At 35.2% G+C, this 72089-nt stretch overlaps 1 protein-coding gene and 2 pseudogenes across 1 annotated transcript; 1 reads left to right on the top strand and 2 right to left on the bottom strand.

Annotated features, from left to right (window-relative positions):
* Nucleotides 1-21741: 21741 nt before the first annotated feature.
* Nucleotides 21742-23076, bottom strand: LOC131182885 (ubiquitin carboxyl-terminal hydrolase 15-like; annotated as a pseudogene).
* Nucleotides 23077-23787: 711 nt separating this feature from the next.
* LOC110664034 (protein IQ-DOMAIN 17-like) lies at nt 23788-29430 on the top strand (annotated as a pseudogene).
* Nucleotides 29431-29708: 278 nt separating this feature from the next.
* On the bottom strand, nt 29709-32117 carry LOC110663352 (growth-regulating factor 8). Its single transcript, XM_058153776.1, has 4 exons — nt 31547-32117; nt 31255-31428; nt 30863-31187; nt 29709-30678 (listed from the first exon to the last, which is right to left on the bottom strand). Exons 1-4 carry the CDS (start codon nt 31860-31862, stop codon nt 30009-30011), a joined length of 1485 nt encoding a protein of 494 aa, XP_058009759.1. The 5' UTR covers nt 31863-32117; the 3' UTR covers nt 29709-30008.
* Between the last annotated feature and the right edge of the window lie 39972 nt (nt 32118-72089).

Here is a 72089-nt window from a genome sequence, read left to right as displayed (position 1 = left end):
AATTAATTAAATCATATTTAAATAGGTGATAACTTGTGTATGTGTGTGACTTACTAGGCTCATCACTAATTGGCAATGAGACATGATATCAACTCTTAATATCATCAGAACTCTTTCTTACCATAAATGATTTCTCTAAATCATTTTATGAACCTCATAGACCATGGTTAACACCTAGCATAGCATGCCATGGCCACCCAATTAGTAATAAGATTTACCTTAAATGAACCTATAATCATATGTTACCATGCACTAGAATCTCTCATTACAAAATCCCAACTCAAGCCGAGTCATGGTTTATGTCAAACTCCATTTGCTATGAATATTATGTTCTCTTTTAATTCCAGTTCTTGATTAAAAGATTTTTCTCATCGTAAACTCTTTCTCAATAAATCTATCTGTCTGGCCAGAACTTGAAACATCAAGAACAATTAAATGAACATAGGATTTTATCTCTATTTACTTAGAGGAACAGATTCCTTCTTGATCAACACCTACCTCCATATATAACTAGCAGGAGCCAACACATGCCCATATACCCATACATAGTACAAGTATGAAAGCAGTATCAAACTCAAACTACCTATATACAAGATAACTGTGCTATCTCGTGTCTAAAGATTATATGCATCGATATGATTTATGACAAAACATTGACAAGAGTAAACTCCATGTGCTTGTCATAAGTGTCACCGTTCGCCTACTTATCATTTATAAGTGCCTATCATGTTTGTTATATGGCATGAGACTCACCATTCCATCTTATTTATATCTCATATAAATAACTTGGGAACAAACATGAATACAATCTTTCTGGATAAGTCATGTCCTTATTATGAAGTATCCTCGATTGTGAACCTATTTATGATACTTTGTGCTAGAAATATTGTCACTCATATTCTTAACAACTTAAGAATACTATTTCTAACAAAATATCAATGGACCTTTTCTATTACACATAAATATATTATGTAAACGGAAAAGTGGAAATGCCTTTTATTATTAAAAATATGTACAAGATACATACTAAATGATATGCTCTAGGGCATACTACTAACAATCTCCCACTAGCACTAGAGCCATTCATTACAATCCCTTAGACCCATCTTCTCAAGATGTCACTAACTGAGCTTGTGATAAAGGCTTAGTGAATGGATCAGCTGAATTTTTCACCGATGTTATTTTTCTGCATGGCTATATCGCTTTGCCCAACTATATGTCCGATAATGTGGTAGTGCCTTTCTATGTGTTTGGATTTTGGTGAGACCTTAGTTCCTTAGCTCAGTATGATCGCTCCATTATTGTCACAAAGTAGTGGAACCGCCGACTCAATGGAAGAAACTACTATAAGTTCTCATCACGAACTTTTTATCCAAACGACTTCCTTTGCAAGATCTCGATGCAGAATATACTCACCTCGAGTGGAATCGCAATGTGCTCGCTTGGAACTCTTCCAACCGATCGCACCTCTATTACAAATGAACACATATCCAGAGGTAGACTTTCTATCATCAATATCCGATTGGAAATCGAATCGATAACCATCCAATTGCAAGTCTCCACCTCCATAAATCAAGAATAAATCCTTAGTTCTTCTCAAGTACTTAAGAATATTCTTGATCATATCCAGATGTTCCAAACTGGATTGGATTGATACCGCTAGTCAAACTAATAAAGATATGCGATATCCGCCTAGTACACAACATTGCATACATTAAACTTCCAATAGCCAAGCATATGGAATCCTCGCCATCTTATCTCTTTCTTCGGTGTCTTTGGAGACATCTCTTTAGAAAGATGGATACCATGTCTCACTGTAACAATCCTCTCTTGGAATCAAGCATGTTAAACCTCTTTAACACCTTTTCCAAGTATAGACTTTGGGATAAACCAATTATTCTTTCGCTCTATCTCTATAGATGCGAATCCCAAGAATATAGGTTGCCTCCCTAAGTCTTTCATGGAGAATGTATTTGACAACCATACCTTTATAATCGCCAACATACCGTATCATTACCTATCAACAAGATGTCATCCACATATAAGACAAGGAAAGTGATAGCACCGTCACTAACCTTCTTATATACACATGGCTCATCCTCATTTTTGATAAAACCAAAGGATTTAATGGCTTCATCAAACGGATGTTCCAACTCCTCGAAGCTTGTTTCAACCCATAAATGGATCGCTTTAGCTTGCATACCTTGGAACCATCTTGGGATTCAAATCCCTAGGTTGTTCCATGAAAATGTTTTCTTCAATGTATCCATTGAGAAAAGTCGCTTTGACATCCATCCGCCAAATCTCATAATCATAGTATGCACTATTGCTAATAAAATCCGAATTGATTTAAGCATGGCAACAAAGTAGAAAGTCTCCTCATAGTCTATTCCTTGCCTTTGGCGAAACCCTTTCGCTACTAGCCTTGCCTTATAGGTCTCTACCTTTCCATCAAAACTAATTTTCTTCTTGAAAACCCATTTGTTCCCTATAGGTACAATACCTTCAGGTGGGTCAACAAGATCCCAAACTTGATTCTTATACATGGAATCAATCTCGAATTTCATAGCATCAATCCATTTTGAAGAGTCTATATCTGATATAGCTTCTTCATAGGTAAGTGGATCATCTCCATGATCTACTTCTTCATGAGTAGACAACTCTTGTTCTTCTTCATGAAGAAAACCATATCTCACTGGTGGATGAGATACCCTGGTTGTTCTACGAGGAACAACTGTGGATGTTTCATCAATGGGTATAGGTTGACTAGATGGATCTATATCCATTTGATCTGTTGGTTGGTCAGAATTCTCCAATTCTAATTCTATTTGCCTTCCTTTGCCTCCTTCTTGAACAAACTGTTGTTCAAGAAATGTGGCATCTCTACTTATCACAACCTTTTGTGAAGTAGGCAAATAAAAATAATATCCAAAACTATCTTTTGGATATCCAACAAATCGACCTTTTTCTGATCTGGTTTGCAATTTATCGTTGTTCGACTTTTGATATAAGTGACAACCCCAAATCTTAACATGCTTAAGACTTGGTTTTCTTCCATGCCATATCTCATAAGGTGTGGAAGAAACTGATTTTGATGGAATCCTATTCAGAATATACAAAGTTGATTCTAATGCAAATCCCCAAAAGAAGATTGGCATATCAGTATAGCTCATCATACTACGTACCATATCCAATAGGGTACGATTTCTCCTTCGGATACACCATTCTTGTATGCGTTCTGGAGGAGTCAGCTGAGAAACAATGCCATGCTCTCTCAAGTATTCATCAAATTCAGTACTCAAATATTCACCTCCACGATCTGATCGAAGAGCTTTAATACTTTTTCCTGTTTGATTTTCTACTTCAGATTTAAGTTCCTTAAACTTTTCAAAGGATTCATGTTTGTATTTCATCAAATACAAATACCCAAACCTTGATTTATCATCAGTAAAGGTAATAAAATAATGAAAGCCCCCTCTAGCCATTTCATTAAATGGACCACATACATCACTATGTATTAGCTCCAAAATATTTTCAGCTCTTAGCCCTTGTCCAACAAAGGGTGATGTAGTCATTTTGCCCTGAAGGCAAGATTCACAAGTTGGAGTAGGCTCAGAGTCCAATGAGGATAGAATCCCCATTTTCTCCAATTTTGCAATCCTATCTTCTGCAACATGACATGACCTTAAGTGCCAAATATATTTTGAACTTGAGTTGGTTTTTACCATGGCATTGCATTCATTTAGATTGCTATACTCTGGCCAGTGGAAACACTTTCTTACTGGCAATGGAAACACTTTCCTGTTGGTAATGGAAACACTTTCCTGTTGGCAGTGGAGACACTTTCCTTTGCCTTTATCAGCTTTAGTCTTCCTTTTCTGTTTAGCTATTTTCTTGGAAGGACCAAGAATCTGAGGTTTCTTTTTCTTATTGCCCTTTTTCTTGTTGGACTTTCCAGCAGAAGAAGATGCAACCAAAGCTACCTCTTTTCCTTTATTGCCTGGCATATTCTTTTGGGCATTAACTTGCAAAGATGTTGAGTAATTCATAAGGTGCATTCTGTTTAGTCATATGGAAATTTGTCACAAAATTCCCAAAGACTCGTGAAGGGTGAAGGATCAAATCCGTTTGTAGTTGGAAATCCATGTTGAAGTCAAGATGTTCCAACCGCTCAATCACCGAATCATCTTGTGGACATGATCCCCAACATTCCCTCGGACATCCTCATACGGAATAAGCGCTTAGATATCTCATACCTAGCATTCTGCTGTGCTCACCATACAACTCTTGTAGGTGAAGGAGGATCTCACTAGCACTCTGCATGTTCTCATGTTGCTTCTGTAACTCATTACTCATGGAAGCAAGCATGTAACACTTAGCTCTCATATCATGCTCCTTCCACTTGTCCAAAGTATCATATTCCTCTTGTGTGGCCTCTGGAGGTAAGGGACCAGGAACATTTGAATATAGAACATATCCTATATGTTCAAGGTTCAGACAAGTTTCAAATTTCTTAGCCAATCAGACATTAGGTCTGTCAACTGTTGTGATCAAGTATGCTTGCAAGGATATTGGATGGTGGTGGTTGTTTTGTGCTCATTTTTATCGAGAAAATTAATCTGAGAAAATAACCAGATTAATTAGTAAATGTATCATGTAATTAACCAAAATGATTATGGTCTTTTAATCAAATTGGTCCTCCCACTAACTTAGCGAATCCTACACTTCCAAAGTAGAAAACGGAAATCCTAGTTGGATGGATTTCTAGTGGGTGATTGAATTCTTATAATTCTATTGATCATCCTCGGTACATCCATTATTGGAATTACAATAAACTATAAGTGAGCAACTCCTTGCCCATCACATCTCATGTGAGGTTCAATCCTTTACTAGCCCCTAATGCTCAAAATCTCAGTACATCCAATATTGACTTATCTTGCATTAGTTAAGTTGATCCCATTGAGCCGAGAATTATGCAAATAATTTTAATGTCCTCAGGTACATCCAATATTGGCCACCAAACCATTTACATATTTACAACATCTCATGCTTAACAATTATTCTTAAGAAAATCTCTTAAATTAATTGCATCTCATGCAACTATTTAAAATTTCTTAAAATAATTGCCCCAATGGAGGGCTTATGTTATAATTACTTTAATTGTAGCATTTCCAACTTAATCATTTGTTTGGAAGATTTTATAGCCATCCTAATTACTATTAAGGTCTCACTTTGCACATTATCCATTTAGCATGCATATATCATATAATTGCATACATTCCCATACATCTCATGCATTCATGGATAAGCAGTAAATATGGTATGATCATGGCCTTTCTAAGGGATTCAATTCTGAGCCACCAAGAATTGAATCAGGGCATTCCTAGGTGCATTTCATTCATTCATTTTACAAGAGTTGCTGAAGGAGTACATAATCAACACTTGATATTGAATTCCTCCCACTGGTCCCACCAATGCTCTTGACCTCCTTGAACTTCTTGCAATCCAATATTACATAGTAATCCTTGGCATACCAAGGTGAATTTACAAGAACTTAAATAAATGAAATTACAACCCAAAAATATTACAAACTTAATAATACATGCCCAAAATAAATTAAAATAAATTAATTAATTTACAATCCCAAAGAAACATAAAAGAAATAAATCCAATCACATTGGTCTTTTATAGTCCATGATCATCCATCATGCATATCACTATTTAACAATTAAATAAAACATACATTCTTAAATTAAATTGAATATCTCATATTCAACTTAAAATTCCAGATTTGAATATGATTCAAATAAATTTAAAAATTCAGATTTGAATCTCATTCAAACAAATTTAAAAATTCAGATTTAAATCACATTCAAACAACTTCAAAAATTCAGATTTGAATCACATTCAAACATTTTTTAAAAAATCAGATTTGAATCACATTCAAATATTTTTTAAAAATCAGATCTGAATTTTATTGAATCAATTTTAAAAAATCAGATTTAAATATGATTCAAACAACTTTAAAAATTCAGATTTGAATCTCATTCAAACAACTTTTAAAATTCAGATTTGAATCACATTCAAACATTTTTTAAAATTCTGATTTGAATCATAATTTAATTGTGTGATTAAAACAACTAATTAAACACTTTAATTAGTCAAAGAATAGGCCTTAGATCATACAACAATTGCAGAATTAAAAGCCAAACCTTGAATCACCCATGGAACCATTGTTGCCGCCACCAATGGTGGCTTCTCCATGTGTGACGCCACATCTCATGATCCAACCAGCAATTAATCTCTTGATCTCATGATCAAACACACAATTAAATTATATAATCAACAATCTAAATGGCAAATATAGTGGCTCTGATACCAATTGAAGAAACGGAAGCGTGAAAAACACAAGATTATACCATTGAATTCAAAAATTTTCACCTAGGGTCATAAGCACCATGCAAGATTTATTTTTATCTATTTGATTTCAATGATAAACAACATATTAAAACTCTTTTAATATGTTTTTGGATCTGTATTTGCCATTTAAGATTTTAAAATTAATCAGATTAATTTTAGAACCCTAGATTAAATCAAGAACGATTACACTAACCTCTTGATGTGCCGCAATGTGTCGCGCTTTGAGATTCGTCTTCGTGACACCGATGTTGTCCCTCTAGCTTGTCCACACCAAGAACACCTATGGCAGCCCTTGAACAGCTTCTAAAGCCTTTTCTATTAATTAGAAATTCAAGTTCTGCCTTTTAAGAGATTAGAGATGCAAACAGGACACTAGAAACAATTTCTAGTGTTCTTAATTCAAGAGATTGATGGCTAATCTCTTTGAATTGATGAGAGATGAAGAGAAATAGCTGGAGAGGCTCAAAGTGGCGTGACATATGAGAGGAGAGGCTGCTGGTTATTTTTTCTTTTCATAACCACACTTAAATAGCTAGGTTAACACATTAAACCCTAGCCACATGTCACCTTTTGATTAGCTCTAGGTTTAAGTGACCCAATCACATTGTGCCAAGTGTCAAACCTATATTTAATCTTAATTTTAATCATCTTACATGATTAAAAAACATTTGGCAAGCTTATGTGTTATGCCATGTGTCACCATCTCATGGTGCCACGTGTCACACTGCAAAATGATCAAAATGCCCCTGTGTCTTAATTTTGAGTTCTTAACCCAAAATAATTATTTTCTTCTTCTAATTAATTTATATCAAATATAAATTAATTAATTAATCTCTATTAATTAATTTCTCATCAATTAAATTCATATTTAAACACTTTAAATATAAATTTAATTTATACTACACATCCAATAATCTAGATTTGGTTTCAAGTCATACTAGGGACTTTGCAATTTTATTGCAAACCAAATCTATTTAATTAATCAATTAAACTCTTTAATTAATTAATTAAATCATATTTAAATAGGTGATAACTTGTGTATGTGTGTGACTTACTAGGCTCATCACTAATTGGCAATGAGACATGATATCAACTCTTAATATCATCAGAACTCTTTCTTACCATAAATGATTTCTCTAAATCATTTTATGAACCTCATAGACCATGGTTAACACCTAGCATAGCATGCCATGGCCACCCAATTAGTAATAAGATTTACCTTAAATGAACCTATAATCATATGTTACCATGCACTAGAATCTCTCTTACAAAATCCCAACTCAAGCCGAGTCATGGTTTATGTCAAACTCCATTTGCTATGAATATTATGTTCTCTTTTAATTCCAGTTCTTGATTAAAAGATTTTTCTCATCGTAAACTCTTTCTCAATAAATCTATCTGTCTGCCAGGAACTTGAAACATCAAGAACAATTAAATGAACATAGGATTTTATCTCTATTTAATTAGAGGAAAATATTCCTTCTTTATCAACACCTACCGCCATATATAACTAGCAGTAGCCAACACATGCCCAAATACACATACATAGTACAATTATGAAAGATCAAACTCAAACTACCTATATACAAGATAACTGCTATCTCAGTCTAAAGATTATATGCACTGATATGATTTATGACAAAACATTGACAAGAGTAAACTCCATGTGCTTGTCATAAGTGTCACTGGTTCGGCCTACTTATCATTTATAAGTGCCTATCATGTTTGTTATATGGCATGAGACTCACCATTCCATCTTATTTATATCTCATATAAATAACTTGGGAACAAACATGAATACAATCTTTCTGGATAAGTCATGTCCTTATTATGAAGTATCCTCGATTGTGAACCTATTTATGATACTTTGTGCTAGAAATATTGTCACTCATATTCTTAACAACTTAAGAATAATATTTCTAACAAAATATCAATGGACCTTTTCTATTACACATAAATATATTATGTAAACGGAAAAGTGGAAATGCCTTTTATTATTAAAAATATGTACAAGATACATACTAAATGATATGCTCTAGGGCATACTACTAACACATACATCATATACTTGCATACATACCCATACATCTCATGCATTCATGGATAATAAATAAATATGGTATGATCATGGACTTTTCTAAGGGATTCAATTCTGAACCACCAAGATTTGAATCAGGGCATTCCTAGGTGCATTTCATTCATTCATATTATAAGAGTTGTTGAAGGAGTACATAATCAATGCTTGATATTGAATTCCTCCCACTGGTCCCACCAATGCTCTTGACCTCCTTGATCTTCTTGCAATCTAATTACATAGTAATCCTTGGCATACCAAGGCGAATTTACAAGAACTAAATAAATGAAATTACAACCCAAAATTATTACAACTTAATAATACATGCCCAAAAATAAATTAAAATAAATTAATTAATTTACAACCCAAAGAAACATAGAAAAAATAAATCCAATCACATTGGTCTTTTATAGTCTATGATCATCCATCATGCATATCACCATTTAACAATTAAATAAAATATACATACTTAAATTAAATTGAATATCTCATATTCAACTTAAAAATCCAGATTTGAATATGATTCAAACAAATTTAAAAATTCATATTTTAATCACATTCAAATAACCTTAAAAATTCAGATTTGAATCACATTCAAACAATTTTTAAAATTCATATTTGAATCACATTCAAACAATTTTTAAAAATTCAGATTTGAATATCATTCAAACAACTTTAAAAATTCAGATTTGAATATGATTCAAACAACTTTAAAAATTCAGATTTGAATCACATTCAAACAACTTTTAAAATTCAGATTTGAATCACATTCAAATAATTTTTAAAATTCTGATTTGAATCAAAATTTAATTGTGTGATTAAAACTCTAATTAAATAATTTAATTAGACATAGGATGAGCTTTTAGATCATACAATAATTGCAAATTAAAAAGCCAAACCTTGCGCACACCATGGGAGGAGCCAAACCATGCGTACCTATGGTGCACTCCACCATGCCGCCACCTTTCATTGCAACCAACAATGGATCTATCATCTTATTATCATACCACCTAATTAAATCATATATTCAACAATCTAAATGGCAAATATAGTGGCTCTGATACCAATTGAAGGAGCAGAAGCATGAAAAAACAAGTTTATTTCATTGAATTCAAAAATTTTCACCTAGGGTCACATGCATCATGCAGGATTTATTTTTATCTATTTGATTTCAATGATAAACAACATATTAAAACTTTTTTAATATGTTTTTGGATCTGTATTTTCCATTCAATATTTTAGAATTAATCAGATTAATTTTAGAACCCTAGATTAGATCAAGAACAAGTGCACTAACCTCTTGATGCACTGCAGTGTGTTTGGCACCTTTGGGATGCGTCTTTAGGACACTAGATGTTGTCCCTCTAGCTTGTCCACACCAAGATCACCTATGGCAGCCCTTGAACAGCTTCTAAAGCTTTTTCTATTAATTAGAAAATCAAGTTTTGCCTTTTAAGAGATTAAAGATGTAAACAGGACACTAGAAATAATTTCTAGTATTTTTAATTCAAGAGATTATTTGCTAATCTCTTTGAATTGATGAGAGATGAAGAAGAAGAGAGAATGGGAGCCTCAAGGGTGGCGACACAAAGGGAGGCAGCAGCTGGTTGTAATTTTTCTTTTCATAACAACACTTATATAGCTAGGTCACCACTTAAAACCCTTCCCACATGTCACATTCTGATTGGCTCTAGGTTTAATTGACCCAATCACATTGTGCCAAGTGTCAAACCTATATTTACTCTTAATTTTAATCATCTTACATGATTAAAAGACATTTGGCAAGCTTATGTGTAGTGCCATGTGTCACCATCTCATGGTGCCATATGTTACCCTGTGAAATGACCAAAATGCCCCTGTGTCTTAATTTTGAGTTCTCAACCCAAAATAATTATTTCTCTTCTTTTAATCAATTTATATCAAATAAAAATCAATTAATTAATCTTTATTAATTAATTTCTCATTAATTAAATTCATATTTAAACACTTTAAATATAAATTTAACTTATTATATACATCCAATAACCTAGATTTGGTTTCAAGCTATGCTAGGGACTTTGTAATCTAATTGCAAACCAAACCTATTTAATTAATCAATTAAACTCTTTAATTAATTAATTAAATCATATTTAATTTGGTGATTACTTCTGTATGTGTGTGACTTACTAGGCTCATCACTAATTGGCAGATATGATATCAACTCTTAATATCATTAGAACTCTTTCTCACCATAAATGATTTCTCTAAACCATTTTATGCACCTCATAGACCATGGTTAATACCTAGCATAGCATGCCATGGCCACCCAATTAGTAATAAGATTCACCTTAAATGAACCTATAATCATATGTTACCATGCACTAGAATCTCTCTGTTACAAAATCCAAACTCAAGTTGGAGTCATGGTTTATGTCAAACCCCATTTGCTATGAATATTATGTTCTCTTTTAATTTTTGTTCTTGATTAAAAGATTTTCTCATCAGAAACTCTTTTCTGATTAAATCTATCTGTCCTGGCGAAGAACTTGAAACATCAAGAACAATTAAATGAACATAGGATTTTATCCCTATTTACTTAGAGGGACATATTCCATCTTGATCAACACCTACCTTCATATATAACTAGTAAATGCCAACACATGCCCATATACCCATACACAGTACAAGTATGAAAGCAGTATCAAACTCAAACCATCTATATACAAGATAACTGTGCTACCTCATGTCTAAAGATTATATGCACTTATATGATTTATGACAATATATTGACGAGAGTAAACTCCATGTGCTTGTCATAAGTGTCATTGGTTCGACCTACTTATCATGTATAAGTGCCTATCATGTTTGTCATATGGCATGAGACTCACCATTGTACCTTATTTATATCTCATATAAATAACTTGGGAACAAACATGAATACAATCTTTCTGGATAAGTCATGTCCTTATTGTGAAGTATCCTCGATTGTGAACCTATTTATGATACTTTGTATTAGAAATACTGTCACTCATATTCTTAACAACTTAAGAATAGAATTTCTAACAAAATATCAATGGACCTTTTCTATTACACATAAATATATTATGTAAACGGAAAAGTGGAAATGCCTTTTATTAATAAAAACATGTATAAGATACATATTAAATTATATGCTCTAGGGCATACTACTAACATAAACAAAGCCCCAGACCTGTGTAACTCTCTGCCAGAAGAAAGCCAAGAGAATCGATGAGAAACACAAGTACACGGGTCGTGTAAGTAGACCTGTGTAATCTGCAGAGACCCGTGTAAGTCTCTGCTGGGTGCAAGCTTGAAGAACCTTATGGGAACAATACTACATGGGTTGTGTAACTAGGCTCGTGTAGTTGGCACAGACCCGTGTAACTTTCTATGCTAAAATAAGATTTCACAATTCTCCTCTAGCAAGTTACACGGCCCTACATTACGGGACCCGTGTAGTGACACACGGGCCGTGTACTATGCTACAGCCAGTTTTATAACTCAAACTCCCCTCCTGTTTTTAGATAAAAATGAGACTCATAAGGCCCTTTGGACTCAAAGTGACCTAACCCTAGAGCAACCAATATAAATAGAAAAGAAAACATCAGAAGAGACGACTATCGGGGATGACGACGATCTAAGGGAGTGCTGTTGTCAAGCTCTGCATCAGTACCAAAAAAAGTTTTCCAGCTGAAGCTCCACAAGATCAAGGCTATAAATTATCTTCGGTTCCTTCGTTTCATCTCCTTAGATAGATTTCTATTGCTTTTTTTCTTTTACATGATTTTCTTTTTACTGTTTTTACCTTTTATCATGATGTTTGTTGAACTCACCATGAGTGAGTAGTTTCTTTATTCTGGATTTGGAAGAGTAATGCTTATAATTATTATTATGGATGAACATTAAGTTTTATTCACTGGATTTGAGATTCGTTTCTTGATTTAATTTCTTGTGATCCTAATGCATGCTATGTGATGGTACCCACTTAGACATGATTGTAGATGTTGATTGAAGGACTGAAAGGTAAGATTAACATTAGAAAATAAAGATGTTAAACTTAGGAAATCTGACCTAGACATAGGCTGATGCCTTTGTAGAATCCAAAAATTGGTTAAAGGTCTTAAAGGATTTTAATTAATTTGATCACCACGAAAGTAGGGTTTGAGTTAATTAAAATACAACCTAGATGCCTTGAGAGAGGATTTAGGATAACTTAGAGCTAATTTCCATCAAGGAGAACGATCGTCAATTCAGTAAATAAACGAGATAACATCCCTAATAAGATTCAAGTGTGAAATCTTAACTCTAGAATTATTCCAAAAATAGATTACTTCATTTAAAGTTTACTATTCTAGTTTAAAGTTAATGAACTTCATTCCCTAAATATTCAATAGCTTAGACAGTCAAAATAACTGTGTAGATTGGTACTTGCTAAACAAAGGTCCTCGTGGGAATGATACTCTACTTATCACTTTATTACTTATTAGCAATCCGTGCACTTGCGGGGTTGTAAAACCAGGCAAACACTTAGATCCTCCTCTTATTAGAGGTTATATCTAAGTATTTGTTATAGACCGGTCAGAAGTTGCATTATTGTGTTGTGTACTGTGTACGATAATTCAACCTCCCAGACCATAGGGAGTTAGAATCTCGATTCGACCTCCCTAACCATAGGGAGTTAGAATCACCCTGAAGATGGCCCTTTCAAATTAGTCTTGCATAGTTAGTGAGATAAAGAATAGGTTTTGATTGATAAGAAATTGTGATTTTAAATGAGATTGTGCACAAATGATTTTGTTAAAATAATTATTTATTTTCATAATTGCAGGAATTATTTTTATTGTTCAGTTGTGATTTGACAAATTGAAATTTTGATTAAGGTTATTTTAACAAGTGACTATTATTATTGGCTATGAAAATTTTGACATTTTATAATTGGTTAAATTTCGAGATTCCAAAATTTTTTGTATAATTATTGTCAATGTATATTGTATTACATTTAAATTATAGTTGTGCACCACTGAGTTCACCACTCAGTGATAGCTTTGTATGCTGTCGCAGGTGAAAGTAAAGATAGAGCAGCCGAGTGAGATTTCCGGTAGCTGCGCCTTGAAGACTCATTGGAATTAGCTTTAGGTATATTATAGGTATACCCTTGTATATTAGATTTTGAATATGCATGTAAATATATGTATGTAAATTATTTGAGCAGATGCATAAAATTTTTGAAATGTTATTTTGGGTGTGTAATGGAAATGCAAATTTAATTGTAAAAATAATTTTAGTACCTTAATGAATGTATTATTTACCTTCTTCTGGAAATTGAAAAATTATGGACAATTTCTTTTATGATGGGTTTGGCTTGATAAGTGAATTGAATTAATTGTGATGAATGAGGATATGAAAATGAGGGTATTGGAGTTGTGGTTGTTTTAAAAATATTGGAAGTGTTTTTATAGGTGTTTGAAGAACTATTTTTCTCAAATATAGACGGCACTCCGCTGAAATTTTTTTAACATTTGAATAAAAATATAAATGGACAAAAATTTTAACTAATTTTTAAAATTCAATTAAATATTTTTAATACCTGCTATAAAAGCTTACCACTTTCAAAAAGTAATAAAATTATTTTAAAATCCCTTGTAGTATATTTAATGGGTTACCGATAAGCGAAGTACGGTAATTTATTAGATATACTACGAGATCATGTTACATCTTACTAAGGAGTAGGGTGTGACATGAAAAGTATTATAAATTTTGGTTCACAGTCAAGGACACCTTATTAGGTATTATTTATCTGTATAGACTATCACCTATGTTTATTTCTATAGATTAGTATGAGATATTTATAAGATGGAACAGTAAGCCTCATGATATATAATAAACATAGTGGGCACTTATAAGATAAGTAGGCTGAACCCGTGATATTAAGATGATGTGTACATAGAGTTTACTCTTATCAATACATGATCATCTAAATTATAATAGTCCATATAATCTCTTGACATGAGATATCACAGTTATCTTATATATAGGTAGTTTGAGTTTGATACCATTTACATACTTGTATTAGTTATGAGTATACAGACATGTATTGGCTCCGACTAGTTATATATGGAGATAGGTGTTTAGTCAAAATGGAATCCATTGCCCTAAGTAAATAAGGATAAAATCCTATATCTATTTTAAGTTTTCTTGATGAGTAAAGTTTCTGGTCAATACAGATAGACTTATTTAGAAAAGTGTTTCTAATCGAAAAGTCTTGTTAATCAAGAATTAGAATTAAGATGAGCACATATGATTCTAACCAATTAGGGTTTGACATAAACCATGACCCTAGCTAGAATTGAAATTTTGTAATGAAGAGATTTTAGTGCATAGCATGTATGATCAAGGTTTATGAGTTAAGTATAAATTAATTCATCACTAATTGGGTAGTCATGATATATTATGCTAAGTGTCAATCATAATTTACGAGAACTAAGAGTGATAAGGGAATTTTACTCTAAGTGAAATAGTTCTAATAATATTAAAGAGTTAATATTATTCTCATTGTCAATTAGTAATGAACCTAGAATGTCACACACAATAAGAATAACATGATCAAAACATAATTAATTTGATTAATTAATTAAATGGTTTAATTAATTAATTAAATTAATAATTTTTTTTAGTTTGCAATTAGATTACAAAGTCTTTAACATGACTTGAAACTAAATTCATCAATGAAAGTATTCAAGTTAATATTTAAAGTATTTAAATATAAACTTGATTAATTCATTTAAAGTCAAGAGATTTTAATTTGGTTAAAATGACTTAAGAAGTCATGAGAGAGAAAAATTAATGGTTAATTAGTGTTTTCCATAATAATAATTAATTAGTGTTTTAATTCCCTTATTTATGCTAATTTGACAAGTGACCAAATCAAAATTAGAAAATACTTCTAATTGGTGAATTAGATTTGGACACTTGTAAAATAGGTAATCATTAGTGATCAACCACTAATTGACTTTAAGAGGAATTAAAACTCTCTAATGGTTAGAGATTGGAAGATTAAGTGTGTTAATCTTTTCTTCTTCTACTTTTTCTCTCAAACCAAGCTCTCCTATCCTTTTCTTTCTGTTTGATTCTGTCACACCTTACCCCTCTGTAAGGTATAACATGATTCCATAGAATACCTAATAAACTACAGAACTTTACCTACCAATAATTCATTAAGTACCCTACAAGGGATTTTAAAACAATTTTCTTACATTTATAAGTGGTGAGCATTTCTAAACAGATATTAAAATCATTTATTCAAAGTTTTAAATCTAGTAAAATTTTTGTCCCATTTATTTTTTTTTCTTCAAATTTTATAGAAATTTCGGCAGAGTGCCGTCTGTATTTTAGAAAAACAGTTCTTCAAATTCCTGTAAAAAACACTTCCAATAATTTGTCTCAACAACTTCTTTAAATTCACAATAATCCCAATCAATTTCAACATTATTTATCAATTTTCAAAAATTCGAATCCACAAATTCCAATTCAAATACCATCCAAATATTACTAATTACTTCCATTCAAATTGAAATAAAATACTTCCATTCATATGTAATTAAATGTAAAACAACTTATATACATCATACTAAAAATTTACATTAGGAAAAATCCAAACTAAAATTTATTACAAACTTTATACAAACTTTATACAAACTGCTCAAGACCAGTTTTACATGTCCATACCTTTACATACATTACATACATCAAAATAAATTTTTACAATCAAGGTATAAAATATACCAGATAACTTCAAGCAGATAGCTCCTCAATCCTCAGTAGCTCAGTCTACTGCTCCTCTAGTCTCTAAATCTGCGACAGCAATAACAGTCATCGTTGAGTACTAGGACTCAGTGGTGCACAACATACTACAATAATCTTTATGCAGGATTTAAATCATATTTATTCAAAAATTGGACTGAACATGAGAATTAAATACAGAACATGAATTATGAGATTTTAATCCAAACAATTTCATTTCGAAGTATCAAAACCAATTTCATAAAATCCAAAGTTATATCATGCCATTCGAAACAAATATAATCTCAATAGCCATAAGCTAAGAAGAAGTCACATCACAAGGCTAGCTAGCTCAAATATATGGGAACCCATTCTTTTTCTTCTTCTACTGGCACACACCTCAACACTTCAGCCAGAGAAAGAATCAAAATTAGAAACTGATTACTCCCACTAGTCATGCTAGTGAGGTGTTCGAATATATGGTCATGACACTATCGTTTCAAAACTTATCTTAACAATTTATTAAATATTACCAATTCAAATATACACAAATAACTTTCAACAATTTAAATCAAAGCATCATAAATACTTCATCATAATGATGTCACAATTCAATATTTCAAATTATTCAAAACAATATGCAGAAGATAATTTACAGAAATTATACGTTGTGCACAAACCTTAAATGAATCGCCTCTTGGCCTTGACTCGACACCTCAGGTTCCTTCTCGGTATTCTTTTCCACTGAAACACACAGTTTCACAGTGTTTCAGTATCATAACTTAGCATAAATCCAAAAATAAATTTAAATTCACTTTTACCTAACTCTAATGTGCTAAACTTGACGTTCTTTAAAATTTGTGTTTCAGGGTTACTATTCATGACACTATTCAAGTCAATTTGTTGACTTTCTAAGGCTTAATAGGTATGGGAATTCTAACTTCACCCACATACCACATTTTGGTTACTAAATTTGTTGGTTTTGGTTGTTTACTCAAAATCTAAGTCTTTTAGGCAAATTTGCAAATTTTCAGTTTTGGTGTCTTAAGTTGCACTGTTCCATTGGTCATTTTACTGTTAGAATTTGGCAAAACTTTCTCCATAGAAAATGTTTCCTATTGTCTTAACTTTATTCTCCTTTTTGAATCACTCCAATTGGAGTTTTGTAGCTCAAGTTATAGCCATTTGAATCATAGCTACCGGATTGGACTTAACCCAAATTTCTGGGCACTAAACTGGTTCGAGCAGTTTTAGGTCACCAACTTTGGGTGGCAAAATGACTTGGTTAAGTGCATAATTTGGGTTTGTGTTCTTCATAAAAGTTTTAGATCTATATCTCAGCTATCCACTAGTAAAATTTCAGGTCATTTAGACCTGCCTAGCCCAAGTTATGGCCAAATAAATAAATACTATTCATTTAGTCATTTTGTACAGGTCAGACTGCATAAATCTGGATTTGGTCAATTTGTTCACTAGGTTTTGGTCACTTTTTGGGCATGATTCCTAAATGAAAAATGTTCCATTTTGTGTCTATTTTCATTCCCAATTAGTCTCATACCAATTGGACTTATAAATTTTCAGTTTTGGTCCCTCAAAGGGACCTTGGTCCTACTGCCTACGATATGGCCATTTTCAGTCCAAATTTAAACTCACTTCTAACACTTCCAACACATCTCATTGGGTCACAAATAACCATTTTTCATCTCAAACAAGGTCAAACACAACATTTGACCAATTCTCACATTTTTGCCTCCCAAACCCTAGGTGCCCAAAACCCTAATTTTCATGCACTTCAAATCTAATACATTCCAATCACCAATCCATATCTTACATACATCATTCCAGCATTCTAACAAGTTTAATTCAATCAAATTTTTACATTTCCACATCAAACTCTAACTAACCGAATTCCATAACTAGTCCTCCAAAGTTGTTTTCATTTCCTTTTAAGTGAATTTCTAAGTTTATTCAACTATAAACACAATTAAATCAACTAACAAATCAAGTTTAGCTTACTAACCTTTCTTAGAATTTCAAATCCTTCAATTCCTTCCTTTTCCTCTTTTCTTTTCTTGCTCAAGCTTCTTCTCAAGTGGAGTTAACAAGGTTTAATGATAGAAAGGGGAGTTTTTATGGTGAGATTTAGTGTTTGATTAAGCTCAAAATGAGTTTTAATGGAGTTTTGAGTGAGAGAGCTTGGGAGAGAGAGAGTTGGCCGAAAATGGTAAGGGAAGAAGAGTAAAATTTCATTTAATTTTTTTGGTGTTTTATGTGTTTACTAATTATATTTGACTTAGTCAATTATTCGGGGAAAATTAAAATAAATTTTGACATCATTCATGATGTCATATGTGTGATGTAATAATTCAACTTTTAATTCTTTTTCTTTTTCCTTTATTTTTCCTTTAGTTCTTTAATTTGATTTCCGATTCTGAAATTTTCTTTTCTCCGATTTTGTTTGACAGTCAGGTCAGGAGTCAGCTCTCAGGGTCAATTGACCAAATTGCCCCTTGCCGGTTCAACCCGATTTGTAAATAATTTCATATTTCTTCTGGCTCCCTGACCTAATTATTTGACTGGCTTAATAATTCTTTTTCGTGATTTTCTCTTTTCCACTGCGTTTGTAATAGTCCTAAAGACCACAACGTCACATTTTACTGTTCGAAATTTGAGTTTAAATTGACTTCGTAGTCTTTCCCGAGAAAGTCACCCATCGCTGTGACTCTCGGCTCGTTTAACTTTTTATATTCTATTTTTCTTATTTATACTTAACTAATTGACAATTACTAATTATTTGTGTTTATAGCTTATCTAGTTGTCTTATATACCAGGCTATGCAAATAGGGGTGTTACAGATTCAAGAGGATTTTGAACTTGTTACTCTTAAATTAAAGGCAGAGAAATTGTTTCTCTATACTTCCATAAGCTTAAAACCAAGAAAAACCTTAAACTTCTTCTTTGTGCAAGCTTGGTCAAGACAAGGAGAGAAAGAACAAAGAAGTTTTGGTTGAAAATTGATGCTTTGGTCATCTTATTTGTGTGGATGGACTAGAGGATCGACTCTTGGCGATCTAAGCTTCTCGGATTCGGTGTTGAATGTGATTCTGCGCCCATATAGCTAAAGTCCTTAATTTTATTTTAATAATTTTAAGGTTTAAGTTTCCCAATGGCAAATAGACTTTTTAGCATTTGAGTTACAAGTATTGTAACCTAAAATATGTGCTTTTCCAATAGCATAAAGAATTTGCGTGTTGCATGAAATATTAGGGTTTAAAATTTTAAAATTGTTAAGTTTGCACCCTTGATGCTATTTTTCTTTCAATGCACCCTTGGTACTATTTTTGTTTCAGGTCTACCCAAGGGAGAAGCTCTACAAGGAAAGAAAGGTCCAAGTATTAAATCATCTTGATCACAAAATTTGTGTGGATGGACTAGAGAGCCAATATTTACAGGCTTCACTAACTTTAGGAGTTCTAGTTTTTGTTTCCTAAAATGCAAATGTGATTGAAGACTAGTTTTGATTACATGAGATATAACTTGTGTTTTTTATTATAGCTTGCATGCAAAGGTAATAGCATGAGATGCATGTAACTTGAGCTAAATAAAAAATTTTAAAACTTTTGCTGCGTAAGTCTGTTGCTCGCATTTTGTGATTGGCTAGAAATTTTTAAGTAAAAATTTCTTTTTAACCCTTGTACTTTCTGGTTCTTCAATCTAATCCTTGCTAATGCCATATTAATAAAAACTTAATATACTCATTTAAATTAAATTTTAAAATCCAAAATAACATCAATAAAATAATAAATTTTAACCCCTTTAAATAAAATTTGAATCTAACCCCTAAACTTTCATAGTTCTTTAACTGGATCCAAAATAATACAATAATATGTAACTAAATACATGTCTATAGCATAAATTTATAGAGTTACAGTAATGACCATAACATAATTTAAAATAATCATTTAAATTAGATTGAAATTTCTTAAATAATATTTATAAGATTTATTATAATATTGAAAGTTATAAATTATTTATTCTTTGAATTTTCAAGTTGTTACATTTAAGGAGTCAATAGCAATTACTTATTATTTTGGGATTATTATTTTGCTATAGCAGTTATGTTAGAGTTTTGTCAGAATAAGAGTTTCTTGAGCTCCCTCCATATTAGATGCATCTAACGATCTAAGGTGACTTGGTTTTCACGATACTCTTGATTAGGGGCTCTAGAATGCTTCTAAAAGGATTTAGAGCGCTCATCGGTGCTTATCAAATTCACACGGATAGCCAAGATTCATGTTAATTGTGCTACAGATGATTTGGGGTTGGTCTGATCTATGTGGACCTTGCAAACCTCTCAATCTCGTACGACCTCCTCTCTTCTTAATCATTTGCTCATTTTGGACGGGTGATTTACACGCGCATCATGATTTTGAGGGGCTAATATTAGCTTCTTATATCATAGCTGATATATATATATATATATATATATATATATATATATATATATATATATATATATATATATATATTTTTTTTTTTTTTTTCTATTTTTGTAAACCTATGGAAGAGTGAACTTCCTTGCCAATTACAAAATCCATATACCTAGAAGGTATAATTCTTCCCGGAAAAAAAAATTCAAGACTTAGAAAAATAGCCCGTATCATAATTGGTGGATAAGTGCCATGCGCGCACTGTGGACTGGACTCAAAAGGTACCTTTTATGTAGGGGCCTGGCTGGTAGGACATGTACCATTCGTTTCATTAACGAGGACCAAGCCGTCCCAGGCCTTCGGATCAAAATTAAAATACTTCATTTCGTGGACCAATTTTCTTATATAATAAAAATTTAAGAAATCGCGAATCACATGCTAATTAATCCCTTTTACGTCCGTAAACGAGAACTGTATAGAAGCAAAATTTATGTTCCATTAATAAGGAACATGGAATAAGTTGCTTTCTCTACTGGTCTGTTGCTGTTTAAAAAATAAAAAATTCCGCATTCATGTATCGTTTTGTCTTTATTGTTTCGAAATTCAGACAAGAGACACTTTTAGAGAGTAGACGGTACAGTAGATAGAGTCAGAACAGTTTTGACCAGTCCACTGGGAATGAAGCCAAAGACTCTTTCCTCAAGCCACAGAGAAAACAATTATATATATATATATATATATATATATATATATATATATATATATATATATATATATATATATATATATATAAAAGAAAAAATTGGGTAATATATTGTTTTTTTTTTTTTTTTACAAGAATCTTTTGCTTGGGTGATATAAAACAATCCCAACCCAATGCCTCAATTAAGTAAGTGTTATGAGAACAAAAAAAATTTGAGGCACAGATTCCACCCAGCTAAGTCATCTAATTTATCAGCTGAGATCTCCAAGCCTATAATTTACAACGGCCAGAAGTTCGATCAAGACAACGTTATGGGAGAAATGGTAAAGAACGAGTTAAAAATTCAGTAGAATCATTGACCTGTTTGAAACGATAACACACCAATCTTTCCCACAACAGGCTCTTGAATGTGATCCACGAAGCAAGAAGATAGCAGCGGCTTTGTGCAGGTCAAACATTGAAGGACAGCAATCGCATAACAACTGTTTCCACAGTTCACAAGTCCCCTAGATTATAAGTTAAAAGCCTCGCAATTGAATATTTTAACAAATTCTTCATAAGGGAACAACATTTTTTTTTATTTTTTTGTGTATACCACTTAGTCCTGTAACATCCTGTCTACGAAGTCTAGTAGACTTTCTTACACCCATCGTCTTCATAATAACAATGCCTGCAATCCCATTGCTTCCCCGAGCAGGAATGGAATGCTCCATTCTAACAGCCTTTGAATCATCTGCATTTTCTCCCCTGCTCTCTACTTCTTAGTATGATTGTTCTCCAAAGACTTTTGCTGTTGATTTTGATGATTAAGAAATTTTCGTCTCCAAAGGCAGCAATGCACATTTACCTTTACACTTCCGTTAGTAAGGGTTGTTTCATAAGAACAACTCAATTAACTGTTTCATCACTACAATTATTTTCTATTTGACATATTTCCTCCATTCAGAACAATGTATGTTTCAGTTGTATGCACTTTTGTCCCAATTTTTCCAGAATGCGATGAGCCCGATGATTTTGCTTCGTGATTCAAATATCTTCCCAGGTTCTCTTGAATATTTATGAATCACATGCATATTACAAGCACTATCTTGACCATTGATATACGTACTGGAAGTGTCATTAGAAGTTAAACAGGCAGGCCTTGTTCCTGAAGTTTCTTCTAAATAATCAAGCACAGCCCTGTCATGTCTTGTTAACATTTCTCTGTTGGATTTACGGTAACCCCGCTTGTCTGTCATTAATTAAAATCCTCTCTGGAATTGAGTCCGTGATTGCAGTAGCATTAGGAGCTGAGCATGAACTGGTAGTTTCCAATTGCTGACATTCTTGCTTATAAACTTGCCTCCAATGAATTATTTGACACCTCACAGAACACTATCTAGCAGACTTGCATCTAGAGCAGCGGGTTGTAGCTGGACTTAAGCATCTAGTACATACATTAATCCCATTCTTTGAAGGAGACAGGAAAGGAATGGCAGGAGCAGTGGCAGTGGCAGGAGGCATTGCTTCTGCCCTAAGTGCCTCTCAGTAGCGGATTGAGCAAGCAAATCTATTCACTTTCTCTCCTTTGTAGCCTCACTCAAATTTGGAAGTAAAATGTAAGCAACAAGAGGAAGCGCAACGAAAACCAGAAACAACACAGGCATATTAGCTTCCCTTGGTTCAAACATGTTCCCTTCTAAATCAGTACTAGAACTGAAGCTATACAAGACAGGTTAAATCAACACTCAAAATGGGCTTTAACCTATGTGTACTGGATTGAAAGAAATGAACCAATAAGAGCACTAATTCATCATTCCTTTAGTGCTTTCACCTCCTTCTTCCTCTCTTCTCCTCCTCAAAAAGATTCTTTGATTCCTTGGAAAAGGAAAAACTCAGCAGCAGAACAATTTTGTGTCTTCTACTAATAAGTTGGCTGGTGACTTTTCGTGTTCTTGAAATATTCATGCATAATAAATTATTCACATCTCATTATGATGGTATCTATTCTCACCATCTCTCACAATCTTGCTCTTGCAGCTCATAACATATGAATGTAATAGGAGATGGTCAGTTGTTATGTAAATGCATGGCCAATTCTATTTTCAATGGACTTTGGATTCTTGTCTGCTATTACAAAATCTCTTTACCTCGCACTATCGCTTACAAAATTATTTGACGCTTTCTGACATTTCCATTAGTTTTATCTCATGCCACTTGTCACTAGAAAACACATATTCCAATGGCACATATATTGGAGCTCGTACTTTATGTTAGATTCTGCATAAACAAATAAATATCACATTCACAGTCCTTTCTCTCATTCATTTCTCATTCTTTAATATAATTCTAAAGGAATCAGTGGAAAGACAATACCACCTCTACCTATTCTCAGCCTCCCCATGGGAAAGAAGAGCGGTACTTCATGGTTTAAAATAGTGAAAAGAGCATTCAGGTCTCCAACTAAGGAGAATGAGAAAAACAGTGGCAGAATAAGGGAAGAGCATGAGCAAGAAGAGGAAGAAAAGGTAATAATATATGATCAATCACATGTGTGTGCAAATGTTTCTACATTGATACTTGATTTCTTGGGTGCATGGATTTTTGGGTTTTTGCAGATGAGAGAGAAACGAAGATGGCCTTTTAAAAAGCCCAGTAGCAATCATGTTCAACAGTGTGAAGCGAACACAACAGCAAATAATAGTGAGTCCTATTTCGGATGCGGAGCAAAGGCAAGCAATTGCAGTGGCAGCAGCAACAGCCCAAGCAGCAGTGCAGATGGTTAGGTTCACAAGGCCCTCCAATTTCGTTAGAGAACATGTGGCTGCTATGGCATTCAAACAGCTTTTAGCGGCTACCTAGTAAGAACGAGGGAATGCCACGTATTTTTACTTTCTTGATTTTTCATTTCTTGTCTAATATATATATATATATATGTGTATGGTGATCCTGATTCTTGATCCAAGGCAAGGAGGGCTTAACGTGCACTTAAAGGGCTAGTGAAGCTTCAAGCTTTAGTGAGAGGGCATGATGTTAGAAAGGAAGCAAAATTAACACTAAAGTGCATGCAATCTATGGTTCGTGTTCAATATCGGGTCTGCGAACAACGTGCAAGACTCTCGCGTGAAGGGAGGAGAAAGTCTATTTTTGCTGAAACCAATGGCTTATGGGAATCTAGATATCTCCAAGACATCCGCCAGAGGAAGTCAATTGTAAGTAGTGCTGTCGCAGTAGCATTCAAAATTGATCAATGTTCACATTGCAATTAAACAAAACTTAATTAGTTTTACTGGGCTTTTGATTACAGTCAAGAGATTTAAGCTCCATTCCAGATGATAGGGACGACTGCCCATATACAAGTGAGGAGATTGAAGCCACGCTGCAAAGTAAAAAGGAAGCTGCTTCGAAACGCCAAAAGCCCTTGCTTATGCTTTCTCTAGCCAGATTTTTGCTCACTCTTCCTTATATTCACTTGGTTTGCAGCTCTTAGGAATTACTGAAAAGCTAATCGCTTGATACCTTCGCATCGAAATCAAGATATGGACGTCTCGAAGAAGCCCATCAGCAAGCGATGAGAAGGAGCTAGAGGAAGGAACAAGATGGCTTGACCGCTTGATGGCTACGAAGCAAAGGGAGAGCAGTAGCAGAACATCAGCTGATAGAAGGGAACCTATAAAAACTGTAGAAACTGACACTCCTAGGCCTTGCTCTTATTCTACTCCAACTGCTGCTCGAAGATCAAAATCTAAAAGTCACCAACAAAAACAGCATTCTCCTCTTCTTAGAGCACACCACAATCTCTATTTCCACCAATCACCCATCACCCCATCTCCCTGCAAAACCATACCCCTTCAAGTGAGTTCTGCGCCCCCTCGATGCCCAAAACAAAAATGCTGCTCAGCAGCACAGACACCAAGCGTAGGCTCCAGATACCACCATGGGATATGTGCAGGTAAGAATGCTGCTACTGGTGCAATGCCAAACTACATGGCAGCCACTGAGTCTGCAAAGGCTTGGGTCAGGTCCCATAGCGCACCGAGCCACAGGCCATCGACGCCTGAAAGAGAACGCGGAGGATCAGCAAAGAAACACCTGTCATATCCAGCTCCTGAGCCACATTGTGGCATTGGAATTGGTAGTAGTAGCTTTAGCCAGAACTTGAGAAGATGTTATGTTTATGGATTAGATCTGATAACAGAGATTGGAACTCAGAACAAAGCAGAAAGATGAGATGAGAAGAGAAAAGAATTAGATGGGAAGAGAATAGAGAAATGAGACGAGAAGAAAAGAGAACAGAGGTTTAAAGAAGAGGAGAGTATATTATTGAATTGAATCTTGAATGAATCTATACAGATATGAGTTGACCCTTTATACACATAGTAGTAACTGCTATCCAACATATTTAGACATCCAAAACTAACTCTACAAAACTTGAACTATTTTAGGTATTTCCCTCCAAAAGCAGTTACACTACTTTCCCAACATTCCTTCTCCTTTTACTATAATATGTAACAATACCCTCCGCAAGAGAATCTTCTTGTCCCCAAGAAGATGAGAATTCAAGAAATTGAGCTAGGATGAATGATTTGAGCTCCCAAGTAGCTTCTTCCGCTGGAAATTATCCCACTTAATAAGACCCTGAAGAATTTGCAAATTATCCCTGGTAAATCAGTTGATGCAGCAAAAGTACTACCAGAATTACTGCTGAACATTCCCTTCTCGTGCAACAATTTACATTGAGAACTGGTACAGTGCAGCAATTTAGATTGAGTGTCCAAATCATTGATTCCTTGCAATGTAACCAACTGCATGCTGGAAAGTAATTCTTGATTGCTGAAAATCAAATAAAATGGAATTAAATGTCCTCAACCAGTCAACTCCCAATATAATTTCAAAACTCTACATGTCCAATAGCTTGAAGTCAAATACGAAAGAGAGTTGCTGCATTCCCCATTTGAAGTTAGGACACATGCTGCTGCTAGAAATTTTCCTGTCATCAGCTACTGTCATAGCAATTGCAGGCCCTTCAACAACAGGTAACTTCAGCTCTCTAGCCACTCTTGCACCCAAGAAACTGTTGGTACTAACACTCTCTATTGATATCAACAATTCCCTGTTCTTATGCTGCCCAATTATCCTTATAGTATGATCCACACGACTGCCTTCCATAGCATGCACTGATTTTCAGACACAGCAGGTACTTCTCCTTCAATAACATCATGCCATTCCTCTTCCCCCTCATCTATTCCTTGTTTTTGCATCTGAAATACTGAGGCATCATTCTCTTGCAATTGCAGAGCCATGAGAGTTTTCTGTTTACATTGATGGCCAGGAAAGAATTTCTCTCCACACTTAAAACAAGGTCTAGGTTGTTTAATGGTATTTGAATTAGTGTAATTGGTGGGAGTAAATTTGATTGTAGGTTGGTTGACAGAAGACTGACTAGTGGTAGGTAAGGTTTTCTGCACAGAATTTGGTTGTTTTGAATTGGCATTCTGGTCTGTTATAGGGGTTTTAGGAGCATATGGATAATTCTGAGTAAGTTGATTAGGTTTATAGGTAATAGGTACCGAAGATGAAAAGATATTAGATTTGAAATCACTTTGGTAGGGTCTAGAATAAGGAATTGGTTTCTTGGTAGAGTTTATGGGTTGTTCTTGCAATCTTGCATCCTCGGTAGCTTGAGAAAGATTCACTGGCTTCATCATCTTAACCATAGGTCTAACATCATCCTTCAACCCCCCAACAAAACTTGACAGAAAATAAGCTTCACCAAGATTAGGCATTATCCTTTCCAACCTAATTCTAATATCTTCAATTTTATCTTGATACTCCTCAAGAGTGTTTTCTTGCCTTAACCTCATGAATTCTTCAACTACATCCCCTAATCCTTCATCCCCAAACCTGCCACACAATGCCCTCTCAAAATCTTCCCAAGAATGACCTCCATCACCCTTAACCAGTTATGATACCATGCATCAGCCCTTTCTAACAAAAATAAACTTGCTATTCCCACAATTTGATCCGTAGGAACCCCATACACCTCAAAATACTTGGTACATTTCCTTAGCCAAGCCCTAGGTTCTTTGCCATCAAAAGTAATCAACTTAAATTTGGGCAAAAATTTGGACATACCTTCAACTTCAGTTGTAAATTCAACACTAGTAGCCCCTCTTTGACCTGTATTAATGTTCTCCCTTGGCACAGGAAGAATTCCCCTTCCTCCAAGAGTAGCCATAGAAGCAGGGGTGGCCACGGTCCGGTTTTGAACTGGAACCGAACCAGAACCGGTTCAGTCAAAACTGGTCAAAACCGAAACAAGCTTCAAACCTGACCAAAATCATCCTTCTACGGTTTAGTTCAGGTTCATATTTTTCAGGAACCAGGAACCGACAGTTCCGAACCGGATTGAACCAATAGTTTCGAACCGGACCAAACAAGCAATTTAAATATAAAAAAATTCAATAAATATCTTACTCCACTCCTAATTCATTTATATATATAATTAATTCTCTACATAATTATTTTTTACACTCTCTTTAATTCTTAATACTTTTTTAATTTCTCTCAAATTCTCTAAATAATTATTTTCTACACTCTTTTTAATTCCCAGTACTCTCTCAATTTTCCTACTTTATTATTTTATATACTCACTAAAATTTTCAATACTATCTTAATTACTTTATTATTATTTTATATCCTTAATAAAATTTCCAATATCCTCTATTTTAATTTTTTTTATTTTTTTATACTTTTTTAATTATCAATTATCATATAATTTAAAAAAAAAAGGCAAACAATAAAACTAAAAATTTTAATTCTTCTAAATCCTAAAGGGATACATAGGTAAAATTAAATTCATATACTTTTTGTTAATTTCTTGAAAAAAAATTATTTTCATCTCTGATTTTTTAATCAAGTTCAATTCTTTACTTATTAAATTTTTCTTAAAGATAAATTATTTTCATTCTCATTTTTCTTATTTTATTTTGATTGAAAGATTTCTAAGAAAAATTAAAATATTTTTACAAATATAACTTAAATTATGAATCAATAAAATTTTTTTCTAATTTTTTTTTATCTAAGTCACCCTTAAACCGCCCCTAAACCGTTCCCAAACCATCTTCTAAATCGTCTTGAACTGTCCTTTTTCGAACCACCCTTCAAACTGTTTTAAACCAGGGCTTGAACCGGAACCGACGATTCAGAAACAATCTTTCAAATCGTCCCCCAACAGTTTGGTTCAGGTTCATGACTTCATTGAACCTGAATCGGCGATTCCTGAACCATGGCCACCCCTACATAAAATTACCAGCCTCCTTATTGCCTCCATGCTGGTTTCCTCTGGCCTTCTCGGTCAAATTTGCACCAAACAAGGATTAGAACTCCTCCAGAATAATTTTCCTCGTATCAATTGCAGATTGCATGATTTCCCCTCTTAATTCTATTGCTAGATTCTTGAGTAATTGTCTCAGATCTAGTCATCTTGCAACACTCCAGATCTGAAATTAGCTTGTTCCCTCACGCTACAAGCTCTGATACCAAATTGTTATGGATTAGATCTGATAACAGAGATTGGAACTCAAAACAGAGAAGAAAAATGAGATGAGAAGAGAAAAGAATTAGATGAGAAGAGAAAAGAATGAGATGGGAAGAGAATAAAGAAATGAGATGAGAAGAGAAGAGAACAGAGGTTTAAAGAAGAGGAGAGTATATTATTGAATTGAATCTTGAATGAATCTATACAGGTATGAGCTGACCCTTTACACACATAGTAGTAACTGCTCTCTAACAGATTTAGACATCCAAAACTAACTCCACAAAACCTGAACTATTTTAGGTATTTCCCTCCAAAAGCAGTTACACTACTTTCCTAACATTCCTTCTCCTTTTACTGTAATATGCAACAGAAGACCCAGCTTTAAGAGCGTGCAAGGTAGATTTTTGGAATGGAGCACCGATGAAACTGTTCTTCATGTTATACTGATAGCATTGGAGTTGAAATATCTCCCTGTTCAACTACTGATCTAAGGTGGTTAAAGTAAGCAAATTGTACTGGATGGATGTATTAAACAAGTTAGTTAATTACAACGATTATTGTTACCTATTGAAAATTTCCCTTTTTACTTTTTTGCTTTTTCCCCCCAATGGTTCGTGTATTGTTACAAATTCATTGGGGAATTACTATATATGTGCAATGATCACATTGATTAACAGACAAGCTTAAGAAGGAAGGTTTGCTCTTGCCAGTATTGCCCTAACTAATATTTGTGCAATATATTTTTTTAATAACCAACCTAAAACTCCAGGTTAAGGCATGGAATTAATTTTCTGTTAAAAATTTCCATTAACTTCTAGCCCTTGTACATACCTTCTGTAACAAAAAGAACCTACACATTAGAAGGGGGAACTAAAAACACCAGGGACCAATCCAGGCAATGTACTGCTCCTCTCCTGGCTCAACCATTGTATTCTAAAAGACAAAGGGGACACAAAATGCATGGGAGTGGGCTAGACTGCCCAACTAAGTACCACTGCTGGCTTAGCTCTAGATCTAGTAACTTAATCATATAGAGGTACAGTAGCTTAGGCCTATCTAATTCAATACAATTAAAAACCATAGTTAGCTTGTGCTGTTCATACCGGCATTGGTGCCGTAGCTGCTGCCATGAGAAGATGCCAACTTCGAATCAGCTTTTGCACTATTTGAAATGCCAAGGCACAAGGCTTCAGCTAATGGTCCACCTGATGAACCCATCCATGAACCATGGGTCATCCACTGGGGTCTCTGGACACCCACACCATCTTTGTCCGATCCCATGATCCCAAAACTTCCCCCTTGTGCATTTTCGTTTTCTTCACTAGTTTCGGTTCTTCCACACATCGACAAGGTCAGAGACGAGAGTGGCAGTAGCTTCTCGTTTGAAGAAACACAACAATCGTTGCCAATTCCAGCGGTGATCTCTCCCAGTGCCGATGACCAAGTATCTAGGAAGTGCCTTGTCTCTTGCGCTTGTGTCTGGTTGTTGGGATTTAGAGTTGCTTCTAAGGAGGTTGCTGATTTGGCGCTTAATAACAAGCTGCAACTATCATTTAGGCGATGAGTTTGCAATGAGTGGCTACCTTTTAAATCCATATATGAATTTGAGTCCAGCTGTCCTCCTCTATAATGGTGTTGAAAATGATATACTTTCTCATCGCCCTTGCTGCTGTCTCCCTTCAGATGACGCCACTGTTGATTGGAATTACTAGCAACAGGAACCGTCTCACCCTTCAAGAACCATTCCAAGCTCCTTCACGACAAGGCATATGCAGCATTAATTGACATATCATATCATGTCACACAAGAGACAAAAGATACCCACTTGACTACTGATGTTCATAACCAGTCGATTATAATGACTAGAAATGAAAAGCAACCATAAAAGAATTTCAGCGTTGATAAAAAGGATACTGAAACGGTACCAACTTACTGACCTGGGTTGATCATATGAGGTGGCAGCGGAGACCATGGCAGTAGGAAAGATAGATAAATGAGAGTTTGTGTGACTGGAAAAGTTTGATTTTTGATTAGGCAAGCGAGTATTAGTAATATAGCTACTGTTGGCCATGGAGTCGGCGTGTAATTCCACAGGCTTTCTTGAACGGGGACGGCTCTTATGAGAGTGCCTCTCACAATACTTCTGGTCTGGAGCCACATCTCTAGAGCACCTCCATTTCTTTCCATCTGTTCTTTTACATCTCCATGGCTCCGGATCCGAGTTACAGCTCGAAATCCCCAATTCTAAAGAACCTTTTAACACTGATAAACAAGTGTAAATCCTACCATATGAAGTGGGAAAGATGCAAAATTGACATGTAATATTTACCGTGGGATTGTGAGGAAGGGATGTTTGTTTGAGTTTTTGTGATGGGTGTAAGTAGCTCAGGAGGCACAGGAACAGAGGCCATTATGTACTTGTAAATGATGGTCTGTCTCTCCAGCTCTTGCCACTGAGCTGCTGTGAAAGGGACTCCCGCATTCACAGATGGTGTCATTTCTCCTATAATCACACAGGTAAGGGATTGCCGCACCGTAGACCATCTCTCCTTTTTCTCTCTTTTCTAACAAGAAATTATCATACAAATCAATGTAAAAAGAAAACAGAGGGAGAACTTTACCTAAGGGATTGAAGGTATAAGAAGAATTGAAGGGATGCAGAGGCTTTCCCACAGCAGCTGCATCACTAGCACCGGAAGTAGAACTAGAACCAGAATCGACCGCATCGTATATATCGCCAAAGCACGCAACACGGTTGCTTCTACTATAAAACATGGGACCACCACCACCGCCGCCACCACCACCACTACTAGAAGAGGATGATAATAACTGAGAAGCTTCATGATTAGACATGACTCTACAAGATTCTTTAGCTTGCATCCTTAAAACCAACCCAACATCCCAGGCTTTAGCTTTAGCACATTCCGTCGAACTCATGAAAGAAAACCCTTTCTTGTTCCCATGATAGCATAAAAAACAACATCAACAACCACACAACTTTCCCATCAAACGAATGAAAAAGAAAGACACAAACCTTAGAACTCACGCCACGCTATGTCTTGCACTTGAAAACAAAACCCATGGCAAGAATTTGAACTTTTGCTCTCTATTCCTCTATTATCTCTATTTCCAACTGTTGCAGATAAAGCTAATGTGTAGCGGTGCCGCCATTTTTAGCCATGCGGTTTTGCTTTGCTTCCTTTGCTTCCAACATTCGTACCCCTTTTAGAATACGGACAAAACCCATATCCAACTTTTGCTTCCCGTCAGGTTTAACGATCTTCAATTCTTAGTCCATGTTGTACGTCATGATTGAGTATGATTGGACCAAATACTTTGACTTTCGATCTTTCTGTACAAAAGGTGAACATTCATTGGCTGTTACTTCTAAAGTGCCTCAAGGTCATTTGCTTTGACTGCCTTCGACGACGTTGACCGGTGGTTTCTGCCAAAATATGTCTCTTTCCGTCAAATACGCCGTTAACCATGTGTAGGCATTTGGAGTTTGTAACATAATAGTGTGGGGTCCATTTGGGGTTGGGGTTGGGATTGGGCAGGGGAGGGGACCATTGGTGATGTGATGCCGTAACTAAGTGACCATGAACTTCTTTGAGTTAGGTCCCACTAAACATGTCTGTTACTAAGTTTGGCATCCCAAAAATTCAATTTGGACCTACTATTTCACAAAATTAACTCTGCTTTAGTGGATGCTAATCATATTTTACTACAAGATTAGAAGTATTCATAGTGCATAATAATAAAAGGTAATTTCTTTTTTTGTTAGATTTTCTATTAATATTTTAGGTTCTAATCAATGCTCACCTGATTTTGACCACTTGAAAAATGTAGGTGTAACAAATTTTAGCTCCAGCTTCACCATTTTATAGAAATAAATTTAGAATTTCATATTTCAAATTAATTTTTATACACTCAAAATATATCAGCCATGGAAATTTGTTTAGACCTAACGTAACAAGTATCGGTGTATCCAGTCGCACGATTACTTGGGTTCCAAAGCAGGTTATGACGGTAAATTTTTAAAATATCCAATCATATTTATCTAGACTTTTATTTTTTTATCTAAATTTTCTACTTATCATACCTAAACATGAAAAAAAAAAAATGATACTTAAACCCAATTTTATACAGTCAGCATTGTGTATTATCTTGTGTGAGGAGAGGCAATTTAAGACAAAGTTAGCCTAGCTAACTCATCCTCAGCAATATATGGATTACCACGGTGACACCTCTTACCCGTCTACAGTGTAACCGAGCAAGATATGCCACACAATGTATCGGAGCACTATATCTTATTTCATTACAATTTACTATTTCTTAATTTATTTATTTATTCATTTATTAGTCATAAAGTGAAATTTATGCAATTTAATTTATTTATTAAAATTATGAATTAATTTAAGGTTTCGAAAATTTTTCAGAAAATCCGGCAGAGTGTCGACTAAAAATAGAAAAAACAGTTCTTTGAAACCTGTGAAAAAGACTTCCAATAATTTCTAATCATTCTCAAACTCCATTTGTATCACATCAATTTACAATAATTTCTTAACAATTCCTCCATTTGTCATTCATTCATTCCACATCATCATCATACTCAAATCATAAATAAATGCTCATATGTTATTTATAATCACAAGTTACAAATACTTACATTAATACGAAATTATATTACATTTGTTTCAAATATACACGATAAGATAAGAGTTTAATTACAAAACTTACAAAAATTACAAAATACAAAATGTGACTTAGTGTCCTATCAATGCACTGTAGCCTGTGAGGTGACACGAACACTATGCAGAACTGTGAACGGCCTTACCTAGTATGTGGTCTACTGGGCTCTCTGTCCAAATATTCAGTATCTACGAGTTGCAAAAGCGACGCGCTAAGTATAAAACTTAGTGGTGCCAATAATACAAGAAAATATAATATGCACATAAACATAATAATTTCCTATTTATTGTGTTCATAAGAAATGAATAATTACTAACTTATTGTTTACTCGAAGGCTAACTGTATTTTAAGATGTTAACTTCTTCATGCATTTTGGTAATTATTTTCTTGATGATTTTGAGCTTCTTTATTTTATTGTAATCATTCTTGACATTTATCTTAATATTTCATTTATTTATTTTCTTTAATAATCAGTTTAATTACAGTTATACTTTTTAATGCCCAAGTAACCTATACAAATTTGCCGGACTAGATAAATGGGTAAACAAGCACTGGGTACCAGGTACCTCGGGCCATCACACCATCGGTCACAATGTGTCTCCCAGTGTGCAAACATAATGGCTAATAAGCCATAAAAGCAATAAGGCATAAAATCAAGTGTAACATCATAATCAGTATAGCCATAGGCTATCATCACAGAATGGCATGGAGCCATACATCATACGCAGTACTGCTATCAGAACCCTATTGGCATGCCAACCTATCTAAACCAATCACATTAGGCCTACTAGGGCATATTACAAAGTCATTTCTTGAATATTTGTACTTTATATGTAAGGTTACTATTCATTTCATTAGTAAACTAAAATATTCACTTTTTCATAGATAATAGGTATATTAGTTCAAATATCACTAACATACCATATTTTGCATTCCAAAGTTGTTGGCATTGGTTGCCAATTCTATTTCAAAGCTTAGTGTTAGTTATTCACAATTTTCAGATTTCAAGCACTAAGTTTACTATTCCATTGGTCATTTGTACAGTAGGAATTTAGCAAAATTGTCTTCATGAAAGTTGTTCCTTATTATTTCTAGTTACATTTCTTTTTTTGAATCACTCCATTTTGGAGTTTTGTAACTCAAGTTATGGCCTAAACACTATAACTAACCAGATTGCAATTTTCCAGATTTTTCTGGGCAGAACCAATTCTGTAGGTTTTGTGCACTGAATGCAGATCCGTTTTTGAACATGTTATGATCAAAATTTTAGTTTAAATATTTTTCCAGACGTTCTATGTCACACCCTACTCCTCTGTAAGATGTAACATGATCCCGTAGTACACCTAATGAATTACCGTACTTTGCCTACCTATAACCCATTAGATATACTACAAGGGATTTTAAAATAATTTTCGTGAAATTTAAATCATCGATTAAAATCTGATGTTATAAAAATTTTTTAAAATTTCGGCAGAGTGTCGGCTAAATGTTGAGAAAACAGTTCTTCAAAACCTGCAAAGAAACTAAAGTGATCAAAATTTGGATTTTGTTTCTTCATAAAAGTTGTAGGTCTATGTCTCAGCTTTCTGCTGGTAAAATTTCAGGTCAATTGAACCTTTCTACATTGAGTTATGACTAAATGAATAAACACTATTCATTTGGTCATTTTGCCCAGACAGAATGCAAGTCACCTGGATTAGGGCAATTTTTAGGTCAACTTGGTTTAGTTTTCTGGGTAGGGTTTCTTCACCAAAGTGGTGCCATTATGTGTCTAGTTTCATGTCCAATTGTCTTTGCATCAATACATCCAGTCCTGAAACTAGACACATAATGGCACCAAGGGCATAATGGCACCAATTGTCTTTGCCATTATGAACTTAAGCATGCTGCCCTTGCCCAAACTCACATCCAGTCCTGCAGGTCACCAAGGGCAGCATGCTTAAGTTCCACTCCAACATCATTACTCACTTCAATTCCTCTTCACACACATTCAAATGGTCACTAATTGACCATTACAAGGTTAACATATCATTACATGAGAAAACCCTAATGTTATTCAAATGTCCAAGTTCTCAAGTTCATTCATGCACTATACTTGCATTTCACTTATACAATCATGTTCAAGCACTCATCTCATGCTATGGGCAGCTCATAAACACTTTACTTCAAGTAAATTCATCAAACCCTAACCATCCTTAGGCTGCCCAAATTGTAAGGATGAATATACATAAGTTTTATTTTGTTTTTCTTACACTTTTCCACTTATCTCATGCCAATAAACATGAATTAAGTAAAAGAGATAGGAGATTGGACACTAACCTTGTTGGAGCTACTCCCAAGCTTGCCAAAACCTTTCTTTTTCCTCTTCAAATTGCTGTCCAAGGCTTGCTCTAGTGGTAGGAACAATTTTTCATGAAGAGAAGTTAGGGTTTAGAGGTGATTTGGTGGGTTGTCTCAAGCTTGCCTTAAGCTTTCATGGAGGAATGGGTTAGGGAGAGGGAAGATGAGAGAGTCACGGTTGGAAATGGGAAAGGGAAGAAACATATTGGTTTCTTCAATTTTTCAGCCCATTTTATGCTTTTTAAGTGGTTTATGGACATGTGTCACAATGTGATTGGGTGGGAGTGCTTTAGTGACATCATGTGATGTCATAATTGACATTTTCTTTCATTTTCTTTTCTTTTCTTCTCTACTCATTTTCAATTTAATTTTTAGCAATATTTATTCATATTTTATATCATAATAATTATTTACTTAACTGGACAAGTCGGCCACAAATCATCTCTGAAGACGAAATGATCAAAATGCTCTCCGTTTGGCTTAATAGACTAAAATTGTGTGTACCGATTGAAAAATTTTTCTAAACATTTTCTTGGCATTCTAATGCCGTAGAAACCTCAATGACTCTTCTCTGGAGTTTCAAAAATTATTTTATGAATTTTCTCCTGGGTTTAGGGCTCTTAGTTGCAAGGACCGCAACTTCCTACTGGGTTATCCATCGCTAGGGCACCGGCTCACTTAACTTGGTTGTATTTTATTTCTAAAATTTTTCCTACATTTTTCTTGTTAATATTTGAGTGAATTATGATTCCTTACTTTAGTTTAAATATTTTTTCAGACGTTCTATGTCACACCCTACTCCTCTGTAAGATGTAACATGATCCCGTAGTACACCTAATGAATTACCGTACTTTGCCTACCGATAACCCATTAGATATACTACAAGGGATTTTAAAACAATTTTTGTGAAATTTAAATCATCGATTAAAATCTGGTGTTATAAAAATTTTTTAAAATTTCGGCAGAGTGTCGGCTAAATTTTGAGAAAACAGTTCTTCAAAACCTGCAAAGAAACACTTTCTCAAATACAACTTCAATAACTTCATTTCAACTCACAATTCAAATCTTAATAATCAAATCAGTTCATTTCCAAACCAATCTCATCACAAAAGAAACATTTCATTAATTACAAGACTCAAAATTTATATTACAAAACTATTCAGTAAATGAAAACTCAAATTTACATTTACAATAATTTACATTTAATTACATACCAAAATATTTTACAAGAGTTTTTATACAACTGCTCAAATAATTTACATATATATTATTACATGCATACATCAAAACCTGTGTACATGGGTAAACCTAGAGCTGATCTGAATGTCTCTTCAAAGAAGTTTACTCAATTGCTTTATGCTCTTTTCACCTGCGATAGCATACAAAGCTATCGCTGAGTGGTGAACTCAGTGGTGCACAACTATAATTTAAAACATAGTACAATATAACTTAACAAAAATTACAGCAAATAATTTAAAAATCTGGATATTCATCAAATTCCAAAACTCAAAATATTCATTGCCAATAATATGAATCATTTGTATAAAATGACTTTGATCACGAAGTTCAATTTATCAAATCATAACTAACCATTTAAGGTAATTCTAACAAAATCAATTATATATAAATCATAATTGAAATCACAATTCTTTACTATTTAAAAACATTTTGTATCTCAAAAACCATTCTGTATTTCAAAAATCATTTTGTAACTCAAAAACCATTTTGTATCTCAAAAACCATTCTGTATCTCAAAAGCCATTTTGTATCTCAAAAACCATTCTTTATCTCACTAACTATGCAAGACTAATCTGAAAGGGCCATCTTCGGGGTGATTCTAACTCTCTATGGTCGGGGAGGTCAAATCATCGTGCACAGTACACACCACAATAATGAATCTTTCGCAAGGGCCATAACATAAAACTTAGATCTAACATCTAATAAGAGGAAAATCTAAGCCCGTACACGTACCATGGTAATCAAAACACAACTAACTCCATTGTCTTCTCAACAAATGAGAGAAATGGATAATAACCTAGTCAAGCATCTATAGTGAGATATAAAATAATATCACAATCCTTTTAATGAGCATAAATCACAATACAATTCATTTCAAAGTTAATTCCAACATCCAATAATTTTTATGCTCATCACAATTCAAATCATAAATTTGCATTTTTCCATGCAAATTGCCCATCACAATTCAAAACATATTCTATCAAAATTTTTCAAAACATAATTTATTCAATTCACAACAATGCTTAATACTTGTGGAAATACCATTTCACAACACTAAATTCATACATACTATAACAATTTCAATAATCATTGAATTGAATCCAATGCTTGTGAAACATAATACATAAGAAAAATATATCATTTAATCATATGAAATATTCAGAACAAAATCAATTAAAAACTAGTTGTGCACAAACCTCTGATAACTGTCTCTTGGCTCTGACTCAGTGTTTCTTTCCCCTTCCTTGAGTCTTTGCTCACTGAAAAATACAATTTGAAGTGTTTTAGTACTCATTTAAACTGTCTCTAACGATAATGCTTAATAATTAATTTATTGAATACTATTATTTCCTTAGTCAACCTAAGATGTTGACCCTCGATGCAGTTTAGGTGAATTAGGTTTTAATGTTACCAATATGTCATATTTATAGCCTTTTAGTATTGGTACATGTTACCAAATTCATTTCCATGTATATTTCGTTTTATTGCAATTTGTCGAATTCCGGTATACTAATTTGACCTAGCCAGACGACCTAGTTCCCTCGATTTTTGGGTTTCAGTCAAAACTACAAACTTGTAGGTCTATGTCTTATCACAAGCGGAGCAAAATTTCATGTCATTCTGAGTTATGTAGACCAAGTTATGGTCAATTTACCAATGCTGGTCAGAATGCATCAAAATGGTCATTTTAGGTCATTTTTAGGTCACTTTTGGTTTGGCTAATTTTTAGACCTGAACTTGTGCAAGCTATTTGACTTGCTTATGGTCATTTCTAGGCTTTGGTGTCTTCATAAGAATTGTAGATATGTCTCAACTATTCATGGTAAAAGTTTCAGGTCAATTGGACCTGTTTTGAGTGAGTTATGACCAAAACACTAACTGCTGCCCAAAAGGTCAATTTTCAGGCCTTAAACGCACTAATCTGGATTTGGTCATTTTTCAAGTTACCTTCCAAGCAGAATTTTGGTAAGCTTCCTTCATGAAAGTTGGCACATTTTTTGCCTCGTTTCACCTCCAATTTGTCTCATACCAATTAGAGTCACACACTTAAGGTTCTAAGCTCAAAACATACACTACCCTATTGTACATTATTCACCACTCATCAATTACACATTTAACACTTACCAAATCATTTCCTTCATGCCATTTCTGGTTTGTACCATAATATAAACACATTTTACTTCACATTGTTGGTCATCTTGGTAGCCTATAATCACACTCAATATGAAAATTATAGTCCAGAATTTTCCAAGTTTAAATTACAAATAATTTAACCACATAACCTAACTCATTTACATGTCCAAACTCAAACCTTTATACATATTTACAAGCTGCCATAATAAGCACCATAATTCAACCATATAATTCCATAAACCAAACCATGAAATAACATATTTTGGTTGACACTTCAAGTTGCCGATTCATACATCTCTCTCAATTAACTTCCAAGCTTCCAAAATCAAGTGTACATTCACATACATTTAGTATACATCACCCAATTTATTCCTACACACATAAACACTTCATCAACACTTTAATCTACCATTTACATGCAAGGATAAACTGTTCTTATAGAGTTTCCATGGCTGCCAAAAATATACATCTCTCTTAAAACATCAAACTCCAAAAATCCCTCCACAATTCAACTACCCATAACATCCCTTCAAGGTTTAATGAAACAATAATAAAAAACACATACTTACCACTTTTGAAACTCTTCAAAACCTCACAAAAACTTGATCTTCTTGTTACCTATCTACTGCCCAAGTGGTGTAGAACAATTTTTGTGAAGGAATCAAGTGGAATGGAGGTGGCATTCATGGTTGCATGGAGCTTATGCATTTCGGCCATGGGGGTTTTTCTTTGGAAGCATTTCGGCTGGCTGTCCAAGGTTGAAGAAGATGAGTTATTTCTGCCCAAAAGATGTGTAGTGGTCCACTTAAGTGAGGTGAGTGGAGCACTAAGTGGAAATTTAATGTTTATTTATCCTAAGGTTTCATATTCCCACATTTAACTCCCAATTTTTGCTATTTAAACTATGTACCACCAATTTAATTTTTCATGACATTTTCCAAGTGTAATATCGTGTATTTTTAATGGACATTTAGGTCAAAAGACAACTCGGGGTGTCAAATGACCATAATGCCCCTGTTCAGATTGTATTCCTGATTTTTTGGTAACACCGAATTTTATCATTTTCTCGATTTCTCACTTTTCTTTATACTAATTAATTAATTTTTCTTTGATATTTCTAATGATATTTATGCTTCAATAGGTCTTTAATTATGTCTTAAAAATATTTTCCATAGTTCCCCTCGGCCCAGGGCTAGTCAACGGTACGCCGCAACTTCCCGGTGCGGTCACCCATCGCTATGGTTTTCGGCTCGTTTAACATGGTTACAGTTCATTGTTATCATTTTCCTTTATTTTTCTTGTATTTTCTTTTCTTGTATTTCATTATTTTATGTCTCCTCACCCATATCTAAGTGTAGTTCTAGGCATCCTAGCTGTCCGAATAGACATTGTCACTGGAACTGTAGAATGCACTACCGAACATAGGGGTGTTACAATTCTCCCCCCCCCCCTTAAAATAAATTTCGTCTCGAAATTTTACCTGGCATCGCCAGACACCAGGGTGCTTTGTCTCCTCATGTCCTCTTCACGTTCCCAAGTAGCTTCCTGTCCTGAATGATGGTTCCACAACACTTTAACCAGGTGTATCTGTTTGTTCTTCAGTTGCTTCACCTCATGTGCCAGAATTTCTATGGGTTCTTCCTCATATGAGAGGTCTGGATTTACCTCAATCTCTTCAACCGATAGTACATGAGATGGGTCAGATCTGTACCTCTTTAACATGGACACATGGAAGACACTGTGTATCCTTTCTAGCTCTGGAGGTAATGCTAACTGATATGCCAAAGGACCCACTCTTTCCAGAACCTCATATGGTCCGATGAAATGAAGACTCAATTTCCCCTTTCTGCTAAATCTCATAATCCTCTTCCAAGGAGAAACTTTGAGGAATACCTTATCACCCACTACATATTCTCTTCAGATCAACATAAGACTTCTGACGGTCTGATGCAGCCTTGAGTCGATCTCTGATCAATCTGATCTTTTCCTCTGTCTGCTGAATAATTTCTAGCCCAATCATCTTTCTTTCACCAATTTCATCCCAACATAGGGGAGTTCTGCACTTTCTGCCATACAAAGCTTCATATGGAGGCATCCCAATACTTGATTAGTAGCTGTTGTCATAAGCAAACTCAATCAAAGGTAAGTGTGTATCCCAACTACCTTCAAACTCAATCACACAAGCTCGTAGCATATCCTCCAATATCTGAATTACCCTCTCAAACTGGCCATTTGTCTGTGGGTGGAATGCATTGCTGAAGTTCAATCTAGTTCCTAGGACTCTCTGAAGACTACCCCAGAATTTAGAAGTGAACCTAGAATCTCTGTCTGATACAATCAATACTGGCACTCCATGCAGTTTTACAATCTCATTTATGTACAATCTGGCCAATCTCTCCAATTGTAGTCCATCCAGACTGGCAAAAAGTGAGCAGACTTGGTCAATCTGTCAACAATAACCCATACTGCATCATGACTATTCTGTGTCCTTAGAAGTCCCATCACAAAATCCATAGTTATCCATTCCCTTACAATGTTTCATAGGGTGCCGTCTGTATGCTAGCTTGACACTTATTATTGTATACATATTCTGTTAGTGGAAGGTATCTGTCCCATCTTTTCTCGGATTCAAGGACACAAGTTCTCAGTATATTCTTGAGGGCTTATTACATTTTACAAGTTATTATTATCATTTCATTTCATTATTTATAGAAACTCAATGAGTTTCAAAATTTACTTGAATCACTTGTTTCGACTGTCCATCTATCTGAGGATGATAAGTCGTACTGATATCTCTAAGCTTATAGCAATTACTATGGTACAGGTAGTTCACATTAATGTAACCGAGTCACTGACTCTAGCTACCTTACAAGTGTAGTCGTTTGATAGGCTAGTCTTGAAGTTTTAAATTTCTTACTAGAATTTTCACATTTATTTCCCGTAATAATACTCTATTCGGGCACAACTGTATCAAATTATAGATTACTTACAAATATTCTTATTTTATTGTACAACGAGGAAGCACGTAGCTCTACACAATAATCCCGTGTCGATACTGTAATCTGCAGCTTACAATACAAACATCGAGAACATTATATAGTCACTACGTTATAACCTCATGGACTAGGTTTTCTAACATCTTATCTTTCTCGAATCCACTAATATCCTAAACCGATTCTGATTACAATATCCCTTGACAATTATTAACAGTAACATCTTTGCCCTTTTCTAGAGCAATTCTATTACTGTAACTTACTTTTAGGTCCTCTTGCCTTACAATAAATAAGCTCGCCATTTAACTTTATAATTTATGGTGTGTTAGAAAATACTTTTCGCTAATAAACTCTTCCAGAACTAATTTCACTTATTATCACATTCCTTATCTTAAAGGACTGATCACTACTGCATCAAAATTTATTCCCATGTAAAGGAATAACAACATAACATATAGTTCTAACACTAACTGTGACACCCCTTACCCGTGTATAGTATACCCGAGTAAGTAATGCCACACGGTGTACTGGCACACTATAATATACCTTACTTAATTTGTGTCATGCTTTTGAAGTTAATTTATGAAATATGATTTATTTTAACTATTTATCAAAAGTATTATTCATTTGAGGTTCCGAAGATTTTAAGGAAAATCCGGCGGAGTACCGGCTAAAAATGGAGAAAACAGTTCTTCGGAACCTGTTAAAAACACTTCCAATATACAATTTCATTCATTCTCAACTCCAATATCATCAATAAAACTCAATATCAATATCTCAATAATTTGTCAATTTCAGGTCTCAACAACCTTTTCATTTCTCAAAACATCCCTTTCTCAGGGTTCTCATATATAAACAACCATTAAATACTCAAATTAATACCATACATGACCATAAATCTTTATTATTTACATGAACCTCAAAATACATTACATAAATCCCAAATACATATGAGAAAATAAAAAGTTAATTACAAAATGACAAAATGACATCTAGTGTCCTACCAATGCACTGCAGGTGACGAGGTGACACGGACATCAGCAGAATCTGCGGATGGACTCACCCGATCGAGGTCTACGGGCTCACGATCGGGATCTCTCGGTACCTACGGCGTGGCAAAGCAATGCGCTAAGCAATAATGCTTAGTGGTGCAATAATAAAATAAAAGAAAATAGCAAGAAAACAAATATATAGTGAATGTGTATGATTCATTTGTTTGGTATGGTTATATATACATTAATTCAGTAACTTGGTTCATTTCATTCATTTGGTTGCCCAAGTAACCTACACTAGGCGACTGGACTGGATAACGGGTAACCGCCTTTGGGTACCTAGTACCTCGGGCGTCACACCATTGGTCACATATGTATCTCCGGTGTGCAATGAGCACTAACAAGTCAGAATAATATCAATGCACAAGGCCAAGTCTCAATACAAAGTCAGAATGGCTAAAAGCCATGAAATCACAGAATGGCATTTTTGCCATGTGCAGTACTGCTAACTGAACCCTATTGGCATGCCAAACTATCCAAACCAATCTTGTTAGGTATACTAGGGCATTTGAAACTCTTAAATTTGTCAATTTGTGAATTTCAACTTTTTTGGTGTCACTATTCATCATTGGTCAACAAAAATGTTGACTTTTGGAATAAAAATGTGTACATTGCCTTTGGCACTCCCAACATACCACATTTGGTGTTTAAAACTTGTTGGCATTAAGTGTTAATACCATTTCAAAGTGTAACCCACACAAGCAGAAAATTTCAGTTTTGGTGAGTCAACTTTACTGTTCCATTGGACACTGTTACTGTTGGAATTTGAAGAAATGTAAAACATGAAAGTTGTTCCTTATTTTGTCTAGTTGAATTTCCTTTTTTGAATCACTCCATTTGGAGTTTTGTAGCTCCAGATATGGCTCAAAAACCCAAGCTGTCCGGATATGCATTCTGCAGAAATTTACCATATCTACAGTGCATGAACAGTGACTGGAACCACTTGTTTGAATGGGTTTTGGCCATAATTTGGGGTAGGTTCCTTCATGAAAGTTGTTTTTCTATGTCTTAACTTGTTGCTGTAAAAATTTCAGGCCAATTGACCAAATCTACAGTGAGTTATGGCCAAATGAACAGTTACTGTTCATTTGGTCAATTCTGCAGAGGCAGTTTCAGGGTTCCGGATTTGGGCCAAGTTTTGGTCCTCTTGCTTTGGTCTTTTGGGCATGGTTTCTTCAGCAAAAATGTGACATTATAAGCCTAGTTTCATGTCCAATTGGCCAAACACCAATTGGACTAGCACAGCCCAAGTTATGGCAGTGCAAAGGGACTCAATTTTCAGTCCCTATGCTGTTGTCATAGGCAGATTTCTCCTTCACTTTCCCATCCAATTTTTCAGTTCTAATTAGGGTCAACCTACCTAAAATGGTCACTAATTGACCATTAAAAAGTTCTCTAACCGTTTCCTAAGCTAAGTCACAATTTCACCTTTCCAAACCCTAATGTCCAAACCAATTACTCATAAACCTTGATTAACATGCTTAGTTCAATCTCCATGCATATTAATACCTTAACCATGATTTCCAACCACTCTAAGTTTATTAAACAATCAAACTCAATCTCCCATAGGGCTGCCAAAAATTGAAGGTACCCTTAACACATGTAATTTACTTCAATCTCTTAAAATCTCTTAGCTCAAAATGATGTTTTAACTAAAATTAAAAGAGTGAGAACAAAAGTGTAGCACTAACCTCTTTGCTCAACTTATTGAGCTTGTGAAACTCTTGATTTTCTCCTCTTTGTGGCTGCCTAATGCTTCCTTAGGATGTGTAGATAAATTTTGGTGAAGGTGACTTAGGATTTTAAGGTTGGTTTTTGGGAGGATTCAAGCTCAATTTGAGCAACAATAGAGATTTGGGTTAGGGCAAGGGTCACGGCTGCAAGAGGATGAGGAGGAAGGCTGCTGAAATTTGTGGTTATTTAGTCTTCATTTTATCTCTTTATTAGTTAGTCAAATGGTAGGTTAATTGTGATTGGTTGAACATTTTAAATGACATCACTTTGATGTCATAAATAGCATTTTTTTTTATTTTTCTTCTCTTTTCTCCACTACTCATTTCAAATTTCATTTTTAGTAATATTTCTTCATATTTTACGTTATATTAATTATTTACTCAACTGGACAAGTCGGCCAAAAATCACCTCGGAAGGCGAAATGACCAAAATGCCCTCCGTTTGGCTTAACAGGTCAAAATCGTCTGTACCTATTGAAAAATTTTTCTAGGTATTTTCTTGGCATTCTAATGCCATGGGAACCTCAATTACCCTTCTCTGGAGTCCCAAAAATTATTTTATAATTTTTCCCCCGGGTCTAGGGCTCCTCGTTGCGAGAACCGCAACTTCCCTCCAGTTACCCATCGCTAGGGCACCGGCTCATTTAACTCGGTTGTATTTTATTTCTAAAATTTTTACTAAATTTTTCTTATTAATATTTGAGTTAATTATGGTTCCTGACTTTAGTTTAAATATTTTTCCGGACATTCTAGCTATCTGGACCGACACCGGTCACCGGAACAGTAGGATGTACGGAGTGGTTATCGGGAGGGTGTTACAACTCTTCCCCTCTAATTTAAATTTCGTCCTCGAAATTTACCTGATGCAAACAGTTGAGGGAACTGTTGCCTCATTGACTCTTCACTTTCCCAAGTTGCCTCCTCGGTGTTGTGGTGCCTCCAAAGCACTTTCACCAATGGAATTTGCTTGTTTCTCAACTCTTTCACTTCCCGAGCCAAGATTCGTAGAGGTTCTTCTTCGTATGTCAAATCCGGCTGTATTTCAATTTCTTCTCTGGAGATGACATGTGAAGGATCTGAGCGGTATCTTCTGAGCATGGATACATGGAACACATTGTGGATCTTGTCCAGCTCTGGTGGTAAAGCTAGCCTATAGGCCACTGGACCCACACGTTCAATAACTTCATATGGGCCAATAAACCTAGGGCTCAACTTACCTTTTCTTCCAAACCTCAACACTTTCTTCCATGGTGACACCTTGAGGAACACTTTGTCGCCAACCACATATTCTATTTCTTTCCTCTTCAGGTCGGCATAAGATTTACATGCATGCGAGGCAACCTTTAAGTTGGCTTTGATTGATTTCACCTTCTCCTCACTGCTTCACCTGTGTCCGCCCTACCGCTTGTCTTCGCCAATTCAGTCCAAAGACACCTGAGTTCTACATTTTCTCCCATACAGTGCTTTATATGGGGCCATTTGGATGCTAGCTTGATAGCTCTTGTTGTATGCGACTCGCGATGGGAGATATCTATCCCAACTTCCTCAAACTCAATGACACAACTCCTCAAAGATATCCTCAAGGACCTGACATATATTTCGTGTTATTGTCATCATTTTAGTTCAATATTTGTATCAATTTCATGGGTTTCAATTGTTTACCTGGATTACTCTTTCGGATTGCCCATCCGTCTGAGGATGGAAAGCTGTGCTGAAGTGGAGTTGTGTACCCAAGGACTTATGCAACTTCTTCCAAAATCTCGATGTGAACCTTGGGTCTCGGTCAGATATAATGGAAAGTGGGATTCCATGCGCCTAACTATCTCACCGATATACACCGCTAACCTCTCCAAAGTGAGTAGTCACCCTAATCGGCAGAAAGTGTCTTGACTTCAATCTATCCACTATTACCCATGCTGCATCATGCTTCTTTTGGGTGAGAGGTAGACCACTTACAAAATCCATGGTGACTCGATCCCATTTCCATTCAGGTATGCGTATAGGCTGTAGCAAACCCGATGGAACTTGATGTTCTGCCTTGACTTGTTGACATGTCAAGCATTTAGACACATAGTCGCCTATGTCTTTCTTCATACCAGCCACCAATATCAAGCTTCGTGTCATGATACATCTTTGTACTTCACAGGTGCATAGCATATACACTAGTGTGTGCCTCTTTTAGAATACTCGCTTTCAATTCCCTATCATCCGTACACACGTCTTCCTTTGTAATCTGAGACACCCATCCGCTTTCATCACATAATCGCTGCTTTTCCCTCGAGACCTTGCTCATAATAGCCATTAACTTCTCATCTACCTTCTCGCCATCTAAAATCTGCAGTGCAGTTTGTCCTCACTTGCAACTCACCAAGATAGCTCCATCTCGAATCAAAGTTAGACGGGTATTCAATGATCTCAAAGTCATGGATTTTCTCGCTCAAAGCATCCGCAACTACATTTGCCTTCCTGTGATGGTAGTCGATTACACAATCATAATCCTTTAGGAACTCAATCCATCGCCTGCTCTAAGGTTGAGCTCCTTCTGGGTTGGCAAGTATTTCAGGCTTTTGTGGTCTGTGTAAATGTAGCACTTTTCCCCATACAAGTAATGCCTCCATATCTTCAGTGCGAAGATAATTGCTGCAAGCTCTAGATCATGGGTAGGGTAGTTCTGTTCATGTGGCCTTAGCTGTCTGGAAGCATAGGCGATCACTTTCCCCTCTTGCATCAATACACACCCTAACCCATTATGTGAGGCATCACTATAGACCACAAAGTCCTTTCCGACACCGGCCGTTAACACCGGTGCCTCTCACAACATAGCCTTCAATTTCTCAAAACTGGTTCGACACTTGTCATGCCAACAAATCTGACATTCTTGTGTAACAACTTGGTCATTGGAGCAGCTATTAGGGAAAATCCCTTCACAAATCTTCTGTAATACCCAGCTAGCCCCAAGAAGCTTCTAACCTCAGTTGTGTTTCTGGGAGGTTTCCATTCCATCACTGCTCCTATTTTCTTGGGATCCACCCTAATCCCATCAGCTGACACTATGTGTCCAAGGAATGCAATCTCATTCAGCCAAAAGTCACACTTGGACAACTTAGTTCCTGCAGGGTTTGTATAACAATCCTCAAATGTTCATCATGTTCTTCCCTGGTCTTGGAATACACCAAAATATCATCAACAAAGACCACTACGAACCGATCTAGATATGGAACGAAGATACTGTTCATAAGGTCCATGAATGCCGCTGGTGCATTTGTTAGGCCAAAGGGCATCACCAGAAACTCATAATGCCCATACCGGGTCCTGAATGCAGTCTTGGGCACATCTACATCCTTCACCCTCAACTGATGATACCCTGATCTGAGATCAATCTTAGAAAATACTCCTGCTCCCTTCAACTGATCAAACAGATCATCAATTCTAGGCAACGGATATTTGTTCTTCACAGTCACTTTATTCAACTGCCGGTAATCAATACAAAGCCTCAAAGTCCCATCCTTCTTCTTTACAAACAGCACTGGAGCTCCCCATGGTGACACACTGGGGCGTATGAACCCCTTATCTAGTAACTCTTGCAACTGAGTTTTCAACTCCCTCAATTCAGTGGGTGCCATCCTATAAGGAGCAATGGAAATGGGTGCTGCAGTTGTCTCAATAGCAAATTCAACTTCCCTTTCGTGGCAAACTGTGCAATTCTTCAGAAATACCTGGGAAGTCTCTCACTGTGGGTATGTCACTCAGGTTTGGCTTAGCCTGCCTAGTATCCACCACATGTGCTAGGTAGGCTTCACAGCCTTTTCTCATCATTCTTCTTGCAACTGTGGCTGAGATGACATTGGACAAGAAATCTGTCCTTTCCCCCACAACTGTAATTTCATTACCCTCAGGAGTTTTCAAAGAAATTCTCTTCAATTTGCAATCAACAATTGCCTGATGACGTGACAACCAGTCCATTCCCAAAATCACGTCAAACTCATGGAAAGGCAACTCGATCAAGTCTGCCAAGAATTCATACCCCTGAATCCTTAACGGGCAACCCTTGTACACTTTGTTCACTACCACACTGTGGCCCAATGGATTAGTGACCAGAATGTCTTGGTCACTCTCCCCTACTAGTATCCCCCTTTCTACGGGTAGGTTGATGCAAATGTAGGAATGAGTGGATCCTGGATCCACCAATGCATGCACAGGAGTATTGTAGAGGGAGAACGCACTCGATGACGCCCGGCATCTTGCTCCTCCCGAGCTCTCAAGGCATAATTTTCGCAGGTGGTCCGTATCCGCCTCTGCTGGCTCAGATGCGGGCCTCTGAGATGGTCCCACAGCTTCGGATTTACCAGACCTTCTACCTCTTGGTGGTGCAGGAGCAGATCTGTCTGCTTGTGTTGGAGCAGCAGTAGTAGTTCTGTGTGGACAGTTCCTTAACTGATGCTCTGTTGACCCACACCTCAAGCAAGCACCAGTCACTCTCCAACACTCCCCCTTATGCCATTTCAGGCAATGCAGACATGCGAAGTCTTGGGCTGGTCCTCGAACCCCATCCCTCGAGAGCTGCCCACTGATGGTGTGGACTGACCTCTCCTAGGGGTGAACTGTGGCCTGGGCCCCTGAGACTGACCCTGACCCTGTGGCTGAGCTGAACTTTGTGCAGGAGGACCCTTGAACTTCTTCCCTGATGCAGGAGCTGAACTCGACTGACCCGGTCCCCTCTTCTGCTGTCTCTCTCTTCTAGTCCACTCACTAATTCTTACTTTTTTAACCTTTATTGCCGCTTCCACTAACTTTGTAAATTCTGTGATTCCCAAGGCAGTGAGCTGGATCTTGATGTTATCATTTAGTCCCTCTTCAAATCTCTTGCACCTTTCAGCTTCATTAGGGACTATCTCCCTTCCATAACGGCTTAATCTTACGAATTCCTTCTCATATTCAGCCATCGACAACCGTCTCGCCTCGAGTTAATGAATTCCTTCTTCTCTCTTCCAAATATACAAGACCCACATACTTCTTCTTGAATTCGAGAGAAAAAATCCCAAGTTGCGCTTTCGTGCACTTCATCGACACGATGTCCCACCACTCATATGCATCGTCTTGCAAGAAAGAGATAGCGACTTCTAGATTTTGTTCAGGGGTGCAGTGGAGTTGTTTCAAGACTCTGCCCGTTCTGTTCAACCAATTCTCGGCTGCAACAGAGTCATCTTCTCTCTTACCATAGAAGTCCACAGCTCCAAACTTCCTTAGTCTTTCCAGGTGTGATTTCTGCTGTGGAGCTGGTGGTGGTGGTGGTGGTGGTGGTGGTGGTGCTGGCATTACCCCGGCCATTTGTCTAAAAAAGTCGGCCATTTGTTGGAACATGGCATGTGGAGGCTGAGGTGCTCGCTTGAGTCAAGGAGCAGATTCTCTCATGCCCCAGCCTCACCGCCGCAGTGGAGCATGACTCTCCACTTCCTCCTCAACGGCTCTCTGAGATGAAGGGTCCATATCCTATTCAAAATAAGAAGGATAAACAGATCTGCGTTAGTGTCACCTCGACTCTTACAAAATGCAATGCATGGTATGGACTCAATCTAGGCCCAGAAACGCCTAAACCGTGCTCTGATACCACTAAATGTGACACCCCTTACCCGTGTACAGTATACCCGAGTAAGTAATGCCACACGGTGTACTGGCACACTCTAATATACCTTACTTAATTTGTGTCATGCTTTTGAAGTTAATTTATGAAATATGATTTATTTTAACTATTTATCAAAAGTATTATTCATTTGAGGTTCCGAAGATTTTAAGGAAAATCCGGCGGAGTACCGTCTAAAAATGGAGAAAACAGTTCTTCGGAACCTGTTAAAAACACTTCCAATATACACTTTCATTCATTCTCAACTCCAATATCATCAATAAAACTCAATATCAATATCTCAATAATTTGTCAATTTCAGGTCTCAACAACCTTTTCATTTCTCAAAACATCCCTTTCTCAGGGTTCTCATATATAAACAACCATTAAATACTCAAATTAATACCATACATGACCATAAATCTTTATTATTTACATGAACCTCAAAATACATTACATAAATCCCAAATACATATGAGAAAATAAAAAGTTAATTACAAAATGACAAAATGACATCTAGTGTCCTACCAATGCAATCGCAGTGACGAGGTGACACGGACATCGAGCGTAATGCCGGATGGACTCACCCAGTCTGAGGTCTACTGGGCTCACGATCAGGATCTCCAGTACCTACGCGTGACAAAAGCAACGCGCTAAGCAATAATGCTTAGTGGTGCAATAATAAAATAAAAGAAAATAGCAAGAAAACAAATATATAGTAAATGTGTATGATTCATTTGTTTGGTATGGTTATATATACATTAATTCAGTAACTTGGTTCATTTCATTCATTTGGTTGCCCAAGTAACCTACACTAGGCGACTGGACAAGATAACGGTAAATCGCACTGGGTACCTAGTACCTCGGCCGTCACACCATCGGTCACATATGTATCTCCTGTGCAATGTAATAACTAACAAGTCAGAATAATATCGTGCACAAGGCCAAGTCTCAATACAAAGTCAGAATGGCTAAAAGCCATGAAATCACAGAATGGCATTTTTGCCATGTGCAGTACTGCTAATTGAACCCTATTGGCATGCCAAACTATCCAAACCAATCTTGTTAGGTATACTAGGGCATTTGAAACTCTTAAATTTGTCAATTTGTGAATTTCAACTTTTTTGGTGTCACTATTCATCATTGGTCAACAAAAATGTTGACTTTTGGAATAAAAATGTGTACATTGCCTTTGGCACTCCCAACATACCACATTTGGTGTTTAAAACTTGTTGGCATTAAGTGTTAATACCATTTCAAAGTGTAACCCACACAAGCAGAAAATTTCAGTTTTGGTGAGTCAACTTTACTGTTCCATTGGACACTGTTACTGTTGGAATTTGAAGAAATGTAAAACATGAAAGTTGTTCCTTATTTTGTCTAGTTGAATTTCCTTTTTTGAATCACTCCATTTGGAGTTTTGTAGCTCCAGATATGGCTCAAAAACCCAAGCTGTCCGGATATGCATTCTGCAGAAATTTACCATATCTACAGTGCATGAACAGTGACTGGAACCACTTGTTTGAATGGGTTCTGGCCATAATTTGGGGTAGGTTCCTTCATGAAAGTTGTTTTTCTATGTCTTAAATTGTTGCTGTAAAAATTTCAGGCCAATTGACCAAATCTACAGTGAGTTATGGCCAAATGAACAGTTACTGTTCATTTGGTCAATTCTGCAAAGGCAGTTTCAGGGTTCCGGATTGGGGCCAAGTTTTGGTCCTCTTGCTTTGGTCTTTTGGGCATGGTTTCTTCAGCAAAAATGTGACATTATAAGCCTAGTTTCATGTCCAATTGGCCAAAAACCAATTGTACTAGCACAGCCCAAGTTATGGCAGTGCAAAGGGACTGAATTTTCAGTCCCTATGCTGTTGTCATAGGCAGATTTCTCCTTCACTTTCCCATCCAATTTTTCAGTTCTAATTAGGGTCAACCTACCTAAAATGGTCACTAATTGACCATTAAAAAGTTCTCTAACCATTTCCTAAGCTAAGTCACAATTTCACCTTTCCAAACCCTAATGTCCAAACCAATTACTCATAAACCTTGATTAACATGCTTAGTTCAATCTCCATGCATATTAATACCTTAACCATGATTTCCAACCACTCTAAGTTTATTAAACAATCAAACTCAATCTCCCATAGGGCTGCCAAAAATTGAAGGTACCCTTAACACATGTAATTTACTTCAATCTCTTAAAATCTCTTAGCTCAAAATGATGTTTTAACTAAAATTAAAAGAGTGAGAACAAAAGTGTAGCACTAACCTCTTTGCTCAACTTATTGAGCTTGTGAAACTCTTGATTTTCTCCTCTTTGTGGCTGCCTAATGCTTCCTTAGGATGTGTAGATAAATTTTGGTGAAGGTGACTTAGGATTTTAAGGTTGGTTTTTGGGAGGATTCAAGCTCAATTTGAGCAACAATGGAGATTTGGGTTAGGGCAAGGGTCACGGCTGCAAGAGGATGAGGAGGAAGGCTGCTGAAATTTGTGGTTATTTAGTCTTTATTTTATCTCTTTATTAGTTAGTCAAATGGTAGGTTAATTGTGATTGGTTGAACATTTTAAATGACATCACTTTGATGTCATAAATAGCATTTTTTTTTTATTTTTCTTCTCTTTTCTCCACTACTCATTTCAAATTTCATTTTTAGTAATATTTCTTCATATTTTACGTTATATTAATTATTTACTCAACTGGACAAGTCGGCCAAAAATCACCTCGGAAGGCGAAATGACCAAAATGCCCTCCGTTTGGCTTAACGGGTCAAAATCGTCTGTACCTATTGAAAAATTTTTCTAGGTATTTTCTTGGCATTCTAATGCCATGGGAACCTCAATTACCCTTCTCTGGAGTCCCAAAAATTATTTTATAATTTTTCCCCCGGGTCTAGGGCTCCTCGTTGCGAGAACCGCAACTTCCCTCCGGTTATTCATTGCTAGGGCACCGGCTCATTTAACTCGGTTGTATTTTATTTCTAAAATTTTTACTAAATTTTTATTATTAATATTTGAGTTAATTATGGTTCCTGACTTTAGTTTAAATATTTTTCCGGACATTCTAGCTGTCTGGACCGACACTGGTCACCGGAACAGTAGGATGTACGGAGTGGTTATCGGGAGGGTGTTACACTAACATACAACTAAGTAGTGCTGGGATCAAACGAAAATAATTAATTATTTCTTTCAAAAATTAAGAACTTACCAGCAGCGACATCCAAAGCTTCTGTTATTTCCCCTTGGTGCATAGTGGACGCTCTAACTGGTGCACTACTATGTTCGAATTGATTCACTATGTTATGATTGTGAAGAGTACCAACTGTATTTCTGTCTCGACCTTTACTGACTGTCTGTGAACTTTGGAGAGTAGATCAAGGTGCTCTAGTACAATCTTTAACAAAGTGTCCAAGATTTCCACAATTGTAGCAGGCTCCAGAGGCCTTACGACAAATACCTCCATGTAGCTTACCACAAACATGGCAAAAACGGGCATAATAGGAATTTCCAGTTGTTCGACAACTAGATCTTGGTGTTCTCTACCCTGATGATCTGCCTCTATCATATCCCTGAGCTCGGGGCTCCTCAAATTCTTTTTTCTTCCCCAATTTATTGTTCAAGCTCTGACCCATAGGTTTCTCCCTCTTCTCTATTTCACACTGCCTTTGTTGGGGGTTGGGTTTGTGCTTGAGCTTGAGCTGATAGAGTATCAACCATTTTTTAAAAGAAAGTGGCCATTTGCTGGGCCATTTGTGCAGTAATTTGTATTGGTAAAACTAGTACAGTCGAGCCTTTAACACTTTGTGGGGCTGGGGCCTCAACTTGTACTTCTACCATCACAGACTGTTCTATTGTCTCATTCTTCTCTTCTATATCTTTTCACATGATTTTCTATTCCTTTACAACCAACACAAGGAGATTCCTCTCCATTAGTTCATATTTATGATGTAAATGTACTGTAAGTATCAAACATTTGAGCAGTTGTAGTTACCAACAAAAAGATTTCAAATTCACAGTTTGAAATTTACTTTAAAACCATTGCTCTGATACCACAAAACATGTCACACCCTACTCCTCTGTAACATGTAACATGATCCCATAGTAAACCTAATGAATTACCGTACTTCGCTTACCGATAACCCATTAGATATACTACAAGGGATTTTAAAACAATTTTCGTGAAATTTAAATCATCGATTAAAATCTGGTGTTATAAAAATTTTTCAAAATTTCGGCAGAGTGCCGGCTGTATTTTGAGAAAATAGTTCTTCAAAACCTGCAAAGAAACACACTCCCAATATGTTTTCTCAAATACGACTCCAATAACTTCATTTCAACTCACAATTCAAATCTTAATAATCAAATCAATTCATTTTCAAACCAATCTCATCACAAAAGAAACATTTCATTGATTACAAGACTCAAAATTTATATTACAAAACTATTCAGGTAAATGAAATCTCAAATTTACATTTACAATAATTTACATTTAATTACATACCAAAATATTTTACAAGAGTTTTTATACAACAACTCAAATAATTTACATACATATTATTACATGCATACATCAAAACCTGAGTACATGGGTAAACCTAGAGCTGATATGAATGTCTCTTTAAAGAAGTTTACTCAATTGCTCTATGCTCTTTTCATCTGTGACAGCATACAAAGCTATCGCTGAGTGGTGAACTCAATGATGCATAACTATAATTTAAAACATAGTATAATATACCTTAACAAAAATTACAGTAAATAATTTGGAAATCTGGATATTTATCAAATTCCAAAACTCAAAATATTCATTGCCAATAATATGAATCATTTGTATAAAATGACTTTGATCGCGAAGTTCAATTTATCAAATCATAACTAACCATTTAAGGTAATTCTAACAAAATCAATTATACATAAATCATAATTGAAATCATAATTCTTTACTATTCAAAAACATTCTGTATCTCAAAAACCATTCTGTATCTCAAAAACCATTCTTTATCTCACTAACTATGCACGACTAATCCGAAAGGGCCATCTTTGGGGTGATTCTAACTCCCTATGGTCGGGGAGGTCGAATCAGATTCTAACTCCCTATGGTCGGGGAGGTCGAATCATCGTGTACAGTACACACCACAATAATGAATCTTTCGCAAGAGCCATAACATAAAACTTAGATCTAACCTCTAATAAGAGGAGAATCTAAGCCTGTGCACGTACCATGATAATCAAAACACAACTAACTCCATTGTCTTCTCAATAAATGAGAGAGACGGGTAATAACCTAGTCAAGCATCTATAGTGAGATATAAAACAATATCACAATCCTTTTAGTGAGCATAAATCACAATACAATTCGTTTCAAAGTCAATTCCAATATCCAATAATTTTGATGCTCATCACAATTCAAATCATAAATTTGCATTTTTCCATGCAAATTGCCCATCACAATTCAAAACATATTCTATCAAAATTTTTCAAAATATAATTTATTCAATTCACAACAATGCTTAATACTTATGGAAATTCCATTTCATAAAGCTAAATTCATACATACTATAACAATTTCAATAATCATTGAATTAAATCCAATGCTTGTGAAACATAATACATAAGAAAAATATATCATTTAATCATATGAAATATTCAGAACAAAATCAGTTAAAAACTAATTGTGCACAAACCTCTGATAACTGTCTCTTAGCTCTGACTCAGTGTTTCTTTCCCCTTCCCTGAGTCTTTGCTAACTGAAACACACAATTTGAAGTGTTTTAGTACTCATTTAAACTGTCTCTAACGATAATGCTTAATAATTAATTTATTGAATACTATTATTTCCTTAGTCAACCTAAGATGCTGACCCTCGATGCAGTCTAGGTGAATTAGGTTTTAATATTACCAATATGTCATATTTGTAACCTTTTAGTATTGGTACATGTTACCAAATTCATTTATATGTATATTGCGTTTTATTGCAATTTGTCAGATTCTGGTATACTAATTTGACCTAGCCGAACGACCTAGTTCCCTCGGTTTTTGGGTTTCGGTCAAAACTACAAACTTGCAGGTTTATGTCTTATTGCACGCGGGAAAAAATTTCAGGTCATTCTAAGTTATGCAGACCAAGTTATGGTCAATTTACCAATGCTGGTCAGAATGCATCAAAATGGTCATTTTAGGTCATTTTTAGGTCACTTTTGGTTCGGCTAGTTTTTGGACCTGAATTTGTGCAAGCTATTTGACTTGCTTATGGTCATTTCTTGGCTTTGGTGTCTTCATAAGAATTGTAGATATATTTCTCAAATATTCATGGTAAAAATTTCAGGTCGATTGGACCTGTTTTGAGTGAGTTATGGCCAAAACACTAACTGCTGCCCAAATGGTCAATTTTCAGGCCTTAAATGCACTAAACCGGATTTGGTCATTTTTCAAGTTACTTTACAAGCAGAATTTTGGTAAGCTTCCTTCATGAAAGTTGGCACATTTTGTGCCTAGTTTCACCTTCAATTGGTCTCATACCAATTGGAGTCACACACTTAAGGTTCCAAGCCCAAAACATACACTGCCCTATTGTACATTATTCACCACTCATCAATTACACATTTAACACTTACCAAATCATTTCCTTCATGTCATTTTTGGTTTATACCATAACATAAACACATTTTACTTCACATTGTTGGTCATCTGGGTAGCTTATAACCACACTCAATATGCACATTATAGTCCAGAATTTTTCAAGTTCAAATTACAAACAATTTAACCACATAACCTAGCTCATTTACATGTCCAAACTCAAACCTTTATACACATATACAAGCTGCCATAACAAGCACCATAATTCAACCATATAATTCCATAAACCAAACCATGAAATAACATATTTTGGTTCACACTTCAAGTTGCTGATTCATACATCTCTCTCGATTAACTTCCAAGCTTCCAAAGTCAAGTGTACATTCACATACATTTAGTATACATCACCCAATTTATTCCTATACACATAAACACTTCATCAACACTTTAATCTACTATTTACATGCAAGGATAAATTGTTCTTATGGAGTTTCCATGGCTGCCAAAAATATACATCTCCCTTAAAACATCAAACTCCAAAAATCCCTCCACAATTCAACTACCCATAACATCCCTTCAAGGTTTAATGAAACAATAATAAAAAACACATACTTACTACTTTTGAAACTCTTCAAAACCTCACCAAAACTTGATCTTCTTGCTACCTATCTACTGCCTAAGTGGTGTAGAACAATTTTTGTGAAGGAATCAAGTGGAATGGAGGTGGGATTCATGGTTGCATGGAGCTTGTGCATTTCGGTCATGGAGGTTTTTCTTTGGGAGCATTTCGGCTGGCTGTCCAAGGTTGAAGAAGATGAGTTGTTTCTGCCCAAAAGATGTGTAGTGGTCCACTTAAGTGAGGTTTAATGTTTATTTATCCTAAGGTTTCATATTCCCACATTTAACTCCCAATTTTTGCTATTTAAACTATGTATCACCAATTTAATTTTTCATGACATTTTCCAAGTGTAATATCATGTATTTTTAATGGACATTTAGGTCAAAAGAAAACTCGGGGTGTCAAATGATCACAGTACCCCTGTTCGGATTGCATTCCCGATTTTTCGGTAACACCGAATTTTGTAATTTTCTCGATTTCTCACTTTTCTTTGTACTAATTAATTAATTTTTCTTTGATATTTCTAATGATATTTATGCTTCAATAGGTCTTTAATTATGTCTTAAAAATATTTTTCAGGGTTCTCCGCGGTCCAGGGCTAGTCAACGGTCCACGCCGCAACTTTCCGGTGCGGTCACCCATCGCTATGGTTTTCGGCTCATTTAACATGGTTACATTTCATTGCTATTATTTTTCCTTTGTTTTTCTTGTATTTTCTTTTCTTTTATTTCATTATTTTATGTCTCCTCACCCATATCTAAGTGTAGTTTTAGGCATCCTAGTTGTCCGAACAGACACTGTCACCGAAACAGTAGAACGCACTACCAAACATAGGAGTGTTACATTCTAGCTGTCCGGACCGACACCGGTCACCAGAAAAATAGAATGTACAGAATAGATACAGTGAGGGTGTTACAACCACAACTTCAAATCTCAAAGGCATCTCCACTTCCCATAACCTTAATAGCGCTGCCACCATATCCAACACCACAATCCCACCACTGTTGCTCCCAACCACGTATAATGTACACTCTACCACCACTTGTAACAATTTGTTGTGCTCCTATAAGCTTCTTCAACTCCATTATTTTCTTGCTGTAATCTATCTTAGGATCATATTTTTTATAGTGCACCCTTGGCTTCATCTACCACATACATCACCTTCTCATCCATGGCTGCACAAGACATTTCCACCTAGTAAGTATACCCTCTAGCATGTCCTTCCAATCGTCCTTCTCTGTGTCATAAACTGAGCCTTCTTTCACTACATCCCCTTTTGCATTCACCATACATAGGTTCCTCTCCATTTTACTGCATCATTGGTGTATTTACTAACTCTTACATTTTTTGGTCCTCTTACCTTCTCCCATTTCTAAGAGCTACCCTTATTCTTGGTCCATATATTTACCCTCCAATTTGTATTCATGGATGACCCAATTGATCTTCTCTCCTTTAAGGGCTTTACAAACAAGGATCTTTTTCATTCCAATCAAGGATTTTCCTTTGTGGATGTGGATCTCCTCATCTTTCTAGTGGATTTCCAGTAACTAGCTTTAGTTGCCCTATTTGTCCTGAGACCAATTGGGTATTTTGTATCCCTCACACAGAAAAAGTACCATTCTTTCTCCCATTTTTGCTTTCCCTTTATCTGAAAAGAATTAAAGAAATAAATAACTAAAACAAATCACCATAACTAAATGTAGTCCAATTCATTATCTTCTCTTTGCATAATACAATGAAACTGAAAAAAAAAATTGTTATTGAAGAACTTACATGGTAATTCCCAAGGTTCAGACTTGTTCAAATCAACATCTCTAATAGCTTTATTAGAGAATTTTATATCAAGAATCTTCTTGTAGAGACAGTGAGAAATAAGCTCTTCATTAGTTGGGTGGAAGCAGAATCCAGGGGATAAATTGTAACACCCCTATTTGCATAGCCTGGTATATGTTACTGTTCCGGTGACCGGTGTCGGTCCGGATAATTAAAAGGACTAGAACTATATTTAAGACATATAGAAAAGCCCTAATCAAAAATAAATAGTGATTACCAGATGGAAAAGTAAAAATAAGAAAAACCGAACATAAAAGGTTAAATGAGCTGGGAGTCACAGTGATGGGTGACCTTCCTGGGAAGTGACTGCGAGGTCAGTCTTAACTCAAATTTCAAACTGAAAAATGTGACGCCACGGTCCTTAGGACTATTGTGAACACATTGGAAAAAAGAAAATCACAAAAAAGAATTGTTAAGCAGGTCAAATAATTAGGTCAGGGATCCGGAAGAAATATCGAATAACTTGCAAACCGGATTGAACCAGCGAATGGCAATTTGGTCAATTCATCCCTAGGGTTGACTCCTGACCTTACTGTCAAATAAAATAAAAGAAAAGAAAATTTCAGGATCAAGAATTAAATTAAAGAACTAATGAAAAAATAAATGAAAAAGAAAAAGAAAAAGAAGAAAAAAGTTTATTTACATCATGCTTACTTCATTGGATGACATCATCATGATGTCAAAATACAATTTTAATTTTCCTACCTAAATTGACCAAGCCAAAAGCATTTTTAAAGACTTAAAAATACACAAAAAAAGAAAAAAAAATCAGATCTTCTTCTTCAACTGTTTCGGCCACCCATCCTCTCTCACCTAACCACCATGGTTACACCAATGAAGCTTGAGTTCAAGCTTGCTTCCAACTACTAAACCTTACTTTGACCCCAAAGTAATCCATTAGAACTTGATAACCTCACTAGAGAAGTGGATTGAGCAAGAAAGAAATAAGGAAAGAGGAGTGGAATTAAAGATTGAACTTCAAAGTTTAAGGTTAGTGGTTTGAATTGAAAATTTATGTTTAATACTTGTGTTCTTGGTGTAAGTAACTTAGAAATTAACTTAAAATCAAAAGAAAAACACTTATTGGGGGAGTAACAAGAATTTCAGCCAGCCTTAGTTAGGGTTTGAAATGAATGATTTTGAGGTGTTTGAATAGATGTTTAGATTGAGTTGTGCATGTGAAGTATGGATATATGTTTTGAATGCATTAGATTTGAACTCTATGTAATTAAGGTTTTGCGCATGTGAAAAATTAGAGAAAAAGTTGAGAATTGGTCAATTGATATAAATGACCTTATTTGAGTAGAGAAATGGTCAATTGTGACCATTTGTGGTGTGTGTGAATTGCTAGAACCATGTTTCAATTCGGATTGATTAAGGTCAATATGTAGACAACTTGACCTAGGTCCTTTTCAGGGATCAAAACTGAAAATTTACCTACCCAATGGATGTGAGGCCAATTGGGAATGAAACTAGACACAAAATGGATCATTTTTCATCTAGGAATCATGCCCAGAAAATGACTATAACTTATTGAACAATTAAGCTAAATCCGGATTAGGGCATACTGCCCTGTACAAAAATGACCAAATGAACAGTAGTTACTTAAATGACCATAACTTGGCCTAGGAAGGTATAAATGACCTGAATTTTATATCGATGGAAAGCTGAGACATAGCCCTACAACTTTCATGAAGAAAATAAATCCAAAATTTGACCATAACCTATCTGAAAAACCACCTGCAGTCAATACACCAAAAACAGTCAATATCTAGAAAATGCCCAGAATTCTGGGTAACACCAAATCCGGCCAGCCCCATTCAAATAGTCATATCTTGGGCTACAAAACTCCAAATGGAGTGATTCAAAAAGTGAATTAAAGCTAAGACAATAAGGAACAAATTATATGAAGAAAACTTTGTCAAATTCTAACAGCAACATGACCAATGAAACAGTACAAAACAAGACACCAAATCTGGAAAATTTGAAATTGTGCCTAGGAAACCTAAAAATCTAAGGAGCAACTAAAACCAACAAAATTGGTAACCAAAATGTGGTATGTGGGGGAAATTGAAATCCTTATACCTATTAAGCATAAGAAAGTTAACAAATTAACTTGAATAGTGTCGTGAATAGTAACTTCGAAATGAAAATTTCCAAGAACGTTAGTTTAAGCATATTGGGGCTAGAATTAAGTATATATGAATTAATTATTGGATTTATTGTGAGATAAGATACTGAAACACTATAAATTGCGTGTTTCAGCTGAAAAAGACCTGGATAAAGATAGGGCAAACTGAGTCAAGGTCCAGAGGCGACTCACATCAGGTTTGTGCATAATAAACTTTAATTTATCGTTTTCTAATTGAAAACTTATTTAGCTATGCATTGTGAATTAGTTGTATTAATTATGGGTTTTGAGAAATGTTTTGTTGCCATTTTATGAATGGAAATTTGAATTGGAAATTGATTTGTATTTTGCATGAAATGTTTGAATAACTTGATTTAAATTATTTTTTATTCACACTTGGCATGGCAATATCACTATGTTCCTGCTCCATTTATGGGGTAAGTATGACTATATTCCTCCCTCTCTGGCTTCCCAGTCTGAGGTGAGTTTGGATGAGTACTCATTAGCTAGCTAGCCACCTACCTCATTGATTTCGATTAGTGGGGTGAGTTCGCCTTGTCGTGGTGTATAACACGGCATGTTTGGAAATTTTATGTCATGGCCTAAGTTGTGTTATTGATTGACAATATTGTGTTTATTAAATTATTTGATCAAATTTGTGTTATATTAAGCTTTGAAAATTGTGATTTGTGATAAATGTGATTTGAAAATTGAAATGTGATTGTGAAATATTTGAATTGTGAATTAATAATAAATTTTTTATATTTTGCACTTTATATTTTATTATGCACCACTGAGTATTTTTACACTCAGCGATAGCTTTCTTTGCTATCGCAGATAGAAATAAGGAAAAAGCGGTAGAGTGAGTTACTGATTGTTGGGACTACACTGAGGCTTTTGTATGGGTATTTACTTATACCCTTATAAACAGTTGATGTAAATAATGTTATAGTCATATGTATTTTTTTTTGTAATTGAGCAGTTGAACAGTCATATGTAAAAATGTTATCATTTGGCTTGTTATGGCTGTGAACTATTTTGTGAATGAAATCAAATATTTTTAATGCAATGAGAATGGATTTGCAATTATGGAGATTGGTTGGATTTGTGATGATTTGAGTTTTGGTGGTTGCAATTGAGTTCAAATAAATTATTTAGAAGTGTTTTTCATAGGTTTTAAAGAATTGTTTTTCCCAAATATAGACGGCATTCTGCCGAAAATTTTTCAAAATTTTGTGTAAAAATAAAAATGTACAAAAATTTTAACTAGTCTTTAAACTTTAAGTAAATGTTTTTAATACCTGCTATAAAAGCTCACCACTTTCAAAAAGTAATAAAATTGTTTTAAAATCCCTTGTAATATATTTAATGGGTTACCGGTAGGCGAAGTATGGTAATTCATTAGATGTACTACGAGATCATGTTACATCTTAATGAGGGGTAGGGTGTGACATAAATCCATCTGATCATCTTCCTTCACAAGTCCATAAATGTTTTCCATTACTCGAGAAGCTAAAACTTTATTGTTTTATCTTGTTTACTAACATAAAACCTTTATATTTTCTCAATTTGGGTTTTGCATAAACAAATAAAGCAATAGCATCTCAAATCCAAGCTTAACTCTTAAGACAAAGACCCGTATAGAACCTCTATATATGCAAATGGATACTAAACAAACAAATCTATTTCTCCATGTTCAAAGAACCTTGCAAAGAAAACAAAAGTTATGAGCATTTTCTAATAGGAAGTGAACTAAAAAAAAAAAATGTATAAAGCTATGGAAAGTAAGGAAGAAAGTTAAAAATTGAGTGAGAAAAAGGAAGGGAAGCCATGAAACTTAAAGAAAAAAGAAAAGAAAAGAAGAAGAAGAAGGAGAAGAAGTTGTATACCAAAAATATAATTTTTTGTCTTTAGGCTCAAGATCAATTAAATTATTTTTCATAAAATTAATTTAATTAACTTTATTCCATTGGTTTAATTAATTAAAGGCCTAAAAATTAATAGATAATTATGGTTGGTTAAGAAGTTAATAGATAATGAGCAGTTAGCTAAAGAAGGGCAATTATTGGATGTTGTGAGAAGTTTAAAAGAGTTACAAGTAATGGACAGGTTGAAGGAGCGGAAGCATGTAAATTGTTAGATTAGAGCATTGAATTTCAAAAAATTTCTTCTAGGGTTTCATGCATCATGCCACATCCATTATGTGCCTAATTAATTTCAATGCTCAATTGCATATTAAAACACTTTTAATATGTATTAGAATCTATTTTTGCTATTTAAGATTGTGAATTAACAAATTAATTCATTTAAACTCTAGTTTAAAATAGAAGTTAGAACACTAACCTCTTTGATGCAATGTGGATATGATTGGCACCTTTAAGAAGTACTTAGGACTCCAAATGTTGTCCCTCTACCTTGTCCAAACCAAGATCATCAATGGGTGGCCCCTAATCTTGCTTCTCAAGCCTTGCCAACGAATTATAAATTGGGTTTTTGCCTTTAGAGAGGTTGTAGATGTGTATAGGACACTAGAAACAATTTCTAGTAATTTTAATTCAAAAAAATTTGGGCAATTCTCTTTGAATTAATGAGAAAAGATGAAGAGGAGAGAGAGCTCTAAAAGTGGTGGCACCTTTGAGACAAAGAAGAAGAAGGTTTTATTTTTCTTTCTTTTTTGTTTTATGATTAGATCATCACTTAAACCCTTGCCACATTTCATCACCACATTGCATCTTATTTATAATTGACTTAATCACATTAAGCCAAGTGTCAAAGCTAGACTTAATCTTGACTTTGATCATCTTACATAATAGGAAGACAAATGGCAAGCTTATATGATGCCATGTGTCACCATCTCATGGTGCCACATGTCACCCTGTGAAATGACCAAATTACCCTTATATTGTAAATTTGAGTTCTCAACTCAAAATCATTATTTCTCCTCTTCTAATCAATTTATATCAAATATAAATTAATTAATCTCCATTAATTAATTTCTCATAATTAAATTCATATTTAAACATTTTAAATATAAATTTAATTTATACTATACATCCAATAACCTAGATTTGATTTCAAGCCATGCTAGGGACCTTGAAATCTTATTACAAACCAAACCTATTTAATTAATCAATTAAACTCTTTAATTAATCAATTAAATCACATTTTGCTTGGTGATTAACTTGTGTATGTGTGTGACTTACTAGGCTTATCACTAATTGGCAATGAGATATGACATTAACTCTTAATATCATCAGAACTCTTTCTTACTATAAATGATTTCTCTAAATCATTTTAGGCATCTCATAGACCATGGTTGACACCTAGCATAGCGTGCTATGGCCACCCAATCAGTAACAAGGAATACCTTAAATGAACCTTTAATCATATGTTACCATGCACTAGAATCTCCGTGTTACAAAATCTCAACTCGAGCTAGAGTCATGGTTTATGTCAAACCCCATTAGCTATGAATATTATGTTCTTTTTTAATTTCAGTTCTTGATTAATTAGATTTTCTTGTTAGAAACTCTTTTCTGACTAAATCTGTCTGTCCTGGCCAGGAACTCGAAACATCAAGAACAATTAAATGAACATAGGATTTTATCCCTATTTACTTAGGGTAACAGATTCCATCTTGATCAACACCTATCTCCATATATAACTAGTAGGAGCCAACACATGCCCATATACCCATACACTGTACAAGTATGAAAGTAGTATCAAACTCAAACCACCTATATACAAGATAACTGTGTTATCTCAAGTCTAAAGATTATATGTTATGATATAATATATGACAATGTATTGACAGGAGTAAACTCCATGCACTTGTCATATGTATTACTGGTTCGGCCTACTTATCATGTATAAGTGCCTATCATGTTTATTATATGACATGAGATTCACCATTCCATCTTATTTATATCTCATATAAATACCTTGGGAATAAACATTATTACAATCTTTCTGGATAAGTCATGTCCTATGTGAAGTATCCTCGATTGTGAACCAATTTATGATACTTTGTGTTAGAAATATTGTCACTCATATTCTTAATAACTTAAGAATAGAATTTCTAACAAAATATCAATGGACCTTTTCTATTACACATAAATGCATTATATAAACGAAAAAGTTAAATTGCCTTTTATTAATAAAATATGTACAAGATACATAGTAAATGATATGCTCTAGAGCATACTACTAACAATCTCCCACTAGCATTAAAGCCATTCATTACAATATCTTAGACCCATCTTCTCAAGATGTCAGTCTAACTGAGCTTGTGACATAGGCTTAGTGAATGGATCAGCCGGATTTTTAGCTGATGCTATTTTCTGCATGGCTATATTGCCTTGCCCAACTATCTTTCTGATAATGTGGTAGCGCCTTTCTATGTGTTTGGATTTCTGGTGAGACCAAGGTTCCTTATCCAAACAGCCTCTTTTACAGCATCTGATGCAGCAATATACTCAGCCTTTGTAGTGGAATCAGCAGTCGTACTCTGTTTGGAACTCTTCCAATAAACTGCACCTGCATTACAAATAAACACAAACCCAGAGGTAGACTTTCTATCATCGATATCTGATTAGAAATTAGAATCAGTACAACCATCCAATTGCAAGTCACCACCTCCATAAATCAAGAATAAATCCTTAGTTTTTCTTAAGTACTTAAGGATATTCTTGACAGCTATCTAGTCTTCCAAACCTGGATTGGATTGAAACCTGCTAGTCAAACTAACAGCATGTGCGATATCCGGCCTAGTACACATCATTACATACATCAAACTTTTAATAGCCAAAGCATATGGAATCCTGGCCATTTTATCTCTTTCTTCAGGTGTCTTTGGAGACATCTCTTTAGAAAGGTGAATACCATGTCTCACTGGTAACAATCCTCTCTTGGAATCAAGCATGTTAAACCTCTTTAACACCTTTTCCAAGTATAGACTTTGAGATAAAATAATTATTCTTTTTGCTCTATCTCTATAGATACGAATTGCAAGAATATAGGTTGCCTCCCCTAAGTCTTTCATGGAGAATGTATTTGATAACCATACCTTTACAGCTGTCAACATACCTATGTCATTACCTATCAATAGAATATCATCCACATATAAGACAAGGAAAGTAATAGCACTATCACTAGCCTTCTTATATACACATGATTCATCTATATTTTTTATAAAATCAAATGACTTAATGGCTTCATCAAAATGGATATTCCAACTCCTTGAACCTTGTTTCAACCTATAAATGGATTGCTTTAGCTTGCACACCTTTGAACTATCTTAGGATTCAAAACCCCTAAGTTGTTCCATGAGAATGTTTTCTTTAATGTATCCATTGAGAAAAGTTGTTTTGACATCCATCTGTCAAATCTCATAATCATAGTTTGCAGCTATTGCTAATAGAATCCTAATTGATTTAAGCATGGTAACAGGCGAGAATGTCTCCTCATAGTCGATTCCTTACCTTTGGAGAAACCCTTTCGCTACTAGCCATGCTTTATAAGTCTCTACCTTTCCATCTGAACCAATTTTTTTCTTGAAAACCCATTTATTCCCTATAGGTACAATACCTTTAGGTGGGTCAACAAGGTCCCAAACTTGATTCTTATACATGGAATCAATTTCGGATTTCATAGCTTCAATCCATTTTGAAGAGTATATATCTAATATATCTTCTTCATAGGTAAGTGGATCATCTCCATGATCTACTTCTTTATGAGTAAGCAACTATTATTCATCTTCATGAAGAAAACCATATCTCAGTGGTGGGTGAGATATCCTGATTGATCTGTGAGGAATTACTATAGATGTTTCATTAATAGGTGTAGGTTGACTAGATGGATCTATATTCATTTGATCTGTTGGTTAGTCAGAATTCTCCAATTCTAACTCTATTTGCCTTCCTTTGCCTCCTTCTTAAATTAACTATTGTTCAAGAAATATGGCATCTCTGCTTACCACAACCTTTTGTGATGTAGGAAAATAAAAATAATATCTAAAACTTTCTTTTGGATATCCAACAAATTGACCATTTTCTGATCTAGTTTCTAATTTATCAGTGTTCAGCTTTTTTATATAAGCTGGACAACCCCAAATCTTAACATGCTTAAGACTTGGTTTTCTTCCATGCCATGTCTCATAAGGTGTGGAAGAAACTGATTTTGATAGAATCCTATACAGAATATGCAAAGCTGATTCTAATGCAAATCCCCAAAATGAGATTGGTATATCAGTATAGCTCATCATACTGAAGGAGCGGAAGCATGAAAAACATAAGTTTAGATCATTGAATTCAAAAATTTTTTCTTCTAAGGTCACATGTATCATGCAAGATTTATTTTTATCTATTTGATTTCAATGATAAACAACATATTAAAAAACTTTTAATATATGTTTTGGATCTACATTTGCCATTTAAGATTTTAGAATTAACAGATTAATTCTTTAGAATCCTAGATTAGATCAAGAATAAGTGCACTAACCTTTTGATGCACTGCAGTTGTATTTGGCACCTTCAGGATGCACCTAGGACACCAGATGTTGTCCCTCTAGCTTGTCCACAACAAGATCACCAATGGAAACCCCTTGAACAGCTTCTCAAGCCTTTCAAATTAATTAGAAAATCAGGTTTTGCCTTTAGAGATGTTATAGATGCATACAGGACACCAGAAATGATTTCTAGTATTTTTAATTCAAGAGAATGTTGGCAATTCTCTTTGAATTGATGAGAGATGCAGAAAAAGAGAGGAAGAGCACTCCAAGGGTGGCGGCACCTATGAAGAACAATAGCTTATGTTTTTACTCTTTCATAACAACACATTATAGAGCTAGGTCACCACTTAAAACCCTTGCCACATGTCACCTTCTGATTGGCTCTTAGTTTAATTGACCCAATCACATTGTGTCAAGTGTCAAACTTAGATTTAATCTTGACTTTGATCATCTTACATGATTAAAAGACAAATGGCAAGCTTATGTGTAGTGCCATGTGTCACAATCTCATGGTGCCACATATCACCCAGTGAAATGCCCAAAATACCCCTGTGTCTTAATTTTGAGTTCTCAACCCAAAATAATTATTTCCCTTCTTCTAAGTAATTTATATCAAATATAAATTAATTAATTAATCTCTATTAATTAATTTCTCATAATTAAATTCATATTTAAACACTTTAAATATAAATTTAACTTATACTATACATTCAATAACCTAGATTTGGTTTTAAGCCATGCCAGGGTCTTTGCAATCTAATTGCAAACCAAACTTATTTAATTAATCAATTAAACTCTTTAATTAATTAATTAATTAAATCACATTTAACTTGGTGATTATTTATGTATGTGTGTGACTCACTAGGCTCATCACTAATTAGCAATGAGACATGATATCAACTCTTAATATCATCAGAACTCTTTCTTACCATAAATGATTTCTCTAAATCATTTTATGCACCTCATAGACCATGGTTAACACCTAACATAGCATACCATGGCCACCCAACTAGTATTAAGGTTTACCTTAAATGAACCTATAATCATATGTTACCATGCACTAGAATCTCTCTGTTACAAAATCCCAATTCGAGCTGGAGTCATGGTTTATGTCAAACCCCATTTGCTATGAATATTATGTTCTCTTTTAATTTTAGTTATTAATTAAAAAGATTTTCTCATCGGAAACTCTTTTCTGATTAAATCTATCCATCCTGGTTAGGAACTTGAAACATCAAGAACAATTACATGAACATAGGATTTTATCCCTATTTACTTAGGGTAACAGATTCCATCTTGATCAACACCTACCTCCATATATAATTAGTAGGAGCCAACACATGCCCATATATCCATACACTATACAAGTATGAAAGCAGTATCAAACTCAAACCACCTATATACAAGATAACTATGCTATCTCAGATCTAAAGATTATATGCACTGATATGATTTATGACAATGCATTGACAAGAGTAAACTCCATGTGCTTGTCATAAATGTCACTGGTTTGGCCTACTTATCATTCATAAGTGCCTATCATGTTTGTTATATGGCATGAGACTCACCATTCCATCTTATTTATATCTCATATAAATACATTGGGAATAAACATGAATATAATCTTTCTGTATAAGTCATGTCCTGTGTGAAGTATCCTCGATTGTGAACCTATTTATGATACTTTGTGCTAGAAATACTGTTACTCATATTCTTAATAACTTAAGAATAGAATTTCTAAAAAAATATTAATGGACCTTTTCTATTACACATAAATATATTATGTAAATGAAAAAGTGAAAATGTCTTTCAATTAATAAAACATGTACAAGGTACATACTAAATGATATGCTCTAGGGCATACTACTAACAATCTCCCACTAGCACTAGAGCCATTAATTACAATATCTTAGACCCATCTTCTCAAGATGTCGGTCTAGCTGAGTTTGTGACATAGGCTTAGTGAATGGATCAGCTGGATTTTTAGCTGATGCTATTTTCTGCATGGCTATATCGCCTTGCCCAACTATCTCTCTGATATTGTAGTAGCGCCTTTCTACGTGTTTGGATTTCTGGTGAGACCAGGGTTCCTTAGCTTGTATGACTGCTCTATTGTTATCACAGTGAAGTGGAACTGCTGACTCAATGGAAGGAACTACTGCAAGTTCTGTCATGAACTTCTTTATCCAAATAGCTTCCTTTGCAGCAGCTGATGTAGCAATATACTCAACCTCAGTAGTGGAATCTGCAGTCGTGCTATAACGATAGGGCTCCAACCACTAAAGGAATTGTCCGCTTTAGCCGTAAGTCTCACGATTTTGTCCCATAGGTGGAATGGAGAACTTCCTAGGAGGTCACCCATCCTAGGATTTCTCTCAAGTGAGCACGCTTAACCCTGGAGTTCTTCCAACTCTCAAGGCCATTCCATCAAAAAGGGCCTCTAGTGATTAGTTCCCCCATTTTATATATCATTACTTTTTGAACCCAAGACCAACTCCGTGCTTTGTCGATGTGGGATTTGCCTAAGGAATGTTTCTTGATTAGTTTCCTCATTTTATATATATCATTACTTTTTGAATCCAAAACCATCTCCATACTTTGCCGATGTGGGATTTGCCTTTTGGTCCCTTAGGCAAATCCCACATCGGCAAAGCATGGAGTTGGTCTTAGGTTTAGAAAGTAATGATATATAAAATAGGAGAACTAGTCACTAGAGGTGCCTTTTGGTGGAATCACTTGAGAGAAATCCTAGGATGGATGAGCTCCTAGGAAGTTCTTCATTCCACCTATGGGACAAAACCGTGAGGCTTATGGCTAAAGCGGACAATTCCTCAAGTGGTTGGAGCCCGATCATTACAATTAGTACCAGAGCCGCTCATATGTCCTCTTGGGCAATGGTGGGGCAAACCTCAGCGAGGACGCTGAGTCCCGAAAGGGGGGGAGAAAGGTCCCTTAGGCGAATCCCACATCGGCAAAGCACGGAGTTGGTTTTGGGTTCAAAAAGTAATGATATATAAAATGGGGAAACTAATCACTAGGCCTGCCTTTTGGTGGAATGGCCTGGAGAGTTGGAAGAACTCCAGGGTTAAGCGTACTCACTTGAGAGAAATCCTAGGATGGGTGACCTCCTGGGAAGTTCTCCATTCCACCTATGGGACAAAACCATGAGGCTTACGGCTAAAGCGGACAATTCCTCCAGTGGTTGGAGCCCAATCGTTACACGTGGTCTGTTTGGAACTCTTCCAACTGACTACACCTTCATTATAAATGAACGTGTACCCAAAGGTAGACTTTCTATCATTGATATCTAATTGGAAATCAGAATCAGTATAACCATCCAATTGCAAGTCACCACCTCCATATATCAAGAATAAATCCTTAGTTCTTCTCAAGTACTTAAGGATATTCTTGACAGCTATCCAGTGCTCCAAACCTAGATTGGATTGATACCTACAAGTCAAATTAACAACATATGCGATATCCGACCTAGTACATAACATTGCATACATCAAACTTTCAATAGCCGAAGCATATGGAATCCTGGCCATTTTATCTCTTTCTTCAGGTATCTTTGGAGACATCTCCTTAGAAAGGTGGATACCATGTCTCACTGGTAACAATCCTCTCTTGGAATCAAGCATGTTAAACCTCTTTAACACCTTTTTCAAGTATAGACTTTGGGTTAAACCAATTATTCTTTTCGC

The sequence above is a fragment of the Hevea brasiliensis genome, chromosome 9 (assembly GCF_030052815.1).
Source record: "Hevea brasiliensis isolate MT/VB/25A 57/8 chromosome 9, ASM3005281v1, whole genome shotgun sequence".
Lineage (NCBI taxonomy): Eukaryota > Viridiplantae > Streptophyta > Magnoliopsida > Malpighiales > Euphorbiaceae > Hevea > Hevea brasiliensis.
Note: the sequence above shows the minus strand (reverse complement) of the source record. Positions and strands in the feature narration are given on the sequence as shown.

Coding starts and splice junctions, on each gene's coding strand:
- LOC110663352 (XM_058153776.1), bottom strand. CDS start 31,862: ATGAGTTCGACGGAATGTGCTAAAGCTAAAGCCTGGGATGTTGGGTTG. Junction 31,188..31,254: donor CCCTTCCTCACAATCCCACG/GTAAATATTACA, acceptor CTTGTTTATCAG/TGTTAAAAGGTTCTTTAGAA. Junction 30,679..30,862: donor ACCTCATATGATCAACCCAG/GTCAGTAAGTTG, acceptor CTTGTCGTGAAG/GAGCTTGGAATGGTTCTTGA.